At 52.3% G+C, this 70332-nt stretch overlaps 1 protein-coding gene and 2 long non-coding RNA genes across 4 annotated transcripts; 2 read left to right on the top strand and 1 right to left on the bottom strand.

Moving 5' to 3' along the window:
• Positions 1-17363: 17363 nt before the first annotated feature.
• On the bottom strand, positions 17364-69063 carry REG4 (regenerating family member 4). The gene is made up of 7 exons (XM_040355459.1): positions 68938-69063; positions 43045-43135; positions 28231-28299; positions 23028-23125; positions 21400-21537; positions 18610-18724; positions 17364-17673 (listed from the first exon to the last, which is right to left on the bottom strand). Exons 3-7 carry the CDS (start codon positions 28292-28294, stop codon positions 17606-17608), a joined length of 483 nt encoding a protein of 160 aa, XP_040211393.1. The 5' UTR covers positions 28295-28299; positions 43045-43135; positions 68938-69063; the 3' UTR covers positions 17364-17605.
• On the top strand, positions 23276-25021 carry LOC120941778. The gene is made up of 4 exons (XR_005749595.1): positions 23276-23620; positions 23666-23861; positions 23956-24369; positions 24415-25021. It is a non-coding gene; the product is annotated as an uncharacterized LOC120941778 (long non-coding RNA).
• On the top strand, positions 25031-27485 carry LOC120941779. Of its 2 annotated transcripts, none has more exons than XR_005749597.1 (3): positions 25031-25552; positions 25990-26516; positions 26645-27485. It is a non-coding gene; the product is annotated as an uncharacterized LOC120941779 (long non-coding RNA). The 2 variants fall into 2 exon arrangements; XR_005749596.1 differs by having other exon boundaries at positions 25031-25650.
• Positions 69064-70332: the final 1269 nt, after the last annotated feature.

Genomic DNA, 70332 nt, shown 5'->3' with positions numbered 1-70332 from the left:
AGGACGATTAAAGACAAGGTGAGGAAAGCAACAGGTGGAACCTTTTCCAATTGGAAAAGGTACCTCCCAGCCATCATGGCTGAAATAAGAATGACCCCCAACAAAGCCCTAGGGTATTCCCCCTTCGAAATTTTGTTTGGTAGACCTTTCCCCACCCCATGGTCTAGGAAAACTTTTATGACCATGGATAACCTTGATAACCTGAGAGATGAATATGTAAGGAAGCTGATCGAAACCTTGGTCCGCACCGAGGAAGATGTTACTCGCAAATGTCCTTTTTCTTCACAGGAAAACACACACCCCTTTAGGGAGGGGGACGAAGTAGTGGTCAAGCTACATCCAAAAGGGAAAAGACCGCAAGACTTCACCTACGGACCTCCCACCATCATTGTTGCAGTGACCAGAACAGCAGTCCTAACAGAGAACAGCCCCACCTGGATCCACGCAACCCGAGTAAAGCTGGTAAAGAAAGGTCCAACCACAGAAGCGAGCCCAGAAGCAAGTCCAGAAGCAAGTCCGGATTTAGAGACAAGAGAGGTACTAACGGAGGCAAGTTGCCTTGGCCTTGAAGAGGAAGATCCAGAAGCAAGAGAGGCACTAACGAGGGCAAGCTGATTTGCTCTGGCCTTGAACAGGATAATCAATAAAAGGGGGTTCCGGAGGCAGACAGCCTTGGCCCTGTAGAAAAATGACAATCTTAATTTCACCGGACTCTGGAAAACTTTGGTTACTCATAGGACTTACCTCATTATCAGTTTTCACCATAGTATGGGTTACCACCAACTGTATTTATAGCCCAGAAGATTTAGGGGGATTGCGAGGTATTTGTGGTAAAAATTACAGCGAAGAAATGCAAATGCCCCGAGGTAAGAGGAGTATCCCTTCCAGTAACCTTAGTTCCCAACAAATAACCATCGCACAAGTTAGAGATCAGATCACCACCAATGTTACACATACCAGGCACAAGAGAGGTACACAACTATATAACGAAGGGAGTAAGACAGATAGTCTCACAGACAATATGTTATTGTTAAAGTTTAAGTATGCCTATGCCCGAAAAACTGGATATGAAAAGTGTTGGATTTGTAGTAAACTACACCCTAGTACTGCTAGGATCCCTCTAATGGCGATGCCCCTAAATTTTTATCCCCTTTTAAACGGCACGCCTCCCATTATCCTTACCAACGTCACAAGGATGCTTCCAAATAATACCCTTACGTTTCCAATTATTGGTAGAAGCCACTCCCCAGACTGGTGTTTCAGGTTGGGGAACTCCACAAAAAGGGCTGAAGTTTGCCAACATACTAAAATTAATTTTTCAATGACTTCAATTGAGGACCCTGTATTTCACACTTCAGATCCTACCATGAACACCACCTTAATGGATTTCCTTAGCTCAAGCTCCACCTCCCCAGTAGGTCAGCTGTTGTCAAGTTTCACCTTTTCAAGTCTTTCTGACGAGGTAATGACAATATTCAACAAACGGCCCCTAGCCCTAGGAAACAGTATTTATATTTGTTGTGGGAAAATCTGTCACCCTTGGATCCCCACTAAACCCCAGGGATGGTGTTATCTTGCATCCCTAGTCCCCATTATGGGCGTAGTGGGAGGTGACAAGGGTGAGCATCTCCTTGAAGCTAGTATGCATCCTAGATATCCCCTTAAACATCGCCATAAAAGGGAATTATTTTTCGAGAAGGATATGGCATGGGCCTGGTTTCCTTCTTGGACCGGTTGGGGAATAGACATAATGAAAAGGCTAAACAATTACTCTAAAATTCTTGATGAAATCCTAGATAAAAATTCGGAGGACATCACCAATTTAAATGAAGAGATGAGAGCAATTAAGAAACAACTTGAGCTCCATGACCTAGCCATCGAAAGCATGAGTGCTGCCCTTACTGGGTTATGTGAGGTTACAGAGGATTACGAGTGTTGCACATGGATACACAACACATCTGTTGAAATACCCGATTATTATGATATTATTGCACAACACCGGAAGGAGGTAGATAGCCTGCAACAAGAAGCCAGGGATATTGCTAAAACATGGAGTCCTTTTGGTAAAGGGAGTTTTGGGCTTGGAGGGATATTCTCATGGTTGAAAGACATTGCTATGACTATTATAATAATTTTGCTTTTTCTATTATTTCTATATGCATGTTTTAAGCTCATAATGTGTATTATTGCCAGGGCTTCCAAATCCCCCACCCACGACACTTCCATGGTGTCAAATCAAGTTCCAGATTATGACACCCTGAAACCACACGCACCCGGGGATTACTCAACATACATTAAAATGCATAAACTAAAGAAAAAGAACCTCATCATTTAGGGATGGATGTGACTTGGTCCCTTTCCTCCAGCAGGGATGCAAAGGGTTAATCCGCCACCCACATTAGATATACCAGGGAGATGTATATCCCCTGATGACATTCCTAAATGATCATGAGTTCCAACATGAGAAAATTAATTAAGGATTTAATTATATTTTAAGAGGGGGTTGTGGGGGATGACAGAAGCTCAATCCAGCTTGCACTCCATTTTGTATGCATATACTCCATTTTATACAGACATATTTTAGCCACATAAGCAATATAAGTGTGTACGTGTTTTTTGCTGAGTTGTTCTATTTTCTGTTGCAATCAAGGGCCACGTAGAAACTCAGACAGTCAGCTGCCTTTTGTCATGAGTTTCTATGTCTATATTCGGTGATATGCTTACTCGCTTAAAAATCCAAAAATCCCCTAAATGACGATTGTTTTTCTGCAAAACATTTAACCTATAAGAATTGTTATATGTATTTTGAAAACCACAATGTACGCCCTTATTTCCCCTCTTTATAATCAGCAAACGAGCCAAAAATAAACAGAGTTTGGTTTCACAATTATATGTCTCCGTCTATGTTACTTCTCTGAAACGAAACCAACCTCCCAGGCCTGCAGACACAACACGAGCTGATCGCCGGGTAGTCAGGGACTATCTGTGAGACCAGGGTCTCAACACCAACAGTGTCCACCACCAGCGTTGCCTCTAGATGCAGAGCCTGCTTGCCCTCATGACTCTCTGCCTCTCTTTGTTGTCCTTCCAGAAATTTTAATGGCCTGCACAGGACAAAATCAGAAATAAACGGCACACGTGCAGTAAGAGCGACTGCGTTTATGTGCAATTAAATAACACGTGCACTAACAGCAACTGCGTTTATGTGCAAATAAATAGCACACGTGCAGTAACAGCTAATGCGTTTATGTGCAATTAAATAACACGTGCACTAACAGCAACTGCGTTTATGTGCAAATAAATAGCACACGTGCAGTAACAGCTAATGCGTTTATGTGCAATTAAATAGCCCACGTGCAGTAACAGCAACTGCGTTTATGGGCAAAAAAACAGCACACGTGCAGTAAGAGCAAATGCGTTTATGTGCAATTAAATAGCCCACGTGCAGTAACAGCAACTGCGTTTATGTGCAATTAAATAGTCCACGTGCAGTAACAACAACTGTGTTTATGTGCAATTAAATAGCCCACGTGCAGTAACAGCTAATGCGTTTATGTACAATTAAATAGCAAACGTGCAGTAAGAGCGACTGCGTTTATGGGCAAAAAACAGCACACGTGCAGTAAGAGCGACTGCGTTTATGGGCAAAAAACAGCACACGTGCAGTAAGAGCGACTGCGTTTATGGGCAAAAAAACAGCACACGTGCAGTAAGAGCAAATGCGTTTATGTGCAATTAAATAGCCCACGTGCAGTAACAGCAACTGCGTTTATGTGCAATTAAATAGCACACATGCAGTAAGAGCGACTGTGTTTATGGGCAAAAAAACAGCAAACGTGCAGTAAGAGCGACTGCGTTTATGGGCAAAAAAACAGCACATGTGCAGTAAGAGCAAATGCGTTTATGTGCAATTAAATAGCCCATGTGCAGTAACAGCTAATGTGTTTATGGGCAATTAAATAGCACACGTCCACTAACACTGAGTACTATGTTTAGGTGTAAACTAAACACTATGCAGGCAATACAACACGTTAGAGCACTGCATCTAGCACAATCTACGGCCTAACAATAGGAATAGATGATCTAGCTAAACTATACAGTGTATAAATATATGTACAACGCTAGGATGTACATATATCCTCTACACACTGCAAATTTAACTAAACTGACTAGCCTGCCTGCTCTATCTATCTATCTATCTATCTGGTAGAAAAGACACTTAGCCAGATTCAGAAAGACTTACGCCGGCGTATCTACAGATACGCAGCGTAAGTGTAAATGTGCGCCGTCGTATCTCTGCGCTGTACCCACAGAACAAGATACGCCTGAAAATAGGCTTTCTCCGACCGACGTAACTTTCCTACGCCGGCGTATCGTGGGCGCATATTTACGCTCGACACATCTGACGCTCCCATTGATTTCCTATTCAAATATGCAAATGAGGGAGATACGCCGATTCACGCATGTAAGTGCGCCCGACGCAGGCTACGCCCGGTGCGAGTAAGTCGTATGTCAGGCCTAAAGTTATTCCATCAAAAAGCTGGAATATCTTTGCACCAGACGTGCACAGGTCAGCTGGAGAGCAGCTACAGCAGCACCGTTACGGACGAGCTGAGCAACCACACTTGCAGGACAACACATCTGTGTGCCAACATGCCAGGGGCAGGCGTGGTCATAGCACTACTACTGTGTCCCCAGGCACATAGGAGGGCACGGGAGAGGATATACCGAACGTGCATGAACGTCTTTGGCATGGGGAAATCGGAGGTGTATCGCATCTTCAGATTCAGCCCTGATGCCATCCAGGAATTAGCCACACCCCTGCATGATGACATCACCAGCCAGACACACCCCTCACATGCAGTGCAGCCACTGGTCAAGGTCCTGGCAACACTGCATTTCCTGGCCAGTGGATCTTTTCAGCGTACAAGTGGAGTCGTGTCTGGGATGTCACAATCCTCCATGAGCAGATGTGTGCACCAGGTTGTCCCCGCAATCCTCAGGCCCCATACTCACGAGCAAACATGTCTGCTGAAACTGGCCCGCAGGCCAGTTTCAGCAGACATGTTTGGTCGTGTGTGGGCGCGAGCGGGCCGAATTCCAGCAAACATTTGCCCGCCGGGCCTTTTCCCAGCAGACAAATATTCCTGGACTTGTTTTAAAACAGTCCGCTGGAATTCTGCCCGCTCGGACATGTACGGTCGTCAGTACAGACCTACCGTACATGTCCAGGCGCCCGCCGTCCCTCGCATGCGTCGAATGACTTCGACGCATGCGTGGAAGCATTTTAAAGGCGGGCCGCCCACGTCGCCGCGTCATTGTCGCGGCGACACCGCGTCATCGACGCGGCGACACCGCGGACACGCCCCGCGTATTGTTTACGCGCGGACTTCTGTACGATGGTGTGTACAACCATCGTACAGAAGCCCTCTGGCAGACATGTATGGTGAAAACGGTCCGACGGACCGCTTTCACCATACATGTTTGGTCGTGAGTACCCGGCCTTAGACGCATGTCCCACCACATCATCAGACCCACCCAGGAGGATCTGCGGCAGAAGGCAATGGCGGATTTCTTCAGAATTGCAGGATTCCCATGCACCGTGGGGGCCATTGATTGCACACATGTGGCACTACGGCCCCCCCATGCCACAGAGCACATATGCCGCAATCGGAAAGCACTGGCATTCCATCAACGTACAGGTGATAGCCGATGCCCAAGGCCTCATATGGCACGTCCGTGCCAAACACCCCGGGTCCAGCCACGACAGCTTCATATACCGTCAGAGCGACATCCCAACAGAATTGGAACAGAACATGTATGGGGACAGCTGGCTGGTTGGTGAGTGACATGGTTGTCAGGTATGACTGTCCCCCCCCCATGATGCAGACATCACGAGGGGCACATGCACGACTACCATCCTTCTGTCTTTTCCCTTCCAGGTGACGCGGCATATGCACTTGGGCCCCCATCTCATGACTCCATTCCGGAACCCCCAAACCACAGGAGAGCAAAACTACAATGCTGCACACGTTCAAAAAGAAGGGAATAAGGGGGATTGGGGAAGTTCGGCCAGCAGAGGGGCCTAAAGGGGTTACTGTAGGCAGCAATGAATGATCAAGAATTACTTTGATACAAAATATATTTTTAATAGTATCAAAAGTATTATATAAAAAAAATACGTACCCGTGCAGTGGTGGAACGCACATTTGGCCTCCTGAAGTCCCGTTTCCGATGCCTGGATAAGTCCGGGGGGACCCTGTTGTATTCCCCAAACTTTGTGTGCCAGATCATCGGGGCATGTTGCATTCTACACAACTTCGCCCTGAGAAAGGGCCTGGAGATTGACCTACGTGATGACCTGACCCCCGAACCACACAATCCCCCCCTAACTGAGGCAGCCGTGTTGGCCTGGACGGCCTCAGTAAGGCTTTGAACCTCGGCCACCAGGTTCACAGTGGTGGCCTGCAGCCCCCCCCACGCAGGTGACCACTGCAGCACTATTGGCATTGCCATCCAGCACTGCATCGTATATTTTGGCAGTGTTATGTGCCACCCGCTGCAGGTGCCCGGCTATCTCCCCCATATGCCGGGTCTGCTGGCCCTGGTCCAGGGCTAATTGGTCCTGGACACTTATAGGTACACCCCTCGTCTTCCTTGTCGCCTTTCTTGGGGCAGAAGACGCTTGCGAGCGGGTGTATGGTGAGCCCCTTGAGGGGGTTCCCCTGCTGGTGGCAGACACAGAGGGGCTTCCCCTGATGGGGGGGAGTTGCGAGAGGGCCCAGGCAGGACACTGGACTCCTCTATAATCAGGCCTATCTGCCCAAGGTCCACCGACTCCTCCACCACCTCCTCGAGAGGAAAGGTGTGGACACTCCGCTCCACCGCTGGATCTTGGGGGTCTTGCTGAGGCTGCTCCGGGAACGATGTGGTGGGACGGCCACTGGCAGCAGATGGGCCAGCTCCCTCCTGCACATCTGTGGATGACACAAAGCAGTGACATGTTGGGGGACCCACACACTTGTCACATGTTCCCTTCCACCCCCTCACATGCTACACACCGGATAGGGGATATAAAACACTTACCTGTCCTCGAGGCATCATCACGGGAATCGAAGCCCTCTCAACGCCCTCCAACTGCTTCCTCTGTATACAACGGGCGACCACCTCCTCCTCCAGGGTCAATACAATAGTGCAGGGTGGTCCACCCCCCCCCCGTGCCACTCTGGTGCCTTCGAATGGTGGACAGCTTCTCCCGCACACGGAGCTTCATGTCGTTCATTTTCTTGTTAATGTCCTTGGCGCTGCGGGTGGCATTGCCAAGGGCAATAACTTGAGTCGCGATCGTCTCCAGGATTTCCTGCCTCCTGGCGTGGCCGGTATCCCGACTCTGGGCACCATAGAGGAAGGTCTCATATCTCTCCATGCCAGCAATCACGATTGCCCTCTCCTGGGGAGTAAAATTCCTCTTCCTCTTGCTGACTGGAGCAGCCATAGTACAGCAAAAGAGCCAAGAAATAAAGAACAGCAAAATTACCTTGCTCAGGGGGGGGAAAAGCAGGATGCAATTTTGCGTCGGACGGGCGCATGTCTGGGCGTATTTATGCGCTCGGCGTAAGCCGGTAGGCCGGCGTAAACCTTGAAGTTCGGCCGGCGTAGTTGTGAGCATATGCACAAGGAAGCGATCATACGTCGACATCACTGCGCATGCTCCGTGAAAGATACGCCGGGCGTAAGCCACTGCTCCACGCTCAGGCCATCATTTGCATAAGGTCACACCCACTTACTCTTACGCCTTCACATTTACGTTACACCGGCGCAACGTGGAGAGCAAGTGCTTTGTGAATCATGTACTTACCTCTCTGACTTATCCCGGCGTAGCGCATATACGTTGCGTTACGCCGGCACAAAGATGCGCCCATCTACCTGAATCTAGTCGCAACACACTACACGCGGCCGTGCAGGCAGCTTTATATAGTATGGGGCGTGTACTAAACCCCCTGAGCCATAATTGGCCAAACCACCCTGGCTTTGGCCAATTATGGTTCTTCGTTTTTTGCGCACTGTGATTGGCCAAGCATGCGGGGTCATGGTGCATACTTTACCAATCATCAGTACGCAATGCCGCAGTGAATTATGGGCCGTTGCGCGTCACTCGAATTTGGCGCGAACTACCCGTTTTGTTAAAAATTTGTCGAACGTACGAACAGACGATGTTCGAGTCAAACACAAAGCTCATCCCTATTGATGACCATAGAAGCCCATTGATGACTATAGATGACCATTGATGACCATAGAGGCCCACTGATGACCATAGAGCCCATTGATGACCATAGAGGCCCATTGATGACCATAGAGGACCATTGATGACCATAGAGCCCATTGATGACCATAGAGGCCCATTGATGACCATAGAGGACCATTGATGACCATAGAAGCCCATTGATGACCATAGAGGCCCATTGATAACTATAGATGACCATTGATGACTAGGGATGAGTGTAACGGCTACCCAGGTAGTGAGAGGGTATCAGCCGTTGGAGACGTCCTTTTCCCTGACAAGTTGTGATATGCAGGTACCGCCGGTATATCCCATCGAACGCCCTTCCAAGAACGAGACGAGGCTACGTTTGAAGGGTCAAACAAGACTGTCTTTAATGGTACATTTCACCTCGCTTATATGTGGTTACAACACTGTACAGGAACAATGACACTCTCCGCCCCCTCCTCCTCACACAGGGGGGGCTTCAATACACATGCTTTGAAATAATGACATTCCCTTGAGCCACTCACTCTCTAGACCCTTTGGCTCCAATCTTACATTTAACATGACTTGATCAGACAATAGAATTCAATTAACCTTTAAAACAATTACACACTCACACATCATCCCCTCAGCATACACCTGACAGGAGGCTGTTACCTACACAAAGGAGAGTCCATTAGCTATGCAAAGGGAATATTAGCATTCAGCAGTGAAAGAGTTCCCTTCTATAATTAACCCTTTTAGCTCAGAATACAATGTGGTAAATCCAATTGTAACAAGCCATTCAGTTCATTGTAGTCCTCACTGCATGATGGTTATCGATGTCCAGGCAGCAGGCATAGGTCCATTACAATGAGCTTCGTGTTTGATACGAACGTATGTTCGACTCGAACATCGGTCGTTCGATCGTTCGTCGAAATTCGAACAAAACGGGTCGTTTGCACCAAATTCGAGTGACGCAAAACGGCCCATAATTCACTGCGGCGTTGAGCGCTGATGATTGGCCAAGCATGCTGTATGTCCGGCATGCTTGGCCAATCACAGCGCGCAAAAAACGAAGAGCCATAATTGGCCAAAGCCTGGGTTGCTTTGGCCAATTATGGCTCAGGGCTTTAGCACACGCCCCTTCCGGGCGGCCTCGTGTAGTGTGTTCCGGCTTGTTACAGAGAGCAGTTCGAGAGACAGAGAGATTATCTTTTTAGATAGATAGATAGAGCAGGGTGGTCAGTTTAGCTTGAAATACAGTGTGTAGAGAATATATCTACATCCCTAGGAGTTGTACATATATTTATACACTGTATAGCTTAGATAGATCTGCTCTTAGTATTTGTCAGGCAGGAGATTGTGCATAGCTGCAGTGCTCTAACGTCTTGTATTGCCTGCCTGTGTGCTGTGTAGTTTACACCTAAACGTACTGGGTGCTACTGCACGTGTCCTGTTTATTTGCAACTAAGCGCATTTTGTACGTAAGTAAGCGCCATTACTGCAAGTGCAATTTTGCTCTTTAATCGCACGTAAGCGCATTTACTGCAAGTGCAATTTTGCTCTTTATTTCCCACGTAAGCGCATTTACTGCAAGTGCAATTTTGCTCTTTGATTGAAAGTAAGCGCCATTACTGCAAATGCAATTTTGCTCTTTAATCGCACGTAAGTGCATTTACAGCAAGTGCAATTTTGCTCTTTGATTGGAAGTAAGCGCATTTACAGCAAGTGCAATTTTGCTCTTTGATTGGAAGTAAGCGCATTTACTGCAAGTGCAATTTTGCTCTTTAATCGCACATAAGCGCATTTAATGCAAGTGCAATTTTGCTCTTTAATCGCACATAAGCGCATTTACTGCAAGTGCAATTTTGCTCTTTAATCGCACGTAAGCGCATTTACTGCAAGTGCAAGTTTTCTCCTTAAAGCGGGGGTTCACCCTAGAATAAAAAAAAAATTGTTTTTTTTTATTCTATCATAAAATTCGGCATCGTAGCGCGAGCTACAGTATGCCGGTCTTACATTTTTTAACCCCGTACCCACTGTTTAATCCGACCTAGACGATTCCGTCTGCCCACGGGGAATGGGCGTTCCAATCCAGACGGAAAGTGATTGACGGCCGGCTCTGGCGCGTCACGCTTCTCCGGAAATAGCCGAAATAGGCTTGGCTCTTCACGGCGCCTGCGCATAGCCTGTGCGCAGGCGCCGTGAAGAGCCGAGACCTACTCTGGCTGTCTTCGGGGAGCGTGACGTGCCAGAGTCGGCCGTCAATCACCCTCCCTCTTGCTAGGAACGCCCATTCCCCGCGGCAGACGGAATCGTCTATGTACGATTAAACAGTGAGTACGGGGTTAAAAAATGTAAGACCGGCATAGTGTAGCTCGCGCTACGATGCCGGATTTTATGCTGAAATGTTGTTCAGCAGGGTGAACCACAGCTTTAACCACTTCCAGACCTTAGGTGTTTTTCATATTTGGTGTTTGCAAGACTAAAACTGTTTTTTCTGCTAGAAAATTACTTTACCCCCAAACATTATATATTTTTTTTCTAACACCCTAGAGAATAAAATAGTGGTCATTGCAATACTTTTTGTCACACCGTGTTTGCGCAGCGGTCTTACAAGCGCACTTTTTTTGGAAAAAAATCACTTTTTTGAATTAAAAAATAAGACAACAATAAATTTGGCCCAATTTTTTTATATATTGTGAAAGATAATGTTACGCCGAGTAAAATGATACCCAACATGTCACGCTTAAAAATTGCGCCCGCTCGTGGCATGGCGTCAAACTTTTACCCTTAAAAATCTCGATAGGCGATGTTTAAAAAATTCTAGAGATTGCATTTTTTGAGCTACAGAGTAGGCCTAGGGTTAGAATTATTGCTCTCGCTCTAACGATCGCGGCGATACCTCACTTGTGTGATTTGAACACTGTTTTCATATGCGGGCGCTACTCGCATATGCGTTCGCTTCTGCGCGCGAGCTCGTCAGGACGGGGCGCTTTAAAAAAAAAAAAATTTTGTTTTCATATTTAGTTTTATTTATTTTATTACTTTTTACACTGAAAAAAATAAAATAAAAAATTGATCACTTTTATTCCTATTACAAGGAATGTAAACATCCCTTGTAATAGAAAAAAGCATGACAGGTCCTCTTAAATATGAGATCTGGGGTCAAAAAGACATCAGATCTCATATTTGGGCTTAAATGCAAAAAAAAAAAAAAAAATTTGGAAATGTCATTTTTTCAAATGACAAAAAAAAAAATTGTCTCTTTAAGAGGCTGGGCGGGACTGGCGTTTTGACGTCACTTCCGCCCAGCAGAGCTATGGGGACGGGCGAAGGAGATTTTTCCTTCAGTCTCGTCCCCGCTCAGCTGCTGAACAGTCGCGATCTCCTCCGCCGCTACCGACGGCTCCGGTAAGCGGCGGAGGGCACGGGAGAGCGGCGGGAGGGGGGGGGCCCCTCTCCCGCCACCGATAACGGCGATCTCGCCGCGGAGACCGCCGTTATCGTTTACCAGACCGCGCACACTAAAGATTGATACCTCGGTTGTGGCAGCAGCTGGAAGTGGTTAATCGCACGTAAGCGCATTTACTGTAAGTGCAAGTTTGCTCTTTAATCGCACGTAAGCGCGTTTACTGTAAGTGCAATTTTGCTCTTTAATCGCACGTAAGCGCATTTACTGTAAGTGCAATTTTGCTCTTTAATCGCACGTTTTTCGCAATCGCATTTACTGTAAGTGCACGTGTGTTGTTTATTTACTCCTGAACGCATTAAAATGTTTGGAAGGACAAAGAGAGGCAGAGAGTCACGAGGGCAAGCAGGCTCTGCATCTAGAGGCAACGCTGGTGATGGATGTGGTGCATCCTCTTCAGCACGTGGCCGTGGCCGCTCGTCCTTCTTTTCGGGAGCTGGCCGTGTTGAGCCTCAACATGCAGAGAAATTAGTTGAGTGGATGACCAAGCCGTCCTCATCCTCCTCATCCTCTCTCACACAGACTGATCTTAGTTTGTCTGGCAAAGCAGCTGCCAAGGCGTCCTCTACCCTCTGCACAATGGGATCACACAATCCTTCCCTAGTCCCACCGTGTCCTCCTGAGGAGTCCCCCGAACTGTTTCAACACAGTGTTGGGTACATGCTGCATGAAGATGCGCAGCGTTTTGAAGACTCCGATGATGGAACACAGATAGAGGAAGGCATTGATGTGAGCCCAGGGAGAGGGGGTGGCAGAGAGGGACAACAATCTGGGAGTGATGTTCCCCCAGCTGGAGCATACTGCCAGGTTTTCGACAGTGATGAGGAGAGATGGGATGATGAGGTCACTGACTCTACCTGGGTGCCTGATAGGAGGAGGACGAGGCACAGGCACATCTCCAAAGAGGCAGGATGCCCTCCAGGGGTCAGGTTAAGGGCACACCAACTGCTTTACATCGCACATCTACGCTTGTGCATGGCGCTGCTGTGTCTGAACGGTACAGCAAAAGTTCTTTGGTGTGGGCCTTTTTTGAAACCTGTCCATCAGATCGTACCTTTGCTATTTGCAACATATGTCTCAAGCGTATCTCGCGTGGCCAAAACAACACCCGCTTGGGCACCACATGTTTGTCCAGACATATGTCGAGCTGCCATGCAGCTCATTGGCAAGCATACCAGAAAGACCCACACCAAAGACCAAAGCGGACCTCCCCTTGCCCTTCTGTGACCTCCAACCCCACTAGACCCCCAGTCCTCTCTGAAGCCTGCACTGAAGGTGTAGAAATAGGTGTGTCACAACCTAGTAGTACATGCGGGCAATCTACTGATAGTACCAGACAAATTTCCCTGCCCCAGCTGCTGCAGCACCGAAAGAAGTACGCTCCCAGCCATCCACATGCCCAGCGGTTGAATGCTAGCTTAGCGAAATTGCTAGCACTTCAACTGCTACCTTTTCAGTTGGTAGATTCTGCCCCCATTCGTGAGTTTGTGGAATGTGCAGTACCTCAGTGGCAAGTACCCAAACGCCACTTTTTCTCACGGAAGGCGATTCCGGCTCTCTACCAACATGTGGAAGGCAATGTCCATGCCTCGCTGGACAGGGCGGTCAGTGGTAAGGTGCATCTTACCGCTGACTCATGGTCCAGCAGGCATGGACAGGGACGTTACCTGTCTTTTACAGCCCATTGGGTGACTCTGCTGGCAGCTGGGAAGAACGCAGGGCAAGGTACAGTAGTTTTGGAGGTTGTTCCGCCACCACGCCTCCAAAACACTACTACTGCTTGTGACACACCTCTCTCCTCCACCCCCTCCTCTTCTTTTCCTCTGTGGCCTCTTCCTGTGGTGATGTTTCCTCAGAACCAGCCGTGCTCCGTAGGCGTACGAGGGGCTACGCAGGAATGCAGCCCAAGAGATGCCATGCGGTGCTAGAGCTGGTGTGCTTGGGAGACAGGAGCCACACTGGGGAAGAGGTTCTTTCAGCTCTGCAGGGGCAGGCTCAGAGGTGGTTGACGCCACGCCAGCTGAAGCCTGGAATGGTGGTCAGCGATAATGGCACCAACCTCCTCTCTGCCCTGCGACAGGAAAAACTCACCCATGTGCCCTGTTTTGCTCATGTTCTGAATTTGGTGGTGCAGCGGTTCTTGGGCAGGTACCCGGGCTTACAGGATGTCCTGAAGCAGGCCAGGAAAGTCTGTGTGCATTTCCGAAGGTCATACAATGCCACTGCTCGGCTGACAGACCTCCAGAGGGAATACAACCTGCCCAAGAACCGCCTAATCTGTGACATGCCCACCAGATGGAACTCTACGTTGGCCATGCTGCAGCGGCTGCACACGCAGCAGAGGGCCATCAATGAGTACCTGTGCCAATATGGCAGCAGAACTGGGTCAGGGGAGCTTGGTTTTTTTTCACCACGCCAGTGGGCCTTGATCAGGGATGCATGCACTGTCCTGTCACCATTTGAGGAGGCCACGAGGATGGTGAGCAGTGACAGTGCATGCATCAGTGAGACTGTCCCGCTTATTCACATGTTGGAGCACACCCTACGTGGAATAATGGACAGGGCCCTTGAGGCAGAACAGAGGGAGGAAGAGGAGGACTTCCTTACCTCTCAAGGCCCCCTTTATCCAGACACTGTTCCTGCTTGCCCACCTAGCACACAGCAAGAGGAGGATGAGGAGGAGGAGGATGATTGTATCAGCAGCATGGAGGTGGAGCCTAGCACTCAGCATCAGCAGCAGCAGTCTTCAAGGGATCATTTACAGTCCCAAGGAACACGTGGACTTTTACGTGGCTGGGATGAGGTGGCTGCGGATCCTGTCGTCCTCAGTGACCCAGAGGACTCTGCCCTGAATGCCTCTGCAAACCTACGCTGCATGGCCTCCCTGATCCTGCAAAGCCTGCGTAAGGATCCTCGTGTACGTGCTATCAAGGAGAGGGATCATTACTGGCTGCCAACTCTCCTTGATCCACGTTACAAGAGTAAGGTAGCGGAACTTATGTTGCCATCGCAGAGGGAGCAGAAGATGAAACTTCTGCGGGAGGCCTTGCAGAAGGGTCTGTGCAACGCGTTCCCAGAACCGGGGGGATTACCAAAACCTGGTCCTGGACAACGTGTTGCTGAGGCTTCGGTGAGTCAGAGAAGGAGCGGTGGAGAAGGTGGCTGTCTGACCGATGCGTTCAGACAATTTTTTAGTCCGCAGCCCTAAGGTATGACCGGTTCCAGCAACCATCGCCAGCGTCTGCTTTACATGGTCCGGGAATACCTAGGGGCAAGATCCGACTTGGACACCTTCCCCACGAAAAATCCTCTGGCTTACTGGGTCTTGAGGATGGATCACTGGCCAGAGCTTGCACAGTACGCAATTGAGCTACTGGCTTGCCCTGCATCCAATGTTCTTTCAGAACGCACATTCAGTGCTGCTGGAGGCTTTGTGACCGATCACAGGGTGCGCCTCTCCACCGACTCTGTTGATCGACTGACCTTCATCAAAATGAATCAGGCTTGGATCAACACCAGCTACCAATCACCTGATGCTGATGTTACTGAATAAGAATTTTGTGTTGAAATGTCAGATCCCTTTGAGACTGCTGATGCTGAGTGAGGCCCCGTACACACGGCCGAGGAACTCGACGTGCCAAACACGTCGAGTTCCTCGTCTAGTTCAGGGATGAAGCCGCCGAGGAGCTCGGCGGGCCGCCTTCTCCCATAGAACAACGAGAAAATAGAGAACATGTTCTCTATTTTCTCGACGAGTTCCTCGGCGGCTCCATCGGGCCAAAAGTGTACAGACGACAGAGTTTCTCGGCAGAATCCGGGTTTGACCGAGTTTCTCGGTGAATTCTGCCGAGAAACTCTGTCGTGTGTACGAGGCCTGACTGTCCTGTTATGCTGCTGATGGAATATCCTTCTCCTCCTCACTTTTCTTGCTGATAGCTAGTAAGAAATTTTGTTTTTCTGTGCTCCGCCACCAGTGCCTAAGGCCTGTGTAACAGGGGCGCCTGATAACAATTTTTGATGCAATACTTTGCACGTGGCTCTTTGTTGCGCTCCAATTACAGTATGTTTGAGGGGTGCCCTTTTTTTCTACAATTTTGCTTTCACAAAAAAATAATGGCCCCCCCACCACCCCTAAAATAATCGAGATATTGTTGCCACACAGCTCGTGCGCAAGCAGTATTAAATTACTTTGTTCTTATAATAATTTCATGTTGTGCCGGGACATTTCTAAACACGTGCCACTACAGACACACAGCAGGTGTGATATTTGAAGGAATTTTTCTTTTCTTTTTTTTTTCACTTTAAACATCTTTAAAATCGCTGAAAGACGCTTTCCAACATTAAATTGAATATTGGTCTTTAAAATGAGCGTTTTTGAATTCGAACGTTCGAGTCCCATAGACTTCAATGGGGTTCTAAATGTTCGCGCTAACCCGCGGTCTGTTCAAACGTTCTGGTGCGAACCGAACCCGGGTATGTTCGGCTCATCCCTATTGATGACTATAGAGGCCCATTGATGACCAAAGAGGCCCATTGATGACCATAGAGGACCATTGATGACCATAGAGGCCCATTGGTGACCAAAGAGGCCCATTGATAACCATAGAGGACCATTGATGACCATAGAGGCCCATTGATGACTATAGAGGCCCATTGATGACCATAGAGGCCCATTGATGACTATAGATGATCACTGATGACTATAGAGGCCCATTGATGACCATAGAGGCCCATTGATGACCAAAGAGGCCCATTGATGACCATAGAGGCCCATTGATGACCATAGAGGCCCATTGATGACCATAGAGGACCATTGATGACCATAGAGGCCCATTGGTGACTATAGAGGCCCATTGATGACCAAAGAGGCCTGTTGATGACCATAGAGGACCATTGATAACCATAGAGGACCATTGATGACCATAGAGGCCCATTGATGACTATAGAGGCCCATTGATGACCATAGAGGCACATTGATGACCATATAGGACCATTGATGACCATATAGGCCCATTAATGACCATAGATGCCCATTGATGACTATAGATGACCATAGAGGCCCATTGATGACTATAGAGGCCCATTGATGACTATAGAGGCCCATTGATGACTATAGATGACCATTGATGACCATAGAGGCCCATTGATGACTATAGAGGAACATTGATGACCATAGAGGACCATTGATGACCATAGAGGCCCATTGATGACTAAAAATGACCAATGATGACTATAGAGGCCCATTGATGACCATAGAGGCCCATTGATGACTATAGATGACCATTGATGACCATAGAGGCCCATTGATGACCATAGAGGCCCATTGATGACTGTAGATCATCATTGATGACTATAGAGGCCCATTGATGAGCATAGAGGCCCATTGATGACTGTAGATCATCATTGATGACTATAGAGGCCCATTGATGAGCATATAGGCCCATTAATGACCATAGAGGCCCATTGATGACTATAGATGATCACTGATGACTATAGAGGCCCATTGATGACCATAGAGGCCCATTGATGACTATAGATGACCATTGATGACCATAGAGGCCCATAGAGGCCCATTGATGACTATTGATGACCATAGAGGCCCATTGATGACCATAGAGGCCCATTGATGACTATAGATGACCATTGATGACCATAGATATTTATTGATGACCATAGATGATTATTGATGACCATAGAGGATTATTGATGACCATAGATATTTATTGATGACCATAGATGATTATTGATGACCATAGAGGATTATTGATGACCATAGAGGATTATTGATGACCATAGAGGACTATTGATGACCATAGAGGACTATTGATGATGGATGATCTCAGCTGACGTCCGGCACATGGAGCACCCTCTGTGGTCCGGTGGGATCACGGTTTGTATTTGCACAAGTATTGTTTGGCCAGCCGGCAGTTGCTGTCATTCCACTTTAGGAACTCTGTAAAAGAGAGATTGTCGTTACCACTGACCGCGGTTATCGGGCGCCTTTGCTGCGTATTGGAAGTGATCCAGCCAATGGGATTTCCCTATAACCCCCCCCCCCCCCCTGTATAGAACTCCGGGTCACATGGGAGCCCTCTGGCTGCCCTGTTCTATATAACAATCTTTATTCGTATTTCACAACCCCCTTCAAATGGTGGCCTTCCGTGTGATTGGTGCGTCTGGTTACCACCCTACATCCTTCCTGCAGGATTTATTCCCCAAGTCCTCAGAAGTACGAAAGTCTGGTAATCGGAGCCCCCCAAAAATGGCCCCCCGCCCAGGTGGCCCCCATCATATGCATACTCTCTATACAGGACAGGCCCCCCTCCCAGGTACCCCCCGTCATATACATACTCTCTATACAGGACAATCCTCCCCCCACCCAGGTGCCCCCGTCATATACATACTCTCTATACAGGACATCCCCCCCAGGTGCCCCCCGTCATATACATACTCTCTATACAGGACAGCCCCCCCACCCAGGTGCCCCCCGACATATACATACTCTCTATACAGGACGTGCCCCCCATCATATACATACTCTCTATACAGGACAATCCTCCCCCCACCCAGGTGCCCCCCGTCATATACATACTCTCTATACAGCACATCCCCCCCCAGGTGCCCCCCATCATATACATACTCTCTATACAGGACAATCCCCCCCCAGGTGCCCCCCATTATATACATACTCTCTATACAGGACAATCCCCCCCACCCAGGTTCCCCCGTCATATACATACTCTCTATACAGGACATCCCCCCACCCAGGTGCTCCCGTCATATACATACTCTCTATACAGGACATCCCCCCACCCAGGTGCCCCCCGTCATATACATACTCTCTATACAGGACATCCCCCCACCCAGGTGCCCCCCGTCATATACATACTCTCTATACAGGACAGCTCTCCGCAGTATTCTTCCTTCTTATAACTGTCCGGCTGACCCGGCAACCAGGATCGGTAATTGTACATGGAGCCGTCGTTCCACTTCCAGCGACCGTTCTACAGAGAAACGATGAACATTTAGAGAGATCCGATCAGCGCGCAGGAAGGTCCTGTCCCAGGAACCCTCAACATTCCGGTCACATGGTGATCTGAACCCCCAGAATACGGCTCCTCTGTGGGACTCACCCAGGGGTCTAATTCTAAAATAGACTTTGGTATTCACCCAGAAATGTCTTCCAGAAATACCTCAACCAGAAAAATACCACATTATGGGCACTAGATGGAGCTGCCGATCAGAGGAAATCAACGCACCAAGCAAGATCGAATTCACAAGGGCGGGCTAATGTGTGTGTGACTTCTCTCCTGAAATCGTTTTATTGACCACTCAGTCTCTTCTCACATCCAAATCCTTCCCTACCATTGATGGGTGACCCAATGTTTACTCCCTTCCCCTTTTCCTCCACATTTAGACTTTCTTTGGAGGCTTCTTCCGTGGCACTGCTCTACCAATCCTAGTGCTGTATGCCACATAGTGTTCCTGAATTATCCACCATGGACCTCTCACCATGGACCTCTCACCATGGACCTCTCTCCTTCCACCATGGACCTCTCACCATGGATCTCTCACCATGGACCTCTCACCATAGACCTCTCTCCTTCCACCATGGACCTCTCACCATAGACCTCTCTCCTTCCACCATGGACCTCCTACCACGGACCTATCACCATGGACCTCTCCCCTCTCACCACAGATCTCTCTCCATGGACCTCTCTCCTTCCACCACAGATCTCTCTCCATGGACCTCTCTCCTTCCACCATGGACCTCTCACCATAGACCTCTCTCCTTCCACCATGGACCTCTCACCATAGACCTCTCTCCTTCCACCATGGACCTCTCACCATAGACCTCTCTCCTTCCACCATGGACCTCCTACCATAGACCTCTCTCCTTCCACCATGGACCTCCTACCACGGACCTATCACCATTGACCTCTCTCCTCTCACCACAGATCTCTCTCCATGGACCTCTCTCCTCTCACCACAGATCTCTCTCCATGGACCTCTCTCCTTCCACCACAGATCTCTCTCCATGGACCTCTCTCCTCTCACCACAGATCTCTCTCCATGGACCTCTCTCCTCTCACCACAGATCTCTCTCCATGGACCTCTCTCCTTCCACCACAGATCTCTCTCCATGGACCTCTCTCCTTCCACCACAGATCTCTCTCCATGGACCTCTCTCCTTCCACTACAGATCTCTCTCCATGGACCTCTCTTATTCCACCACAGATCTCTCTCCATGGACCTCTCTTATTCCATCACAGATCTCTCTCCATGGACCTCTCTCCTTCCACCACAGATCTCTCTCCATGGACCTCTCTCCTCTCACCACAGATCTCTCTCCATGGACCTCTCTCCTTCCACCACAGATCTCTCTCCATGGACCTCTCTCCTTCCACCACAGATCTCTCTCCATGGACCTCTCTTATTCCACCACAGATCTCTCTCCATGGACCTCTCTTATTCCACCACAGATCTCTCTCCATGGACCTCTCCTATTCCACCACAGATCTCTCTCCATGGACCTCTCTTATTCCACCACAGATCTCTCTCCATGGACCTCTCTCCTTCCACTACAGATCTCTCTCCATGGACCTCTCTTATTCCACCACAGATCTCTCTCCATAGCCCTCTATTATTCCACCACGGATCTCTCACCATAGACCTCTGTCCACCAACAATAGATCTATCTCCTTCCACCACGGATCTCTCACCTTCGACCTCTATCCTCACAAATCCCTCCATGGACCTCTCTCCTCCCACCATAGATCTCTCACCATGGACCTCTCACTCCAGACCTCTCTCCTCTCATCCCAGGCCTCTCTCCTCTCATCCCAGGCCTCTCTCCATAGACCTCTCTCCTATCATCCCAGGCCTCTCTCCATAGACCCCTCTCATCCCAGGCCTCTCTCCATAGACCTCTCTCCTCTCATCCCAGGCCTCTCTCCATAGACCTGTCTCCTCTCATCCCAGGCCTCTCTCCTCTCATCCCAGGCCTCTCTCCATAGACCCCCCTCATCCCAGGCCTCTCTCCATAGACCTCTCTCCATAGACCCCTCTCATCCCAGGCCTCTCTCCATAGACCTCTCTCCATAGACCCCTCTCATCCCAGGCCTCTCTCCATAGACCCCTCTCATCCCAGGCCTCTCTCCATAGACCCCTCTCCTCTCATCCCAGGCCTCACTCCATAGACCCCTCTCATCCCAGGCCTCTCTCCATAGACCTCTCTCCTCTCATCCCAGGCCTCTCTCCATAGACCTATCTCCTCTCATCCCAGGCCTCTCTCCATAGACCTCTCTCCTCTCATCTCAGGCCTCTCTCCATAGACCTCTCTCCTCTCATCCCAGGCCTCTCTCCATAGACCCCTCTCATCCCAGGCCTCTCTCCATAGACCCCTCTCATCCCAGGCCTCTCTCCATAGACCTCTCTCCTCTCATCCCAGGCCTCTCTCCATAGACCTCTCTCCTCTCATCCCAGGCCTCTCTCCATAGACCTCTCTCCTCTCATCCCAGGCCTCTCTCCATAGACCTCTCATCCCAGGCCTTTCTCCATAGACCCCTCTCATCCCAGGCCTCTCTCCATAGACCTCTCTCCTCTCATCCCAGGCCTCTCTCCATAGACCTCTTTCCTCTCATCCCAGGCCTCTCTCCATAGACCTCTTTCCTCTCACCTGCTCAGGGTCATGAAGTCCGATCCACACTGGCTGGTTCTTCTGGTAGGCAGAGATGTGGGAGGCAACGATATCGGCTTCAGCAGAATCCATAATGGAGGCCAGATGTGCTCCATGTCCATATGACTGGCAGTCAAACTGTGAAGACAGAAGGTGGCACTGGTCAGAGAGGCCTGCTAATCATTATTATGGGGTCCCTCCCCATCTACTTCCACCCCTGAGGAGGGCAAGACCATATAGACAATATGGGGGGGGTGTTAGCCTGACTTTGGTTTTGTTTGTCATTTCCTCAGTCATAAAACTACAAGTTAATCTAAGACTGTACAGAGGTGACAATACTGCTGTGTGATTTCCTGCAGAAAGAACATCGTTGTCACCCTGGGGAAATTCTACTGGAAGGACCAACCAATAATAAAACAGCCTCCTTTTAAAAAGCAATTGTCCCCCAAACATCTGGGGAGCCAATATTTTAGTGTCAGTGTAAAGTACAGTGCACATCTATCTGGGTAATAAACTAAGATGTGACCCCTGGGTGAGGCCTAGCATGTTGTAGACGTGGACCCTGGGGGATGCTGTGCAGAGTGTAGATGTGACCCCTGGTGGATGCTGTGCAGGATGTGGCCCCTGGGGGAAGCTGTGCAGAGTGTAGATGTGGCCGCTGGGGGAAGCTGTGCAGGATGTGGCCCCTGGGGGAAGCTGTGCAGAGTGTAGATGTGACCCCTGGTGGATGCTGTGCAGGATGTGGCCCCTGGGGGAAGCTGTGCAGAGTGTAGATGTGGCCGCTGGGGGAAGCTGTGCAGGATGTGGCCCCTGGGGGAAGCTGTGCAGAGTGTAGATGTGGCCCCTAGGGGAAGCTGTGCAGAGTGTAGATGTGGCCCCTGGGGGAAGCTGTGCAGAGTGTAGATGTGGCCCCTAGGGGAAGCTGTGCAGAGTGTAGATGTGGCCCCTGGGGGAAGCTGTGCAGAGTGTAGATGTGGCCCCTAGGGGAAGCTGTGCAGAGTGTAGATGTGGCCCCTGGGGGAAGCTGTGCAGAGTGTAGATGTGGCCCCTAGGGGAAGCTGTGCAGAGTGTAGATGTGGCCCCTGGGGGAAGCTGTGCAGAGTGTAGATGTGGCCCCTGGGGGAAGCTGTGCAGAGTGTAGATGTGGCCCCTAGGGGAAGCTGTGCAGAGTGTAGATGTGGCCCCTGGGGGAAGCTGTGCAGAGTGTAGATGTGGCCCCTGGGGGAAGCTGTGCAGAGTGTAGATGTGGCCCCTAGGGGAAGCTGTGCAGAGTGTAGATGTGGCCCCTGGGGGAAGCTGTGCAGAGTGTAGATGTGGCCCCTGGGGGAAGCTGTGCAGAGTGTAGATGTGGCCCCTGGGGGAAGCTGTGCAGAGTGTAGATGTGGCCCCTGGGGGAAGCTGTGCAGAGTGTAGATGTGGCCCCTGGGGGATGCTCCTGCCCACCATTCTGTAGGTCTCTGGCACAGCTCACCCCCTTCCACCTGGGACATCCCCGGATTAATACTCGGCTCATACTCAACCCTCTTCCATTTTCCATCACGTGACAGCAATGTGGTGCCAAGGAGGAGGAGCCTAGGGTAGTATTTAGAGTAATAGGAACAAATGGAGCGTTATGAGCAACGCCTTACCTCGGCCTCAGACCAGCTTAGCGGGTATCGGAAAAATCCATAACAGTTCGCCTTGTAAAAGAACCATCCGGGGGGGCAACTACTCCGTGACTTACTACCTAGAGCAAAAGGAAACATGGGTGCAAGACCAATCGTTACTCAGAGTGATAGATGGGGGAGGGAGGGGCAATAAAATACTCTGCGGGGGGCCACTATACTGTAGCTATGTGTGCAGGGGGGGTAATAATGCTCTCTGAGAAGGAAGGATGGTAATACTCGGTGTGTAGGGAAGAAAAAACAATATTGACTAGGCCTCTCTGAGGTGGGTAGTAGTAGATATGGCCTTGTACAAGGAGGGTAATAATTGGGCTACTGAGTAGGAGGGACGTGGTAAGTAAGGTAGTAATCTCTATGTAGGGAAGATAGTAGGAGGGTAGTAATCTCTATGTAGGGAAGATAGTAGGAGGGTAGTAATCTCTATGTAGGGAAGATAGTAGGAGGGACGTGGTAAGTAAGGTAGTAATCTCTATGTAGGGAAGATAGTAGGAGGGACGTGGTAAGTAAGGTAGTAATCTCTATGTAGGGAAGATGGTAGGAGGGACGTGGTAAGTAAGGTAGTAATCTCTATGTAGGGAAGATAGTAGGAGGGACGTGGTAAGGTAGTAATCTCTATGTAGGGAAGATAGTAGGAGGGACGTGGTAAGTAAGGTAGTAATCTCTATGTAGGGAAGATAGTAGGAGGGACGTGGTAAGTAAGGTAGTAATCTCTATGTAGGGAAGATAGTAGGAGGGACGTGGTATGTAAGGTAGTAATCTCTATGTAGGGAAGATAGTAGGAGGGATGTGGTAAGTAAGGTAGTAATCTCTATGAAGGGAAGATAGTAGGAGGGACGTGGTAAGTAAGGTAGTAATCTCTATGTAGGGAAGATAGTAGGAGGGACGTGGTAAGGTAGTAATCTCTATGTAGGGAAGATAGTAGGAGGGACGTGGTAAGTAAGGTAGTAATCTCTATGTAGGGAAGATAGTAGGAGGGACGTGGTAAGTAAGGTAGTAATCTCTATGTAGGGAAGATAGTAGGAGGGACGTGGTAAGTAAGGTAGTAATCTCTATGTAGGGAAGATAGTAGGAGGGACGTGGTAAGTAAGGTAGTAATCTCTATGTAGTGAAGATAGTAGGAGGGACGTGGTAAGGTAGTAATCTCTATGTAGGGAAGATAGTAGGAGGGACGTGGTAAGTAAGGTAGTAATCTCTATGTAGTGAAGATAGTAGGAGGGACGTGGTAAGGTAGTAATCTCTATGTAGGGAAGATAGTAGGAGGGACGTGGTAAGTAAGGTAGTAATCTCTATGTAGGGAAGATAGTAGGTGGGACGTGGTAAGGTAGTAATCTCTATGTAGGGAAGATAGTAGGAGGGACGTGGTAAGTAAGGTAGTAATCTCTATGTAGGGAAGATAGTAGGAGGGACGTGGTAAGTAAGATAGTAATCTCTATGTAGGGAAGATAGTAGGAGGGACGTGGTAAGTAAGGTAGTAATCTCTATGTAGGGAAGATAGTAGGAGGGACGTGGTAAGTAAGGTAGTAATCTCTATGTAGGGAAGATAGTAGGAGGGACGTGGTAAGTAAGGTAGTAATCTCTATGTAGGGAAGATAGTAGGAGGGACGTGGTATGTAAGGTAGTAATCTCTATGTAGGGAAGATAGTAGGAGGGACGTGGTAAGTAAGGTAGTAATCTCTATGTAGGGAAGATAGTAGGAGGGACATGGTATGTAAGGTAGTAATCTCTATGTAGGGAAGATAGTAGGAGGGACGTGGTAAGTAAGGTAGTAATCTCTATGTAGGGAAGATAGTAGGAGGGACGTGGTAAGTAAGGTAGTAATCTCTATGTAGGGAAGATAGTAGGAGGGACATGGTATGTAAGGTAGTAATCTCTATGTAGGGAAGATAGTAGGAGGGACGTGGTAAGTAAGGTAGTAATCTCTATGTAGGGAAGATAGTAGGAGGGACGTGGTAAGTAAGGTAGTAGTCTCTATGTAGGGAAGATAGTAGGAGGGACGTGGTAAGTAAGGTAGTAATCTCTATGTAGGGAAGATGGTAGGAGGGACGTGGTAAGTAAGGTAGTAATCTCTATGTAGGGAAGATAGTAGGAGGGACGTGGTAAGTAAGGTAGTAATCTCTATGTAGGGAAGATAGTAGGAGGGACGTGGTAAGTAAGGTAGTAATCTCTATGTAGGGAAGATAGTAGGAGGGACGTGGTAAGTAAGGTAGTAATCTCTATGTAGGGAAGATAGTAGGAGGGACATGGTATGTAAGGTAGTAATCTCTATGTAGGGAAGATAGTAGGAGGGACGTGGTAAGGTAGTAATCTCTATGTAGGGAAGATAGTAGGAGGGACGTGGTAAGGTAGTAATCTCTATGTAGGGAAGATAGTAGGAGGGACGTGGTAAGTAAGGTAGTAATCTCTATGTAGGGAAGATAGTAGGAGGGACGTGGTAAGTAAGGTAGTAATCTCTATGTAGGGAAGATGGTAGGAGGGACGTGGTAAGTAAGGTAGTAATCTCTATGTAGGGAAGATAGTAGGAGGGACGTGGTATGTAAGGTAGTAATCTCTATGTAGGGAAGATAGTAGGTGGGACGTGGTAAGTAAGGTAGTAATCTCTATGTAGGGAAGATAGTAGGAGGGACGTGGTAAGTAAGGTAGTAATCTCTATGTAGGGAAGATAGTAGGAGGGACGTGGTAAGTAAGGTAGTAATCTCTATGTAGGGAAGATAGTAGGAGGGACGTGGTAAGTAAGGTAGTAATCTCTATGTAGGGAAGATGGTAGGAGGGACGTGGTAAGTAAGGTAGTAATCTCTATGTAGGGAAGATAGTAGGAGGGACGTGGTAAGTAAGGTAGTAATCTCTATGTAGGGAAGATGGTAGGAGGGACGTGGTAAGTAAGGTAGTAATCTCTATGTAGGGAAGATAGTAGGAGGGACATGGTAAGGTAGTAATCTCTATGTAGGGAAGATAGTAGGAGGGACGTGGTAAGTAAGGTAGTAATCTCTATGTAGGGAAGATAGTAGGAGGGACGTGGTAAGGTAGTAATCTCTATGTAGGGAAGATAGTAGGAGGGACGTGGTATGTAAGGTAGTAATCTCTATGTAGGGAAGATAGTAGGAGGGACGTGGTAAGTAAGGTAGTAATCTCTATGTAGGGAAGATAGTAGGAGGGACGTGGTAAGTAAGGTAGTAATCTCTATGTAGGGAAGATAGTAGGAGGGACGTGGTAAGTAAGGTAGTAATCTCTATGTAGGGAAGATGGTAGGAGGGACGTGGTAAGGTAGTAATCTCTATGTAGGGAAGATAGTAGGAGGGATGTGGTAAGTAAGGTAGTAATCTCTATGTAGGGAAGATGGTAGGAGGGACGTGGTAAGGTAGTAATCTCTATGTAGGGAAGATAGTAGGAGGGACGTGGTAAGTAAGGTAGTAATCTCTATGTAGGGAAGATAGTAGGAGGGACGTGGTAAGTAAGGTAGTAATCTCTATGTAGGGAAGATAGTAGGAGGGTAGTAATCTCTATGTAGGGAAGATGGTAGGAGGGACGTGGTAAGGTAGTAATCTCTATGTAGGGAAGATAGTAGGTGGGACGTGGTAAGTAAGGTAGTAATCTCTATGTAGGGAAGATAGTAGGAGGGACGTGGTAAGTAAGGTAGTAATCTCTATGTAGGGAAGATAGTAGAAGGGACGTGGTAAGTAAGGTAGTAATCTCTATGTAGGGAAGATAGTAGGAGGGACGTGGTAAGTAAGGTAGTAATCTCTATGTAGGGAAGATAGTAGGAGGGACGTGGTAAGTAAGGTAGTAATCTCTATGTAGGGAAGATAGTAGGAGGGACGTGGTAAGTAAGGTAGTAATCTCTATGTAGGGAAGATAGTAGGAGGGACGTGGTAAGTAAGGTAGTAATCTCTATGTAGGGAAGATAGTAGGAGGGACGTGGTAAGTAAGGTAGTAATCTCTATGTAGGGAAGATGGTAGGAGGGACGTGGTAAGTAAGGTAGTAATCTCTATGTAGGGAAGATAGTAGGAGGGACGTGGTAAGGTAGTAATCTCTATGTAGGGAAGATAGTAGGAGGGACGTGGTAAGGTAGTAATCTCTATGTAGGGAAGATAGTAGGAGGGACGTGGTAAGGTAGTAATCTCTATGTAGGGAAGATAGTAGGAGGGACGTGGTAAGTAAGATAGTAATCTCTATGTAGGGAAGATAGTAGGTGGGACGTGGTAAGTAAGGTAGTAATCTCTATGTAGGGAAGATAGTAGGAGGGACATGGTAAGGTAGTAATCTCTATGTAGGGAAGATAGTAGGAGGGTAGTAATCTCTATGTAGGGAAGATAGTAGGTGGGACGTGGTAAGTAAGGTAGTAATCTCTATGTAGGGAAGATAGTAGGAGGGACGTGGTAAGTAAGGTAGTAATCTCTATGTAGGGAAGATAGTAGGAGGGACGTGGTAAGTAAAGTAGTAATCTCTATGTAGGGAAGATAGTAGGAGGGACATGGTAAGGTAGTAATCTCTATGTAGGGAAGATAGTAGGAGGGTAGTAATCTCTATGTAGGGAAGATAGTAGGTGGGACGTGGTAAGTAAGGTAGTAATCTCTATGTAGGGAAGATAGTAGGAGGGACGTGGTAAGTAAGGTAGTAATCTCTATGTAGGGAAGATGGTAGGAGGGACGTGGTAAGTAAGGTAGTAATCTCTATGTAGGGAAGATAGTAGGAGGGACGTGGTAAGGTAGTAATCTCTATGTAGGGAAGATAGTAGGAGGGACGTGGTAAGTAAGGTAGTAATCTCTATGTAGGGAAGATAGTAGGTGGGACGTGGTAAGGTAGTAATCTCTATGTAGGGAAGATAGTAGGAGGGACGTGGTAAGTAAGGTAGTAATCTCTATGTAGGGAAGATAGTAGGAGGGACGTGGTAAGTAAGGTAGTAATCTCTATGTAGGGAAGATAGTAGGAGGGTAGTAATCTCTATGTAGGGAAGATAGTAGGAGGGACGTGGTAAGGTAGTAATCTCTATGTAGGGAAGATGGTAGGAGGGACGTGGTAAGTAAGGTAGTAATCTCTATGTAGGGAAGATAGTAGGAGGGTAGTAATCTCTATGTAGGGAAGATGGTAGGAGGTTAGTAATCTCTATGTAGGGAAGATAGTAGGAGGGTAGTAACAAGCAATCTTTGATAGCAGTAGTACTTTATTTACCTTCTGCAACCTGAGTGATGGTCAAAGAGCCCAGAAGCAGAACTACGAGCAACGAAGCCTCCATGTTACCTGCAAAGAATTGTTGGTAAGAATAAACAATGAGAGCGTTTCTTCTACTATGATTAGCTGGGGCAGAGAGGAGAACTCGCAAATGCGAGAGCAATGAGAGTCATCATGTGAGCATGCAAGTCCATGTGTGACGGTGTGAGGAGAGTCGGCGTGTGACGGTGTGAGGAGAGTCGGCGTGTGGAGGTGTGAGGAGAGTCGGCGTGTGACCGTGTGAGGAGAGTCGGAGTGTGACCGTGTGAGGAGAGTCGGCGGGTGGAGGTGTGAGGAGAGTCGGCGTGTGACGGTGTGAGGAGAGTCGGCGTGTGGAGGTGTGAGGAGATTCGGCGTGTGGAGGTGTGAGGAGAGTCGGCGTGTGAAGGTGTGAGGAGAGTCGGCGTGTGACCGTGTGAGGAGAGTCGGCGGGTGGAGGTGTGAGGAGAGTCGGTGTGTGACGGTGTGAGGAGAGTCGGCGTGTGGAGGTGTGAGGAGAGTCGGCGTGTGGAGGTGTGAGGAGAGTCGGTGTGTGGCGGTGTGAAGAGAGTCTCAGTGTGGCGGTGTGAGGAGAGTCGGCATGTGGCGGTGTGAAGAGAGTCGGCGTGTGACGGTGTGAGGAGAGTCGGCGTGTGACGGTGTGAGGAGAGTCGGAGTGTGGAGGTGTGAGGAGAGTCGGAGTGTGGAGGTGTGAGGAGAGTCGGAGTGTGGAGGTGTGAGGAGAGTCGGCGTGTGGAGGTGTGAGGAGAGTCGGAGTGTGGAGGTGTGAAGAGAGTCGGAGTGTGGAGGTGTGAGGAGAGTCGGCGTGTGACGGTGTGAGGAGAGTCGCAGTGTGGCGGTGTGAGGAGAGTCGGCGTGTGGAGGTGTGAGGAGAGTCGGAGTGTGGAGGTGTGAGGAGAGTTGGAGTGTGGAGGTGTGAGGAGAGTCGGCGTGTGGAGGTGTGAGGAGAGTCGGTGTGTGACGGTGTGAGGAGAGTCGGCGTGTGGAAGTGTGAGGAGAGTCGGTGTGTGGCGTTATGAGGAGAGTCGGCGTGTGGTGGTATGAGGAGAGTCGGTGTGTGACGGTGTGAGGAGAGTCGGCGTGTGGCGGTGTGAGGAGAGTCGGCGTGTGGATGTGTGAGGAGAGTCGGAGTGTGGAGGTATGAGGAGAGTCGGCGTGTGGAGGTGTGAGGAGAGTCGGCGTGTGGCGGTGTGAGGAGAGTCGGCGTGTGGCGGTGTGAGGAGAGTCGGCGTGTGGATGTGTGAGGAGAGTCGGAGTGTGGAGGTGTGAGGAGAGTCGGCGTGTGGCGGTGTGAAGAGTTGGTGTGGCGGTGTGAGGAGAGTCGGAGTGTGGAGGTGTGAGGAGAGTCGGAGTGTGGAGGTGTGAGGAGAGTCGGTGTGTGACGGTGTGAGGAGAGTCGGAGTGTGGAGGTGTGAGGAGAGTCGGCGTGTGACGGTGTGAGGAGAGTCGCAGTGTGACGGTGTGAGGAGAGTCAGAGTGTGAAGGTGTGAGGAGAGTCGGCATGTGGAGGTGTGAGGAGAGTCGGAGTGTGGAGGTGTGAGGAGAGTCGGAGTGTGGAGGTGTGAGGAGAGTCGGAGTGTGGAGGTGTGAGGAGAGTCGGAGTGTGGCGGTGTGAGGAGAGTTGGAGTGTGGAGGTGTGAAGAGAGTAGGCGTGTGGTGGTGTGAGGAGAGTCGGCGTGTGGCGGTGTGAGGAGAGTCGGAGTGTGGAGGTGTGAGGAGAGTCGGAGTGTGACGGTGTGAGGAGAGTCGGAGTGTGGCGGTGTGAAGAGAGATGGTGTGTGGTGGTGTGAAGAGAGACGGTGTGTGGCGGTGTGAAGAGAGTCGGTGTGTGACGGTGTGAGGAGAGTCGGCGTGTGACGGTGTGAGGAGAGTCGACGTGTGGAGGTGTGAGGAGAGTCGGAGTGTGGAGGTGTGAGGAGAGTCGGCGTGTGACGGTGTGAGGAGAGTCGGCGTGTGACGGTGTGAGGAGAGTCGGCGTGTGACGGTGTGAGTAGAGTCGGAGTGTGGAGGTGTGAGGAGAGTCGGAGTGTGACGGTGTGAGGAGAGTCAGAGTGTGAAGGTGTGAGGAGAGTCGGCATGTGGAGGTGTGAGGAGAGTCGGCGTGTGGAGGTGTGAGGAGAGTCGGCGTGTGACGGTGTGAGGAGAGTCGGCGTGTGACGGTGTGAGAAGAGTCGGAGTGTGACGGTGTGAGGAGAGTCGGTGTGTGGTGGTGTGAGGAGAGTCGGAGTGTGGAGGTGTGAGGAGAGTCGGAGTGTGGCGGTGTGAGGAGAGTCGGCGTGTGACGGTGTGAGGAGAGTCGGCGTGTGGAGGTGTGAGGAGAGTCGGAGTGTGGCGGTGTGAGGAGAGTCGGAGTGTGGAGGTGTGAGGAGAGTCGGCGTGTGACGGTGTGAGGAGAGTCGGAGTGTGGCGGTGTGAGGAGAGTCGGCGTGTGGAGGTGTGAGGAGAGTCGGCGTGTGGAGGTGTGAGGAGAGTCGGTGTGAGGCGGTGTGAAGAGAGTCGGAGTGTGGAGGTGTGAGGAGAGTCGGCGTGTGGAGGTGTGAGGAGAGTCGGAGTGTGGTGGTGTGAGGAAAGCCGGCGTGTGACGGTGTGAGGAGAGTCGGCGTGTGACGGTGTGAGGAGAGTCGGCGTGTGGCGGTGTGAGGAGAGTCGGCGTGTGGCGGTGTGAGGAGAGTCGGCGGGTGGAGGTGTGAGGAGAGTTGGAGTGTGGAGGTGTGAGGAGAGTCGGCTTGTAAAGGTGTGAAGAGAGTCGGTGTGTAGCGGTGTGAGGAGAGTCAGCGTGTGAAGGTGTGAAGAGAGTCGGAGTGTGGCGGTGTGAGGAGAGTCGGCGTGTGACGGTGTGAGGAGAGTCGGCGTGTGAAGGTGTGAGGAGAGTCGGAGTGTGGCGGTGTGAGGAGAGTCGGAGTGTGGAGGTGTGAGGAGAGTCGGCGTGTGACGGTGTGAGGAGAGTCGCAGTGTGGCGGTGTGAGGAGAGTCGGCGTGTGGAGGTGTGAGGAGAGTCGGCGTGTGGAGGTGTGAGGAGAGTCGGTGTGAGGCGGTGTGAAGAGAGTCGGAGTGTGGAGGTGTGAGGAGAGTCGGCGTGTGGAGGTGTGAGGAGAGTCGGAGTGTGGTGGTGTGAGGAAAGCCGGCGTGTGACGGTGTGAGGAGAGTCGGCGTGTGACGGTGTGAGGAGAGTCGGCGTGTGGAGGTGTGAGGAGAGTCGGCGTGTGGAGGTGTGAGGAGAGTCGGCGTGTGAAGGTGTGAGGAGAGTCGGCGTGTGACCGTGTGAGGAGAGTCGGCGTGTGGAGGTGTGAGGAGAGTCGGTGTGTGACGGTGTGAGGAGAGTCGGCGTGTGGAGGTGTGAGGAGAGTCGGCGTGTGGAGGTGTGAGGAGAGTCGGTGTGTGGCGGTGTGAAGAGAGTCTCAGTGTGGCGGTGTGAGGAGAGTCGGCATGTGGCGGTGTGAAGAGAGTCGGCGTGTGACGGTGTGAGGAGAGTCGGCGTGTGACGGTGTGAGGAGAGTCGGAGTGTGGAGGTGTGAGGAGAGTCGGAGTGTGGAGGTGTGAGGAGAGTCGGAGTGTGGAGGTGTGAGGAGAGTCGGCGTGTGGAGGTGTGAGGAGAGTCGGAGTGTGGAGGTGTGAAGAGAGTCGGAGTGTGGAGGTGTGAGGAGAGTCGGCGTGTGACGGTGTGAGGAGAGTCGCAGTGTGGCGGTGTGAGGAGAGTCGGCGTGTGGAGGTGTGAGGAGAGTCGGAGTGTGGAGGTGTGAGGAGAGTTGGAGTGTGGAGGTGTGAGGAGAGTCGGCGTGTGGAGGTGTGAGGAGAGTCGGTGTGTGACGGTGTGAGGAGAGTCGGCGTGTGGAAGTGTGAGGAGAGTCGGCGTGTGACGGTGTGAGGAGAGTCGGCGTGTGGCGGTGTGAGGAGAGTCGGCGTGTGACGGTGTGAGGAGAGTCAGCGTGTGGAGGTGTGAGGAGAGTCGGAGTGTGGAGGTGTGAGGAGAGTCGGCGTGTGACGGTGTGAAGAGAGTCGGTGTGTGGCGTTATGAGGAGAGTCGGCGTGTGGTGGTGTGAGGAGAGTCGGTGTGTGACGGTGTGAGGAGAGTCGGCGTGTGGCGGTGTGAGGAGAGTCGGCGTGTGGATGTGTGAGGAGAGTCGGAGTGTGGAGGTATGAGGAGAGTCGGCGTGTGGAGGTGTGAGGAGAGTTGGCGTGTGGCGGTGTGAGGAGAGTCGGCGTGTGGCGGTGTGAGGAGAGTCGGCGTGTGGATGTGTGAGGAGAGTCGGAGTGTGGAGGTGTGAGGAGAGTCGGCGTGTGGCGGTGTGAAGAGTTGGTGTGGCGGTGTGAGGAGAGTCGGAGTGTGGAGGTGTGAGGAGAGTCGGAGTGTGGAGGTGTGAGGAGAGTCGGTGTGTGACGGTGTGAGGAGAGTCGGAGTGTGGAGGTGTGAGGAGAGTCGGCGTGTGACGGTGTGAGGAGAGTCGCAGTGTGACGGTGTGAGGAGAGTCAGAGTGTGAAGGTGTGAGGAGAGTCGGCATGTGGAGGTGTGAGGAGAGTCAGAGTGTGGAGGTGTGAGGAGAGTCGGAGTTTGGAGGTGTGAGGAGAGTCGGAGTGTGGAGGTGTGAGGAGAGTCGGAGTGTGGAGGTGTGAGGAGAGTCGGAGTGTGGCGGTGTGAGGAGAGTTGGAGTGTGGAGGTGTGAAGAGAGTAGGCGTGTGGCGGTGTGAGGAGAGTCGGAGTGTGGAGGTGTGAGGAGAGTCGGAGTGTGACGGTGTGAGGAGAGTCGGAGTGTGGCGGTGTGAAGAGAGATGGTGTGTGGTGGTGTGAAGAGAGACGGTGTGTGGCGGTGTGAAGAGAGTCGGTGTGTGACGGTGTGAGGAGAGTCGGCGTGTGACGGTGTGAGGAGAGTCGACGTGTGGAGGTGTGAGGAGAGTCGGCGTGTGGAGGTGTGAGGAGAGTCGGAGTGTGGAGGTGTGAGGAGAGTCGGCGTGTGACGGTGTGAGGAGAGTCGGCGTGTGACGGTGTGAGGAGAGTCGGCGTGTGGAGGTGTGAGGAGAGTCGGAGTGTGGAGGTGTGAGGAGAGTCGGAGTGTGGAGGTGTGAGGAGAGTCGGCGTGTGGAGGTGTGAGGAGAGCCGGCGTGTGGAGGTGTGAGGAGAGTCGGCGTGTGGCGGTATGAGGAGAGTGGGCGTGTGGAGGTGTGAGGAGAGTCGGCGTGTGGAGGTGTGAGGAGAGTCGGAGTGTGGAGGTGTGAGGAGAGTCGGAGTGTGGAGGTGTGAGGAGAGTCGGCGTGTGACGGTGTGAGGAGAGTCGGCGTGTGACGGTGTGAGGAGAGTCGGCGTGTGACGGTGTGAGGAGAGTCGGAGTGTGGAGGTGTGAGGAGAGTCGGAGTGTGACGGTGTGAGGAGAGTCAGAGTGTGAAGGTGTGAGGAGAGTCGGCATGTGGAGGTGTGAGGAGAGTCGGCGTGTGGAGGTGTGAGGAGAGTCGGCGTGTGACGGTGTGAGGAGAGTCGGCGTGTGACGGTGTGAGAAGAGTCGGAGTGTGACGGTGTGAGGAGAGTCGGTGTGTGGTGGTGTGAGGAGAGTCGGAGTGTGGAGGTGTGAGGAGAGTCGGAGTGTGGCGGTGTGAGGAGAGTCGGCGTGTGACGGTGTGAGGAGAGTCGGCGTGTGGAGGTGTGAGGAGAGTCGGAGTGTGGCGGTGTGAGGAGAGTCGGAGTGTGGAGGTGTGAGGAGAGTCGGCGTGTGACGGTGTGAGGAGAGTCGCAGTGTGGCGGTGTGAGGAGAGTCGGCGTGTGGAGGTGTGAGGAGAGTCGGCGTGTGGCGGTGTGAGGAGAGTCGGTGTGAGGCGGTGTGAAGAGAGTCGGAGTGTGGAGGTGTGAGGAGAGTCGGCGTGTGGAGGTGTGAGGAGAGTCGGAGTGTGGTGGTGTGAGGAAAGCCGGCGTGTGACGGTGTGAGGAGAGTCGGCGTGTGACGGTGTGAGGAGAGTCGGCGTGTGGCGGTGTGAGGAGAGTCGGCGTGTGGCGGTGTGAGGAGAGTCGGCGGGTGGAGGTGTGAGGAGAGTTGGAGTGTGGAGGTGTGAGGAGAGTCGGCTTGTAAAGGTGTGAAGAGAGTCGGTGTGTAGCGGTGTGAGGAGAGTCAGCGTGTGAAGGTGTGAAGAGAGTCGGAGTGTGGCGGTGTGAGGAGAGTCGGCGTGTGAAGGTGTGAGGAGAGTCGGCGTGTGAAGGTGTGAGGAGAGTCGGCGTGTGACGGTGTGAGGAGAGTCGGCGTGTGGAGGTGTGAGGAGAGTCGGAGTGTGGCGGTGTGAGGAGAGTCGGAGTGTGGAGGTGTGAGGAGAGTCGGCGTGTGACGGTGTGAGGAGAGTCGCAGTGTGGCGGTGTGAGGAGAGTCGGCGTGTGGAGGTGTGAGGAGAGTCGGCGTGTGGAGGTGTGAGGAGAGTCGGTGTGAGGCGGTGTGAAGAGAGTCGGAGTGTGGAGGTGTGAGGAGAGTCGGCGTGTGGAGGTGTGAGGAGAGTCGGAGTGTGGTGGTGTGAGGAAAGCCGGCGTGTGACGGTGTAAGGAGAGTCGGCGTGTGACGGTGTGAGGAGAGTCGGCGTGTGGCGGTGTGAGGAGAGTCGGCGTGTGGCGGTGTGAGGAGAGTCGGCGGGTGGAGGTGTGAGGAGAGTTGGAGTGTGGAGGTGTGAGGAGAGTCGGCTTGTAAAGGTGTGAAGAGAGTCGGCGTGTAGCGGTGTGAGGAGAGTCAGCGTGTGAAGGTGTGAAGAGAGTCGGAGTGTGGCGGTGTGAGGAGAGCTGGCGTGTGACGGTGTGAGGAGAGTCGGCGTGTGAAGGTGTGAGGAGAGTCGGCGTGTGAAGGTGTGAGGAGAGTCGGCGTGTGAAGGTGTGAGGAGAGTCGGCGTGTGAAGGTGTGAGGAGAGTCGGCGTGTGAAGGTGTGTGAAGAGAGTCGGTGTGTGACGGTGTGAAGAGAGTTGGTGTGGCGGTGTGAAGAGAGTCGGCGTGTGACGGTGTGAGGAGAGTCGGAGTGTGAGGAGAGTCGGAGTGTGACGGTGTGAGGAGAGTCGGCGTGTGACGGTGTGAGGAGAGTCGGAGTGTGGAGGTGTGAGGAGAGTCGGCGTGTGGAGGTGTGAGGAGAGTCGGCGTGTGACGGTGTGAGGAGAGTCGGCGTGTGACGGTGTGAGGAGAGTCGGCGTGTGGAGGTGTGAGGAGAGTCGGCGTGTGGAGGTGTGAGGAGAGTCGGCGTGTGGCGGTGTGAAGAGAGTCGGCGTGTGACGGTGTGAAGAGAGTCGGAGTGTGACGGTGTGAAGAGTTGGTGTGGCGGTGTGAGGAGAGTCGGAGTGTGGAGGTGTGAGGAGAGTCGGCGTGTGGCGGTGTGAGGAGAGTCGGCGTGTGGAGGTGTGAGGAGAGTCGGAGTGTGGAGGTGTGAGGAGAGTCGGAGTGTGGAGGTGTGAAGAGAGACGGTGTGTGACGGTGTGAGGAAAGCCAGAGTGTGGCGGTGTGAAGAGAGTCGGAGTGTGGCGGTGTGAAGAGAGTCGGCGTGTGGTGGTGTGAGGAGAGTCGGTGTGTGGCGGTGTGAAGAGAGTCGGCGTGTGGCGGTATGAGGAGAGTCGGCGTGTGGCGGTACGAGGAGAGTCGGCGTGTGGCGGTATGAGGAGAGTCGGCGTGTGGCGGTGTGAGGAGAGTCGGCCTGTGACGGTGTGAGGAGAGTCGGTGTGTGACGGTGTGAGGAGAGTCGGAGTGTGGAGGTGTGAGGAGAGTCGGCCTGTGACGGTGTGAGGAGAGTCGGAGTGTGGAGGTGTGAGGAGAGTCGGAGTGTGACGGTGTGAGGAGAGTCGGAGTGTGGCGGTGTGAGGAGAGTCGGCGTGTGACGGTGTGAGGAGAGTCGGCGTGTGGCGGTATGAGGAGAGTCGGCGTGTGGAGGTGTGAGGAGAGTCGGCGTGTGGCGGTATGAGGAGAGTCGGAGTGTGACGGTGTGAGGAGAGTCGGAGTGTGGAGGTGTGAGGAGAGTCGGTGTGTGGAGGTGTGAGGAGAGTCGGAGTGTGGCGGTGTGAGGAGAGTCGGTGTGTGGAGGTGTGAGGAGAGTCGGAGTGTGACGGTGTGAGGAGAGTCGGAGTGTGACGGTGTGAGGAGAGTCGGAGTGTGGAGGTGTGAGGAGAGTCGGAGTGTGACGGTGTGAGGAGAGTCGGCGTGTGGCGGTATGAGGAGAGTCGGCGTGTGGCGGTGTGAGGAGAGTCGGAGTGTGACGGTGTGAGGAGAGTCGGAGTGTGGAGGTGTGAGGAGAGTCGGCGTGTGGAGGTGTGAGGAGAGTCGGAGTGTGAAGGTGTGAGGAGAGTCGGCGTGTGACGGTGTGAGGAGAGTCGGAGTGTGAAGGTGTGAGGAGAGTCGGCGTGTGGAGGTGTGAGGAGAGTCGGCGTGTGGCGGTATGAGGAGAGTCGGCGTGTGGCGGTGTGAGGAGAGTCGGCGTGTGACGGTGTGAGGAGAGTCGGAGTGTGACGGTGTGAGAAGAGTTGGTGTGTGGCGGTGTGAGGACAGTCGGCGTGTGAAGGTGTGAGGAGAGTCGGCGTGTGACCGTGTGAGGAGAGTCAGAGTGTGGAGGTGTGAGGAGAGTCGGCGTGTGGCGGTGTGAGGAGAGTCGGCGTGTGGCGGTGTGAGGAGAATCGGCGTGTGGCGGTGTGAGGAGAGTCGGCGTGTGACGGTGTGAGAAGATTCTGTGTGTGGCGGTGTGAGGACAGTCGGCGTGTGAAGGTGTGAGGAGAGTCGGCGTGTGACCGTGTGAGGAGAGTCGGCGTGTGACGGTGTGAGAAGAGTCGGCGTGTGGCGGTGTGAGGAGAGTCGGAGTGTGGAGGTGTGAGGAGAGTCGGAGTGTGGAGGTGTGAGGAGAGTCGGAGTGTGGAGGTGTGAGGAGAGTCGGAGTGTGACGGTGTGAGGAGAGTCGGAGTGTGGAGGTGTGAGGAGAGTCGGCGTGTGGAGGTGTGAAGAGAGTCGGAGTGTGGCGGTGTGAGAAAAGTCGGAGTGTGGAGGTGTGAAGAGAGTCGGAGTGTGACGGTGTGAGGAGAGTCGGCGTGTGACGGTGTGAGGAGAGTCGGCGTGTGGAGGTGTGAGGAGAGTCGGCGTGTGACGGTGTGAGGAGAGTCGGAGTGTGACGGTGTGAGGAGAGTCGGCGTGTGAAGGTGTGAGGAGAGTCGGCGTGTGACGGTGTGAGGAGAGTCGGCGTGTGACGGTGTGAGGAGAGTCGGAGTGTGACGGTGTGAGGAGAGTCGGCGTGTGGAGGTGTGAGGAGAGTCGGAGTGTGGAGGTGTGAGGAGAGTCGGAGTGTGGAGGTGTGAGGAGAGTCGGAGTGTGGAGGTGTGAGGAGAGTCGGAGTGTGACGGTGTGAGGAGAGACGGCGTGTGGCGGTGTGAGGAGAGTCGGAGTGTGGAGGTGTGAGGAGAGTCGGAGTGTGACGGTGTGAGGAGAGTCGGAGTGTGGCGGTGTGAAGAGAGATGGTGTGTGGTGGTGTGAAGAGAGACGGTGTGTGGCGGTGTGAAGAGAGTCGGTGTGTGACGGTGTGAGGAGAGTCGGCGTGTGACGGTGTGAGGAGAGTCGACGTGTGGAGGTGTGAGGAGAGTCGGAGTGTGGAGGTGTGAGGAGAGTCGGCGTGTGGAGGTGTGAGGAGAGTCGGAGTGTGACGGTGTGAGGAGAGACGGCGTGTGACGGTGTGAGGAGAGTCGGCGTGTGGAGGTGTGAGGAGAGTCGGAGTGTGGAGGTGTGAGGAGAGTCGGAGTGTGACGGTGTGAGAAGAGTCGGCGTGTGACGGTATGAGGAGAGTCGGCGTGTGGCGGTGTGAGGAGAGTCGGCGTGTGGAGGTGTGAGGAGAGCCGGCGTGTGGAGGTGTGAGGAGAGTCGGCGTGTGGCGGTATGAGGAGAGTGGGCGTGTGGCGGTGTGAGGAGAGTCGGCGTGTGACGGTATGAGGAGAGTCGGCGTGTGGCGGTGTGAGGAGAGTCGGCGTGTGGCGGTGTGAAGAGAGTCGGCGTGTGGCGGTGTCAAGAGAGTCGGTGTGTGACGGTGTGAGGAGAGTCGGTGTGTGACGGTGTGAGGAGAGTCGGCGTGTGGAGGTGTGAGGAGAGTCGGCGTGTGGCGGTATGAGGAGAGTGGGCGTGTGGCGGTGTGAGGAGAGTCGGCGTGTGGCGGTGTGAGGAGAGTCGGAGTGTGGCGGTGTGAGAAGAGTCGGCGTGTGACGGTGTGAGAAGAGTCTGTGTGTGGCGGTGTGAGGAAAGCCGGAGTGTGGCGGTGTGAGAAGAGTCGGCGTGTGACGGTGTGAGGAAAGCCGGAGTGTGGCGGTGTGAAGAGAGTCGGCGTGTGGCGGTGTGAGGAGAGTCGGAGTGTGGCGGTGTGAGGAGAGTCGGCGTGTGGCGGTGTGAAGAGAGTCGGAGTGTCACCGTGTGAAGAGTTGGTGTGGCGGTGTGAAGAGAGTCGGCGTGTGACGGTGTGAGGAAAGCCGGAGTGTGGCGGTGTGAAGAGAGTCGGAGTGTGGCGGTGTGAAGAGAGTCGGCGTGTGGCGGTATGAGGAGAGTCGGCGTGTGGCGGTACGAGGAGAGTCGGCGTGTGGCGGTGTGAGGAGAGTCGGAGTGTGACGGTGTGAGGAGAGTCGGCGTGTGGAGGTGTGAGGAGAGTCGGAGTGTGGAGGTGTGAGGAGAGTCGGTGTGTGGAGGTGTGAGGAGAGTCGGTGTGTGGCGGTGTGAAGAGAGTCGGCGTGTGGCGGTGTGAGGAGAGTCGGCGTGTGGAGGTGTGAGGAGAGTCGGAGTGTGGAGGTGTGAGGAGAATCGGCGTGTGATGGTGTGAGGAAAGCCGGAGTGTGGCGGTGTGAAGAGAGTCGGAGTGTGGCGGTGTGAAGAGATTCGGCGTGTGGCGGTACGAGGAGAGTCGGCGTGTGGAGGTGTGAGGAGAGTCGGAGTGTGGAGGTGTGAGGAGAGTCGGTGTGTGGAGGTGTGAAGAGAGTCGGCGTGTGACGGTGTGAGGAGAGTCGGCGTGTGGAGGTGTGAGGAGAGTCGGCGTGTGGAGGTGTGAGGAGAGTCGGAGTGTGGAGGTGTGAGGAGAGTCGGAGTGTGGAGGTGTGAGGAGAGTCGGCATGTGGAGGTGTGAGGAGAGTCGGCGTGTGAAGGTGTGAGGAGAGTCGGAGTGTGACGGTGTGAGGAGAGTCGGAGTGTGGAGGTGTGAGGAGAGTCGGTGTGTGGCGGTGTGAGGAGAGTCGGAGTGTGGAGGTGTGAGGAGAGTCGGCGTGTGGAGGTGTGAGGAGAGTCGGTGTGTGGAGGTGTGAGGAGAGTCGGCGTGTGACGGTGTGAGGAGAGTCGGCGTGTGGAGGTGTGAGGAGAGTCGGCGTGTGGAGGTGTGAGGAGAGTCGGTGTGTGGAGGTGTGAGGAGAGTCGGAGTGTGGAGGTGTGAGGAGAGTCGGAGTGTGGAGGTGTGAGGAGAGTCGGAGTGTGGAGGTGTGAGGAGAGTCGGAGTGTGGAGGTGTGAGGAGAGTCGGTGTGTGGAGGTGTGAGGAGAGTCGGAGTGTGGAGGTGTGAGGAGAGTCGGAGTGTGGAGGTGTGAGGAGAGTCGGAGTGTGGAGGTGTGAGGAGAGTCGGAGTGTGGAGGTGTGAGGAGAGTCTGCGTGTGGCGGTGTGAGGAGAGTCGGAGTGTGGCGGTGTGAGGAGAGTCGGTGTGTGGAGGTGTGAGGAGAGTCGGTGTGTGGAGGTGTGAGGAGAGTCGGTGTGTGACGGTGTGAGGAGAGTCGGCGTGTGGAGGTGTGAGGAGAGTCGGTGTGTGACGGTGTGAGGAGAGTCGGAGTGTGGAGGTGTGAGGAGAGTCGGCGTGTGACGGTGTGAGGAGAGTCGGCGTGTGACGGTGTGAGGAGAGTCGGCGTGTGGAGGTGTGAGGAGAGTCGGTGTGTTACGGTGTGAGGAGAGTCGGCGTGTGGAGGTGTGAGGAGAGTCGGCGTGTGGCGGTGTGAGGAGAGTCGGCGTGTGGAGGTGTGAGGAGAGTCGGAGTGTGGAGGTGTGAGGAGAGTCGGCGTGTGGAGGTGTGAGGAGAGTCGGAGTGTGGAGGTGTGAGGAGAGTCGGAGTGTGGAGGTGTGAGGAGAGTCGGCGTGTGGAGGTGTGAGGAGAGTCGGCGTGTGGAGGTGTGAGGAGAGTCGGCATGTGGCGGTGTGAGGAGAGTCGGAGTGAAGCGGTGTGAGGAGAGTCGGTGTGTGACGGTGTGAGGAGAGTTGGTGTGTGGAGGTGTGAGGAGAGTCGGCGTGTGGAGGTGTGAGGAGAGTCGGTGTGTGACGGTGTGAGGAGAGTCGGAGTGTGGAGGTGTGAGGAGAGTCGGAGTGTGGAGGTGTGAGGAGAGTCGGAGTGTGACGGTGTGAGAAGAGTTGGTGTGTGGAGGTGTGAGGAGAGTCGGCGTGTGGAGGTGTGAGGAGAGTCGGTGTGTGACGGTGTGAGGAGAGTCGGAGTGTGGAGGTGTGAGGAGAGTCGGAGTGTGGAGGTGTGAGGAGAGTCGGAGTGTGACGGTGTGAGGAGAGTCGGAGTGTGGCGGTGTGAGGAGAGTCGGAGTGTGGAGGTGTGAAGAGAGTCGGAGTGTGGAGGTGTGAGGAGAGTCGGAGTGTGGAGGTGTGAGGAGAGTCGGAGTGTGACGGTGTGAGGAGAGTCGGAGTGTGGAGGTGTGAGGAGAGTCGGCGTGTGGAGGTGTGAGGAGAGTCGGTGTGTGGAGGTGTGAGGAGAGTCGGAGTGTGACGGTGTGAGGAGAGTCGGCGTGTGGAGGTGTGAGGAGAGTCGGCTTGTAAAGGTGTGAAGAGAGTCGGAGTGTGGAGGTGTGAAGAGAGTCGGAGTGTGGAGGTGTGAAGAGAGTCGGAGTGTGGAGGTGTGAGGAGAGTCGGCGTGTGGAGGTGTGAGGAGAGTCGAAGTGTGGAGGTGTGAAGAGAGTCGGAGTGTGGAGGTGTGAAGAGAGTCGGAGTGTGGAGGTGTGAGGAGAGTCGGCGTGTGGAGGTGTGAGGAGAGTCGGAGTGTGGAGGTGTGAGGAGAGTCGGAGTGTGGAGGTGTGAGGAGAGTCGGAGTGTGGAGGTGTGAAGAGAGTCGGAGTGTGGAGGTGTGAGGAGAGTCGGAGTGTGGAGGTGTGAGGAGAGTCGGAGTGTGACGGTGTGAGGAGAGTCGGAGTGTGGAGGTGTGAGGAGAGTCGGCGTGTGGAGGTGTGAGGAGAGTCGGCGTGTGGCGGTGTGAGGAGAGTCGGCGTGTGGAGGTGTGAGGAGAGTCGGAGTGTGAAGGTGTGAGGAGAGTCGGAGTGTGGAGGTGTGAGGAGAGTCGGAGTGTGGCGGTGTGAGGAGAGTCGGAGTGTGGAGGTGTGAGGAGAGTCGGCGTGTGGAGGTGTGAGGAGAGTCGGAGTGTGGAGGTGTGAGGAGAGTCGGCGTGTGGAGATGTGAGGAGAGTCGGCGTGTGACGGTGTGAGGAGAGTCGGAGTGTGGAGGTGTGAGGAGAGTCGGCGTGTGACGGTGTGAGGAGAGTCGGAGTGTGGAGGTGTGAGGAGAGTCGGTGTGTGGAGGTGTGAAGAGAGTCGGAGTGTGGCGGTGTGAGGAGAGTCGGAGTGTGACGGTGTGAGGAGAGTCGGAGTGTGGAGGTGTGAGGAGAGTCGGTGTGTGGAGGTGTGAAGAGAGTCGGAGTGTGGCGGTGTGAGGAGAGTCGGAGTGTGAAGGTGTGAGGAGAGTCGGAGTGTGGAGGTGTGAGGAGAGTCGGAGTGTGGAGGTGTGAGGAGAGTCGGAGTGTGACGGTGTGAGGAGAGTCGGAGTGTGGCGGTGTGAGGAGAGTCGGAGTGTGGCGGTGTGAGGAGAGTCGGAGTGTGGAGGTGTGAGGAGAGTCGGCGTGTGGAGGTGTGAGGAGAGTCGGAGTGTGGAGGTGTGAGGAGAGTCGGCGTGTGGAGATGTGAGGAGAGTCGGCGTGTGACGGTGTGAGGAGAGTCGGAGTGTGGAGGTGTGAGGAGAGTCGGCGTGTGACGGTGTGAGGAGAGTCGGAGTGTGGAGGTGTGAGGAGAGTCGGTGTGTGGAGGTGTGAAGAGAGTCGGAGTGTGGCGGTGTGAGGAGAGTCGGAGTGTGACGGTGTGAGGAGAGTCGGAGTGTGGAGGTGTGAGGAGAGTCGGTGTGTGGAGGTGTGAAGAGAGTCGGAGTGTGGCGGTGTGAGGAGAGTCGGAGTGTGAAGGTGTGAGGAGAGTCGGAGTGTGGAGGTGTGAGGAGAGTCGGAGTGTGGAGGTGTGAGGAGAGTCGGAGTGTGACGGTGTGAGGAGAGTCGGAGTGTGGCGGTGTGAGGAGAGTCGGCGTGTGGAGGTGTGAGGAGAGTCGGAGTGTGGAGGTGTGAGGAGAGTCGGAGTGTGGAGGTGTGAGGAGAGTCGGCGTGTGACGGTGTGAGGAGAGTCGGAGTGTGACGGTGTGAAGAGTTGGTGTGGCGGTGTGAGGAGAGTCGGCGTGTGGATGTGTGAGGAGAGTCGGAGTGTGGAGGTATGAGGAGAGTCGGAGTGTGGCGGTGTGAGGAGAGTCGGAGTGTGGAGGTGTGAGGAGAGTCGGAGTGTGGAGGTGTGAGGAGAGTCGGCGTGTGGAGGTGTGAGGAGAGTCGGAGTGAAGCGGTGTGAAGAGTGGAGCGGTGTGAGGAGTGAAGTGGTGTGAAGAGTGAAGCGGTGTGAGGATTGAAGCGGTGTGAAGAGTGGAGCGGTGTGAGGAGTGAAGCGGTGTGAAGTGGTGTGAAGAGTGGAGCGGTGTGAGGAGTGAAGCGGTGTGAGGATTGAAGTGGTGTGAAGAGTGAAGCGGTGTATATCGGGGGTAGAGAGATGAATGGTCTTACCCGTCTCTCGGAGATTATGGAGCTCCTGTAGACGGATTGCCGCCTCTATATATGTGGATCGGAATTCCTCTTCTGGTTATAAAGTGATTTCCTTAGAGATAAGGACAGATGAATTCCGTCTCACACCCAACAATACGACCTCCACCCCGATCTACGACCTCCACCCACCTCCTCCACCCCGATCTACGACCTCCACCTGCCGGCTCCTCCTCATCTCACAGCCCAGAACTCTCCCAATATGTTCCGTCATTTGCCTTATAATAAATATTCCAGAATTGCTGTGTAAAGAACGTCCCGCCGGCCGCGCCGCGCCTTATCTATATTATCTAGAAGGCAATTCATGGATTGACCATCCCCCATTGCTCTGCAAACATTCTCTGTTTTCTTAGATGTCATTATTACATTGTAATGGATTTCAGGTGCGATAATTTATCATCCGGAATTTGTCATCTACGCCGCATGACCGCGAGGGATGAACACCCCTCCCCCGGTTCAGGCTCGCGTCCAGAACATGTGAACCTGAACCTCCGACGATGTCCAGAAAAAAATGTATGATATGAGATGTCCGGGATAAGCTGGCCAGCATGAGAAGGCACCTCAGGGGCACGGGAGGAGGACCAGCTTCATCTCTGAGGTTGACACTGGAGGAGGAGGTGATCGCCAGCTGTCTGAAGCGGGAGCAAGTGGAGGGCTTTGACTGAACTGAGGAGAGGTAAGTGTGTTTTATCCCCCATTTGGTGTCTAGCATGTGAAGGGGTGGAAGGGAACATGTGACAAGTGTGTGGGTCCACCAATATGTGAATGTTTTGTGTCATCCACAGATGTGCTGGAGGGAGCTGGGCCGTCGTCTGCCGGTGTCCGACACACGCCATCCCCCGAAGCCCCGTAATATCGGTGGAGGGGAGTGCCCACACCTCTCCTCTCGAGGTTGTTGTGGAGGAGCCGGTGGATCTCCACCAGGAGGAATGCCTCTATTTTGAGGAGGCTTCCACCTTCCCCGGACCCTCAGACACCTCCCCGCCCATCAGGGAAACCCCCTCCCGTGCTACCCCATCCAGGGAAACCCCCTCCCGTGCTACCCCATCCAGGGGAACCCCCTCCAGGGCTACCCCGTCCGGACGGGCACAAGGGAGAATGCAGAGGGAGCAGGCAAGGCAGACACGCCACATGGGTGATCTAGCCTGTGACCTGCGCTGTGTGGCAGATAGCCTGGCCTCCTCGGCCAAGACCCAGGCTGAATGCACAGTGCCTGACCAAGCAGGCTTAGCATACCAGCTCGATGTCGGACTGCCTGCAGGAGGTGAGCGCTAACTGCGCAGTCATGGTCACATGTCTGGGTGACCAAACCGAGACCCTTGAGGCCATGCGGCAGGGGGTCCCTCACCATCTGGGGACCATGGCTCGATTGTGCAGGCCAGCCTGGAGCGACATACCCTGGCCTTTGGGGAGCTGCAGGCCTCATGGCGGAGGCGAAGAGCCTGGGGGAGGTTATCCAGGCAAACACTGCTGCCATCCAGGCAGAGGGTCGGCAGAACAGGCGACTCCAGCGGCAGACCGCCAGCTGCGGATGCAGGCGGATAATACCTCTTTTCTCAGCCGCATTGCCGTAACGTTGAAGGGCATGCAGGCTACATCTGCCTTCAGACCAGGGGATGAACCTCGTCATGATGCGCCTCCCCCCACCCGAGTCTCCCCCCAGACAATTGAGGATCCATACCCGTGGCACCAGGCCTGGCACACGAGAGGGCAAATGAGTGCTCTTTGTTTTTTTTTGGGTTGGACGTGCGCAGAGGTATGTGCAGTCCTCCTGTAAGGGCATGATCCCTATGTTATTTTTATTTTTTGTCACTGCACACGGTGAGGGGGGCAGAAGTGGTGCCCGGACACCCGTTTGCAGGGTCAGGGTTTGCCCGGTGCTGCTACAGTGTGACTGGTGTGTGTATGTGTGGGTGACATTCCTGCCAGCAAGGCGTGTCACCTTGGGTCGTGAGGGAGAGGTTATCCCCACGACCGTGTGAATGGTGTATGAATGGTCAGCGACACCATTGGGGCCTTGGCGCGGCGTTGCTTCTCCCAAGTCCTGCATGGTGGACTTGGGCTAATCCAATGTGATGAGGATGTGGTGTGTGTGAGCTAGGGACCACAGTGGTGTGCATGCGTGCATTCTCCTTGTGCCATGATGAATGTGTGTGTGTTTAACGTGCAAAGATTCGTTCCACGAGACATCTCCTGAGTGCTCTTCCCTCAGCAGACGGGGTATCCTCGGTTAGGGGGGGACTGTGTGGTTGGGGGGTCAGGTCATCACGTAGGTCAATCTCCAGGACCTTTCTCATGGCGTAGTTGTGCAGAATACAACATGCCCCGATGATCTGGCACACAAAGTTTGGGGAATACATCAGGGTACCCCCGGACTTATCCAGGCATCGGAAACGGGACTTCAGGAGGCCAAATGTGCGTTCCACCACTGCACGGGTACGTATGTGTGCTTCATTGTATCTTCTCTCTCCTGGGGTTTGGGGGTTCCGGAATGGAGTCATCAGGTGGGGTCCCAGGGCATATCCAGAGTCACCTGGAAGGGAAAAGACAGGAGGATGTTAGTCATGCATGTGCCCCTCGTGATGTCTGCATCATGGGGGGGGACAGACATGCCTGACACCCATGTCACTCACCAATAGTGTTGCTCACGAATATTCGTATTGCGAATATTCGGCTCGAATATGGCATATTCGAGTATTCGCGATATATTTCGAATTTTGCGGTGAATATTCGCGATTCCGAATATTCGCATTTTTTCAATTTTATTTTTAAAACAGATCACATCCTATCGACGTCTAAAAGCATTGCTGGTATGATTAGAGACCCTGGGCCGAGTAGCTAAGCTGAGGCGATCCTTTTATGTTGCCGAATATAAAAAAAAAAAGCGAAATTTCGCTAATGCGAATGCGAAAATGATTGCGAATTTTCGATAACTGTGGTAGGAGAACTCTGATTGTCTCTGATGCAAAAGGGGGGGGGGCTTTGTGTATGTGTATGTTATGAATATTTGTATGTTTGATATTATTTTTTTTGTAAGAAGGAAAAAATTGCGCATACCTTAAAAAAAGGGGAGAATACAGCAGCAACTCAAAAATGTTATACAACATAAATGAATACAAGACAGAAAATGGAGTCGCTCTACAAGAATAAAAAATATGTCTAGTGACAAGACATGTGGGCAAATTATAAAATAAGCAAGCGCAAATAACTTGTGAAATACACAGTGAAACAAATATATAAAGAAATATAGTCCCAATAATAGAAAAATAATCTTTCATAAAAATGTCTGATATGTGAAGTGAAAAAAAGTCCAAAGCATGCAGCATGAACGTGTTCAATCTTCAAGGTGTTTGATTGACAAACGGCTGTGACAGATGGATAGAGTAAAGAATCACCACCAATGCAAAACACTTTTTATTTTCTATTGTGAGCCAATCAGAGTGCTCCTTCCGCATTTGCCGAATATTCGCAATTATTTTGTATTGTAAAATATCAAGAATATTCTGAGCCAATCAGAATGCTCCTTCCGCATTTGCCGAATATTCGCAATTATTTTGTATTGTAAAATATCAAGAATATTCTGAGCCAATCAGAGTGCTCCTTCCGCATTTGCCGAATATTCGCAATTATTTTGTATTGTAAAATATCACAAATATTCTGAGCCAATCAGAGTGCTCCTTCCGCATTTGCCGAATATTCGCAATTATTTTCTATTGTAAAATATCAAGAATATTCTGAGCCAATCAGAGTGCTCCTTCCGCATTTGCCGAATATTCGCAATTATTTTGTATTGTAAAATATCACAAATATTCTGAGCCAATCAGAGCGCTCCTTCCGCATTTGCCGAATATTCGCAATTATTTTGTATTGTAAAATATCACAAATATTCTGAGCCAATCAGAGTGCTCCTACCGCAGTTATCGAAAATTCGCAATTATTTTCGCATTCGCAATAGCGAAAATTCGCAATCATTTCATTTCGATAAAATATCACGAATATTCGAATTTAGCGAATATATCTCGAATATTCGACTATATATTCGAGATATATCGCAAAATCGAATATGGCGTATTCTGCTCAACACTACTCACCAACCAGCCAGCTGTCCCCATACACGTTCTGTTGGGATGGGGCTCTGACGGTATATGAAGCTGTTGTGGCTGGCACGGACGTGCCATATGAGGCATTGGGCATCGGCTATCACCTGTACGTTGATGGAATGCCAGTGCTTCCGATTGCGGTATATGTGCTCTGTGTCACGGGGGGCCGTAGTGCCACATGTGTGCAATCAATGGCCCCCACGGTGCGTGGGAATCCTGCAATTCTGTAGAAATCCTGCATTGCCTTCTGCCGCAGGTCCTCCTGGGTGGGTCTGATGAAGTGGTGGGACATGCGTCTGAGGATTGCGGGGGCAACCTGGTGCACACATCTGCTCATGGTGGATTGTGACATCCCAGACACGACTCCACTTGTACGCTGAAAAGATCCAGTGGCGAGGAAATGCAGTGTTGCCAGGACCTTGATCAGTGGCTGCACTGCATGTGAGGGGTGTGTCTGGCTGGTGATGTCATCATGCAGGGGTGTGGCTAATTCCAGGATGGCTTCAGGGCTGAATCTGAAGATGCGATACACCTCCGATTCCCCCATGGCAAAGACGTTCATGCGTGTGCGGAATATCCGCTCCCGTGCCCTCCTATGTGCCTGTGGACGCAGTAGTGCTAGGACCACGGCTGCCCCTGGCATGTTGGCACACAGATGTGTTGTCCTGCAAGTGTGGGTGCTCAGCTCGTCCGTAACGGTGCTGCTGTAGCTGCTCTCCAGCTGACCTGTGCACGTCTGTTGCCGGGTTGCACCTTATTTATGGGGAATAACTTTAGGCCGGACGTACAACTTACACGCACCGTGCGTAGCCTGCGCCGGTGCACGCACGTTCGTGAGTCGCTGTATTTCCCTCATTTGCATATTTGAATAGAAAATCAATGTGAGCTCCACATGCGTCCAGCATAAATATGCGCCCACGCTACGCCGGCGTAGGCAAGTTACGTCGGTCGGATGAAGCCTGTTTTTAGGCGTATCTTAGTTTGTGGGTCCGGCGCACAGATACGACGGCGCATATTTGCACTTACACGGCGTATCTGGAGATTAGTCGGCGTAACTTCTTTGTGAATCCGGGCCAGTATTTTTTACTTTTTGATTTAATAAATATCATAATTAAAAAATAAATAAATACATTTTCCTCAGTTTAGGCCGAAACATTTTCTTCTACATATTTTTGGTAAAAAAATCGCAATAAGCGTTTATTGATCGGTTTGCGCAAACGTTCTAGCGTCTACAAAATAGAGAATAGAATTATGGCATTTTTATTTATGTTTTACTAGTAATGGCGGCGATCTGCGATTTTTATTGTGACTGTGACATTGCGGCGGACATATCAGACACTTTTGACACATTTTTGGGACCATTCACATTTATTCAGCGATCAGTGCTATAAAACTGCACTGATTACTGTGTAAATGTGACTGGCAGGGAAGGGGTTAACACTAGGGGGTGAGGAAGGGGTTAAATGTATTCCCTGGGGGTGATTCTTACTGTGGGGGGAGGAGACTCACAAGGGGAGGAGACTGATCGGTGTTCCTCTGTACTGGGAACACACATCGGTCTCCTCTCCCTGACAGGACCCGGACCATCATTACACACACAGATCCATGGTTCTGCCGTGATTGCGGGCAATCGCGGGTGCCTGGAGGACATCGCGGCCACCGTGCACGCGCACGGGGTCTCAAGCAATGCGGCGGGGGCACGCGCGCACCCCCTAGCGGCCGGGAATGCAAGGACGTCATATGATGTCCACTCTGAAGGAGGGAGTGTTCCCGCCGACGTCATTTTACAATGACTCCGTAGGGAAGTGGCTAAGAGACTGGAGCCCTGGCCGGTACATCAGCGATAGAGGGGTCCTCAAATGTCCCGGGAAAGTGGATCAAGTTTTCTCTGTCACCTCTACAAATCACCGAGGGGACATCGTCACTCTGCCGGATCCACGGTTCTATAAGTAGGCCCCATGCCTGCGTGGTCACCTCTACAAATCACGTGGGGACATTGTCACTCTGCCGGATCCACGGTTCTATAAGTAGGCCCCATGCCTGCGTGGTCACCTCTACAAATCACTGAGGGGACATCGTCACTCTGCCGGATCCACGGTTCTATAAGTAGGCCCCATGCCTGCGTGGTCACCTCTACAAATCACCAAGGGGACATCGTCACTCTGCCGGATCCACGGTTCTATAAGTAGGCCCCATGCCTGCGTGGTCACCTCTACAAATCACGTGGGGACATTGTCACTCTGCCGGATCCACGGTTCTATAAGTAGGCCCCATGCCTGCGTGGTCACCTCTACAAATCACCGAGGGGACATCGTCACTCTGCCGGATCCACGGTTCTATAAGTAGGCCCCATGCCTGCGTGGTCACCTCTACAAATCACCGAGGGGACATCGTCACTCTGCCGGATCCACGGTTCTATAAGTAGGCCCCATGCCTGCGTGGTCACCTCTACAAATCACCGAGGGGACATCGTCCCTCTGCCGGATCCATGGTTCTATAAGTAGGCCCCATGCCTGCGTGGTCACCTCTACAAATCACCAAGGGGACATCGTCCCTCTGCCGGATCCACGGTTCTATAAGTAGGCCCCAGGCCTGCGTGGTCACCTCTACAAATCACCGAAGGGACATTATCACTCTGCCGGATCCACGATTCTATAAGTAGGCCCCATGCCTGCGTGGTCACCTCTACAAATCACTGAGGGGACATTGTCACTCTGCCGGATCCACGATTCTATAAGTAGGCCCCATGCCTGCGTGGTCACCTCTACAAATCACTGAGGGGACATCGTCACTTTGCCGGATCCACGATTCTATAAGTAGGCCCCATGCCTGCGTGGTCACCTCTACAAATCACTGAGGGGACATTGTCACTTTGCCGGATCCACGGTTCTATAAGTAGGCCCCATGCCTGCGTGGTCACCTCTACAAATCACCCAGGGGACATCGTCACTCTGCCGGATCCACGATTCTATAAGTAGGCCCCATGCCTGCGTGGTCACCTCTACAAATCACAGAGGGGACATCGTTACTGTAACGGCTACCCAAGTAGTGTGAGGGTCTCAGCCGTTGGAGACGTCCTTTTCCCTGACAAGTTATGATATGCAGGTACCGCCGGTATATCCCATCGAACGCCCTTCCAAGAAACGAGACGGGCTATGTTTGAAGGGTCAAGCAGACTGACTTTATTTGGCATATTTCACCTGCTTATATCTGCTTACAACTGTTACAAGAACAATGACAGTTTCCGCCCCCCCCCCTTCACCCAGTAGGGGGCTTCAACACAGACCCCCTGAAACAATGACATCTCCTTGAATTAATCACTTGACCAGTCTCTAGACGCTTCGGCACCGCAAACCACTTAACATTTTCTGGCCAGGCACATTCCTTTCTCAATAGAATTCAATTAACCTTTAAAACAATTATCACTCACACATAATCCCCCTCAGCATACACCTCACAGGGGGCTGTTACCTACACAAAAGAGAGTTCATTAGCTATGCGAAGGGAACATTAGCATTCAGCAATGAAAGAGACTTGTCCAGTTAACCCTTTGAGCTCAGAATACAATGTGGTACATCCAATTGTGACAAGCCATGCAGTTCCTTGTAGTCCTCACTGCATGAAGCTTATAACTGTCTCGGCAGCATGCATATGTCCGTTACACTACTCCCCTTTTGTGGAACACTCCGGCAGACCCGGATTGATCCTTTTCGGGTCAACTTGGGGATGTCCGGTCTGCTGTTAGAGTAAAAGTTCCGTTTGCCTGAACAGTCCGTCGGCCTTCCCATTGGCTTGTCAGGTCGGTAGCTGATGGTGACGGTAAATAATAGAATTCAATTCTGGAACAGTCACTTGCTTTGCTCTCTCAATGGCTCCCAAAACCTGTTGCTGATGCTCTTGGGACAGATACGGCACCACCTGGATGCAAATCCCATTTAATCTTTTGACAATTTCCGCCTGTTTGTGCATTTCAATGTTCAAGCCACGGGACATCTCATAATACATGACATAGTGTCGTTGCATCTCTGATTTCTCGCTGGCCAACTTGTCACATTCCCATTTTAGACTGTGATATTGTGCCGGATCTACAGTACATGTCGGGGAAGGTAGTCTTACCCGGTTCTCAGCAGCAAGCGGGTTGATTCCAGCAACGCGGGTGGTCACGGCACAAGCAGCAGCAGGTGTAGGTAAATAAGCCGAAGTCAGAGGGCCAATGTCGTTACCCAGCACAACCTCGGCAGGTAGGTTGTCCATGATACCAACTGTGGTCTTTCCTGACCCGGCTCCCCAGTCTAAGTGCACCTGGGTGGTGGGTACGCGAAATACAGCACCCCCTGCGACCTGGACGGCAACTGTGCGAGTGGACACGTTCTCTGGCTTTACCAGATGCCGTTGGAGACGTCCTTTTCCCTGGCAAGCTGCGATATGCAGGTACCGCCAGTATATCCCATCGAACGCCCTTCCAAGAAACGAGACGGGCTATGTTTGCAGAGTCAAGCAGGACTAACTTTATTTGGCATATTTCACCTGCTTATATCTGCTTACAACTGTTACAAGAACAATGACAGTTTCCGCCCCCCCCCCCTTCACCCAGTAGGGGGCTTCAACACAGACCCCCTGAAACAATGACATCTCCTTGAATTAATCACTTGACCAGTCTCTAGACGCTTCGGCACCGCAAACCACTTAACATTTTCTGGCCAGGCACATTCCTTTCTCAATAGAATTCAATTAACCTTTAAAACAATTATCACTCACACATAATCCCCATCAGCATACACCTCACAGGAGGCTGTTACCTACACAAGAGAGAGTTCATTAGCTATGCGAAGGGAACATTAGCATTCAGCAATGAAAGAGACTTGTCCAATTAACCCTTTGAGCTCAGAATACAATGTGGTACATCCAATTGTGACAAGCCATGCAGTTCCTTGTAGTCCCCCTGCATGAAGCTTATAACTGTCCCGGCAGCATGCATATGTCCGTTACAGTCACTGTGCTGGATCCACGGTTCTATAAGTAGGCCCCATGCCTGTGTGGTCACCTCTACAAATCACTGAGGGGACATTGTCACTCTGCCGGATCTACGGTTCTATAAGTAGGCCCCATGCCTGCGTGGTCACCTCTACAAATCACCAAGGGGACATTGTCACTCTGCCGGATCCACGGTTCTATAAGTAGGCCCCATGCCTGCGTGGTCACCTCTACAAATCACCGAGGGGACATTGTCACTCTGCCGGATCCACGGTTCTATAAGTAGGCCCCATGCCTGCGTGGTCACCTCTACAAATCACTGAGGGGACATTGTCACTCTGCCGGATCTACGGTTCTATAAGTAGGCCCCATGCCTGCGTGGTCACCTCTACAAATCACCAAGGGGACATTGTCACTCTGCCGGATCCACGGTTCTATAAGTAGGCCCCATGCCTGCGTGGTCACCTCTACAAATCACCGAGGGGACATTGTCACTCTGCCGGATCCACGGTTCTATAAGTAGGCCCCATGCCTGCGTGGTCACCTCTACAAATCACCGAGGGGACATTGTCACTCTGCCGGATCCACGGTTCTATAAGTAGGCCCCATGCCTGCGTGGTCACCTCTACAAATCACCGAGGGGACATTGTCACTCTGCCGGATCCACGATTCTATAAGTAGGCCCCATGCCTGCGTGGTCACCTCTACAAATCACCGAGGGGACATTGTCACTCTGCCGGATCCACGATTCTATAAGTAGGCCGCATGCCTGCGTGGTCACCTCTACAAATCACCGAGGGGACATTGTCACTCTGCCGGATCCATGGTTCTATAAGTAGGCCCCATGCCTGCGTGGTCACCTCTACAAATCACCGAGGGGACATTATCACTCTGCCGGATCCACGGTTCTATAAGTAGGCCCCATGCCTGCGTGGTCACCTCTACAAATCACCGAGGGGACATCGTCCCTCTGCCGGATCCATGGTTCTATAAGTAGGCCCCATGCCTGCGTGGTCACCTCTACAAATCACCGAGGGGACATTGTCACTCTGCCGGATCCACGGTTCTATAAGTAGGCCCCATGCCTGCGTGGTCACCTCTACAAATCACCGAGGGGACATTATCACTCTGCCGGATCCACGGTTCTATAAGTAGGCCCCATGCCTGCGTGGTCACCTTTGCTGTTTGCTTTAAAGAAGTTACGGACAAGAACTGTGGCCCCTTTCCAGTTTTTGTTTTCATTCCACCGGATCCACACTTTGTTGTGCAGAACTTCGGGGGTTTGATAGGTTAGTAAGGATGGGGTCTTGCCGGCTTCTGCACAGCACCAGGAGAAAGGAGAAGATACCACTTTTTATATCTCCCTTTTCCTGCTAATTGTTCTGAGTGAGCCATGGACTGCCTTATTCTGGTAGTATGGCACGCTGACCACTAGGGGCGGTATTCTGCGACTTCTACCAGCGCAGCAGAGGTAACTCCTCTTGTACATTGCCATCTTTTCTTCTTTAGCCTTGCAGCAGAGAAAGAATAAAAGAAACACGTAAATATGATTCTTGCCGTTTGCATGTCTCAGCACTTAGGCCCTGTACAGACGAGAGGATATCCGATGGAAACGGTCGGCTGGATTTTTATCCGCCGGAAAACTGTCCGGTAGGCCGTATACACGACGGATCTATCTGCTGGAACTGATCCGCGGATAAATCCCAGCGGACAGATCCGGTCGTGTGTACAGGGCCTTACTGATATCTCCCTGGGAGGAGGGGACAGTGCAGATTCAGATCCCATCTTGGTGACTCTATATAAAGTTGTTTTTTGATGATGCGTCCCTCTGGTAGGAAAGGGGGTTTCACCTTATTGGCGGGAGGTGCAGCTCCAGGTCACCCCTCAGGGACCAATAAATGTAGAATAGTTAACGTATGTCTGTACATATGTGTTGTTGTTGTTTTTTGTGTGTTTTTTCCAATTTTATTCTGCAGGTGGTTTGATCTGAACTTGTGCCGGAGAATGGGGTGGAATAGAGAGTCAGGATTGTGGGAATTTCTACGCATCTCTGGATATAAATGTTTATATAATAATGTTTTAAAAACGTTTGTATTTTCTATTTCTTCTTTCTCCTTTTCTGTTGTTGTGCAGATTCAGGTCAGGTATTCAGGATTGAATGCCCTCTCTTGGGACACTGAGGACAGTGTCTATTCAGGTGGGGGGAGTGCGTAGCGCCTGGTTACCTTACAGTACTGGTGATAGTTACATTTATGTGGAGATCTGAGTGTTAGTTAAACTCTGATCCAGATTGTTAGTAGCAAAATGCGGTCTCTGTCTCAGCTTGGCTGTGCTGTGGGTTATTCTGCAGTATTTGGGTGTTCTTCCAACCCCGGTGCTGCAGGTGGCAGCAGTGGAGTCAAGGTTTGGGTTTCTCTTTCCCAGCTGCCAATCAGGAGGGTTTGTCCTTGCTGTGCATGCTGGGGAGGGGTATTTATGGGGCAGACACCATTGGTTCTGGGTCTTCTTAGTCCAGTGTGGCACCTACCTTTAGGGTGGCCACATCACGGCGCCCCTGCGTTATGGCCTACCTGGCCGGGGCATGTGTGCCACGCGGTGTTCCTGGTTTCGGGACCCGGAGCATCTGAACAGTGACGGGGATCCAGTAAATGACTGAGTCCCCACCTCTGAGGATCCCAAGCTGGGTGCTGTTTGGTGGGGAGTCAGTCTGAGGAGCGCCATTGAGAGGCTGTCGGTTCAAAAGGGCCTGGACAGACCACCGGGATCGAGGTAACGGACACTGAGGGATTGATCACCTGTCAGTCGGTACCGGGGCGACAAGCTGAAGGAGATCCAGAGGTGACCTGTGGCAGAGGTGTCTTCTGAGGCTCATTGGAATGGGTCTGTGGCAGAGACTTTATCCTACAATTGTCCGAGTGATACTCCGGCTGCCAGGTCAGTGGGGGGGGCCTGTCCGGGTCAGTGAGAGGGGCCTGTCCAGGTCAGTGAGAGGGGCCTGTCCGGGTCAGTGAGAGAGGCCTGTCCGGGTCAGTGAGAGGGGCCTGTCCGGGTCAGCGGGAGGGGCCTGTCCGGGTCAGCGGGAGGGTCTGTCCGGGTCAGCAGGAGGGGCCTGTCCGGGTCAGTGAGAGAGGTCTGTCCGGGTCAGTGGGAGGGGCCTGTCCGGGTCAGTGGGAGGGGCCTGTCCAGGTCAGTGAGAGAGGCCTGTCCGGGTCAGTGAGAGAGGCCTGTCCGGGTCAGTGGGAGGGGCCTGTCCAGGTCAGTGGGAGGGGCCTGTCCGGGCCAGTGAGAGGGGCCTGTCCAGGTCAGTGAGAGGGGCCTGTCCGGGTCAGTGGGAGGGGCCTGTCCGGGTCAGTGAGAGAGGCCTGTCCGGGTCAGTGAGAGGGGCCTGTCCGGGTCAGTGGGAGGGGCCTGTCCGGGTTAGTGAGAGGGGCCTGTCCGGGTCAGCGGGAGGGGCCTGTCCGGGTCAGCGGGAGGGGCCTGTCCGGGTCAGCAGGAGGGGCCTGTCCGGGTCAGTGAGAGAGGTCTGTCCGGGTCAGTGGGAGGGGCCTGTCCGGGTCAGTGGGAGGGGCCTGTCCAGGTCAGTGAGAGAGGCCTGTCCGGATCAGTGAGAGAGGCCTGTCCGGGTCAGTGGGAGGGGCCTGTCCGGGTCAGTGGGAGGGGCCTGTCCGGGCCAGTGAGAAGGGCCTGTCCAGGTCAGTGAGAGGGGCCTGTCCGGGTCAGTGAGAGAGGCCTGTCCAGGTCAGTGAGAGGGGCCTGTCCAGGTCAGTGAGAGAGGCCTGTCCGGGTCAGTGAGAGGGGCCTGTCCGGGTCAGTGGGAGGGGCCTGTCTGGGTCAGTGGGAGGGGCCTGTCAGTGGGAGGGGCCTGTCTGGGTCAGTGGGAGGGGCCTGTCCGGGTACACTGAACCCATTCCGGCGGGAGTGGCGCAGAGAAGTGTTACGTTTGGGAACAGGACTGTTTCCTATCATTACGCCTGAATCTGCTGTTCTCCTTTCTTCTTCTTCAGCTTTACTTTCCTCACCACAAGTTTATTGTTTTCCCCAGATGGGTAATAAAGAGCAAAGAGCACCTGTCTGGACTTTCCTTTACTTCTACTACATGCAATACACATCACTCACCCCTAGGGGGAGGAGGAGCCACGAGGTAACACGCCGCCCAAACATCCAGCCCCTCCTCCTCCGGGGGGAGTGCTACACAACCAAAAATGTTATTGATTGGGATTTTATGTGATAGACAAGGTGGCACAGAAGGGCTCCTTTACCCTTCAGACACGCGTTTTGCTTTTAGGCCAAAAAGTTGAATTTTGGTGTCATGTGACCAGAGCACCTTCCCCCACATGTTTGCTGTGTCCCCTCCCCCACACGTTTGCTGTGTCCCCTCCCCCACATGTTTTCTGTGTCCCCTCCCCCACACGTTTGCTGTGTCCCCTCCCCCACATGTTTGCTGTGTCCCCTCCCCCACATGTTTGCTTTGTCCCCTCCCCCACATGTTTGCTGTGTCCCCTCCCCCACATGTTTGCTCTGTCCCCTCCCCCACATGTTTGCTCTGTCCCCTCCCCCACAGGACTTCTTATGTCTTTCTTTCTCCAATGTCTTTCTTCTTGTCACTCTTCCACAAAGGGCAGATTTGTGGAGAGACCACTAATAGTTGTCCTGTGGACAGATTCTCCCCCCTGAGCTGTGCAGCTCCTGTGCAGCTCATCCAGTGTTACCATGGACCTCTTGGCTGCTTCTCTGTTGAATGCTCTCCTTGCCTGGCCCGGTCAGTTTAGGGGGACGGACATGTCTTGGTAGGTTTGCGGTTGTGCCGTACTCTTTCCATTTTCCGATGATGGATTGAACAGAAGCTCCGGGAGATCTTCAAAGCTTGGGAGATTTTTTATAACCTAACCCTGCTTTATACTTCTCCACAACGTTATCCCTGACCTGTCTGGTGTGTTCCTCGGCCTTCATGATGCTGTTCGTTCACCAAGGTTCTCTAACACACTTCCGAGGGCTTCACAGAACAGCTGTATTTATACTGAGATTACATGACACACAGGGGGACTCTATTTACTAATCAGGTGACTTCTGAAGGCGATGTGATCCTCTAGATTTTAGTTATCAGAGTAAATTGGGCGCCATACAAATGCCCCTCCCCCCCACACTTTTCACATATTTATTTGTATCATTTTCCTTCCACTTCACAATTATGTGACACTTTGTGTCTCTCACATAAAATCCCAATAAAATACATTTGTGTTTCTGGTTGTAACAAAATGTGGGGAATTTCAAGGGGTATGAATACTTGGCGGTTCCCAGCCCCCCATAAATGTGCCTCTTGGCGGTCTCCAGCCCCCCATAAATGTGCCCCTTGGCGGTCTCCAGCCCCCCATAAATGTGCCTCTTGGCGGTCTCCAGCCCCCCATAAATGTGCCTCTTGGCGGTCTCCAGCCCCCCATAAATGTGCCTCTTGGCGGTCTCCAGCCCCCCATAAATGTGCCTCTTGGCGGTCTCCAGCCCCCCATAAATGTGCCCCTTGGCGGTCTCCAGCCCCCCATAAATGTGCCTCTTGGCGGTCTCCAGCCCCCCATAAATGTGCCCCTTGGCGGTCTCCAGCCCCCCATAAATGTGCCTCTTGGCGGTCTCCAGCCCCCCATAAATGTGCCTGTAACGGATCATGGACTATGCCGCCGGGACAGTTATAATCTTCATGAGGACTACAAGGAACTGCATGGCTTGCCACAATTGGATGTACCACATTGTATTCTGAGCTCAAAGGGTTAATTGGACAAGTCTCTTTCATTGCTCTTTCATTACCTCTCTTTTGTGGAGGTAAACAGCCCCCCTGTGAGGTGTCTGCTGAGGGGGATTATGTGTGAGTGTGATAATTGTTTTAAAAGTTAATTGAATTCTATTGTCTGATCAAGTTAAGGAGCCAAAACGGCTAGCGGCTGATTGGCTCAAGGGAGTGTCATTGTTTTAAAGTGTGTGTATTGAAGTCCCCCCTGGGGGGGGGGAGTGTCATTTGTTTCTGTACAGTTGTAACCAGATATAAGGAGGAAAAATGTGGAAAATAAAGTCAGTCTGCTTGACTCTGCAAACGTAGCACGTCTCGTTTCTTGGAAGGGCGTTCGATGGGATATACCGGCGGTACCTGCATATCGCAGCTTGCCAGGGAAAAGGACGTCGCCAACGGCTGAGACCCTCACACCAGTGGGTAGCCGTTACATTGGTTGGCAGCGGTGGGATGGTCCTTTTATCCAAAGAGCAAGTGCTGAATGGAGTCGCAGTACGCCAGGCTGAAAAGATCCACACTGAAAGATCTATTGGAGAGTCGTGGTAGGAGCGCCAGCAACAGACCACGGAGGGAGCTGATAGCTGACCTGCTGGAGCTGGACGAAATGGATGGATCCATGGAAGGAACGGAGCCCCTTGCACCGGTCAGCAAAGAAGATGTAATTACTGGGATTGTACAGCGGAGATTATCTTTGTATCCAGAAACGTCCGTGGAACTAATCAACCAGCTGTTCCGGGAAGCAAGGGAAGAGATACAAACTAAGAGGGGACAAGAACTGGAACTGGTAAGAGCTAGACAGCCCATTACACCTGCAGTTCCTACCCCCCCACCTGCTGCTACAGGAAAGAAAATACCGTTCACTGCATTTAAAGCTTTTGTAGAAAGTGAGGAGGAAATCGATGGATATTTGGCGGATTTTGAGAGGCAGTGCTCACTACACCAGGTACCACCAGACCAATGGGTCACTATTTTGTCGGGGAAATTGTCGGGCAAAGCCAATGAAGCCTTTCGGGCTCTCGCTCCAGAGGATATTTTACAATATCAGCAAGTTAAAAAGGCGCTGCTAACCCGATACGCCGTAACTCCAGAAGCCTACCGCCGGCGCTTCCGGGAGTCCAAGAAGATGGCTGTGGACTCCCACATGGAATGGGCCAACCAGTTACAAAGGGTGGCATCCCTTTGGGTCCAAGGGTGCAAGGCCAACACCGGGGAGGAAGTATTGCAGCTGTTCCTAATGGAACATTTCTTCCAAGACCTGGCCGCAGACATACAAGACTGGGTACAAGATCGCCGTCCCGCTAACTTAAACGAGGCGGCTCGGCTAGCAGATGAGAACGCGGAGACAAGGAAAGTAAGCCAGGGTACTATGCGGCTGGCTCAGAAGGTAGAACCGCGTACTCCAACCGTCACCCCACGCCCAGAGTTTCGGGCTCCAGTTCCTCCACGTCCTCAGGGGCCTAACAACTACCCCCGGGATTCGCCTAGGGTGACGTGCCATCACTGCAGCGACACGGGACATATTGCTCGTTATTGCCCTTCGAGAGCTACAAATAACAACTGGAGACGCACAACACCCAACACAGAGGTCACTCCATCACGTCCCTCTGCGGCCCACTGCCTGGAGACCGAGGGGGGTCCTGAGGAATGTCTGGGAATTTGGTATGAGGCAGACCCAATACAAGCTGCCTCTCCGGATAACCGTCAGCATCACCGTCAGGAGGTACGAGTGAATGGACAAGTAGCACAAGGCCTAAGAGATTCCGGGACTACTATCACTCTGATTCAAAAACATCTGGTAAAGCCAGAGAACGTGTCCACTCGCACAGTTGCCGTCCGGGTCGCAGGGGGTGCTGTATTTCGCATACCTACCACCCGGGTGCACTTAGACTGGGGAGCCGGGTCAGGAAAGACCACAGTTGGTATCATGGACAACCTACCTGCCGAGGTGGTGCTGGGCAACGACATTGGCCCTCTGACTTCGGCTTATTTACCTACACCTGCTGCTGCTTGTGCCGTGACCACCCGCGTTGCTGGAATCAACCCGCTTGCTGCTGAGAACCGGGTAAGACTACCTTCCCCGACATGTACTGTAGATCCGGCACAATATCACAGTCTAAAATGGGAATGTGACAAGTTGGCCAGTGAGAAATCAGAGATGCAACGACACTATGTCATGTTGTGACGGTATCGGTATGATATCCCCGTCAACGTTCCCTTCTTCCCATAACGAAAATCACCCCAATATTCCACGAGGAGGGATATCCCTGGAATCGCCCAGAAAGCCACACATGAGACAAGCTTACTCCTAGAACAAGACAGTTTAATGTTACAAAAACTCAGCTTATATGTGGTTACAGCCTGTTAGGAACGCCCCCCTCACACAGTGGGGTTTCCCATACAGATTATAGGAGACAAGTCGGAGCCGACCATGCAGACACGTTTCTTTAGATAAAGACATCAGTGGAGTTAATTAATACACTGAAGCAATCAGAATAATTAACATACTACTTCTCTAATCATTTAGCCTGATGATACAATACACATCTTTTAAGGGTAAACACAGATCTTCTTCACACAACACAATAGATCAATTAACCTTTAGAATAGTGAGGGGACATTAGCACGTCAATAACCTGTCAGAGGAATGAATCACACATGAAATTCCTTTCTACCTCTACCCATATGGCTAGCAGGGAGCAGTAAACTGATACATATAGGCCAATGTATCACACATGTATTATGAGATGTCCCGTGGCTTGAACATTGAAATGCACAAACAGGCGGAAATTGTAAAAAAATTAAATGGGCTTTGCATCCAGGTGGTGCCGTATCTGTCCCAAGAGCATCAGCAACAGGTTTTGGGAGCCATTGAGAGAGCAAAGCAAGTGACTGTTCCAGAATTGAATTCTATTCTTCACCGTCACCATCAGCTACCGACCTGGTAAGCCAATGGGAAGGCCGACGGACTGTCCAGGCAAACGGAACTTTTACCCTAACAGCAGACCGGACATCCCCAAGTTGATCCGAAAAGGATCAATCCGGGTCTGCCGGAGTGTTCCACAAAAGGGGAGTAGTGTAACGGACCTATGCATGCTGCCGGGACAGTTATAATCTCATGCAGGGAGGACTACAAGGAACTGCATGGCTTGTCACAATTGGATGTACCACATTGTATTCTGAGCTCAAAGGGTTAATTGGACAAGTCTCTTCCATTGCTCTTTCATTACCTCTCTTTTGTGGAGGTAAACAGCCCCCCTGTGAGGTGTCTGCTGAGGGGGATTATGTGTGAGTGATAATTGTTTTAAAAGTTAATTGAATTCTATTGTCTGATCAAGTTAAGGAGCCAAAACGGCTAGCGGCTGATTGGCTCAAGGGAGTGTCATTGTTTCAAAGTGTGTGTATTGAAGTCCCCCCTGGGGTGGGGGAGGAGTGTCATTTGTTTCTGTACAGTTTGTAACCAGATATAAGGAGGAAAAATGTGGCAAATAAAGTCAGTCTGCTTGACTCTGCAAACGTAGCACGTCTCGTTTCTTGGAAGGGCGTTCGATGGGATATACCGGCGGTACCTGCATATCGCAGCTTGCCAGGGAAAAGGACGTCTCCAACGGCTGAGACCCTCACTCAACTTGGGTAGCCGTTACAGTGCCCCTTGGCGGTCTCCAGCCCCCCATAAATGTGCCCCTTGGCGGTCTCCAGCCCCCCATAAATGTGCCCCTTGGCGGTCTCCAGCCCCCCATAAATGTGCCCCTTGGTGAGCTGCTCCCCATAAATGTGCCTCTTGGTGAGCTGCTCCCCATGTTCTCTCTTTCTACAATAGCTTTCCCATTAGCCTTGAAAATGGCCGTCATTTAGTTTTAGGACTCCCCCCCATCCCCCCATGCAGGAGATTTGGGACCGGATTCTCCAGTTCCTCTTTAGAATCCTTTTTCCTGCAGGAATATCGGAATCCACTCTTCCTGGATGGTGGGAAATGTCCCCAGAGGGGCCTAGTGGGGGGAAGGGGACCCTCGGTGGGACATGGAATGTAAGCTTTGTGCACAGAGGGGTCCTCCAATCCCGAGGAGGATCCATCCCAAGACGGGTCGGGATTCAGGTAAATGTCACACCTGTATGGGGATCCCGGAATGTCACCAATCAACCATCGTATGACAAGGTGGGGGAGGGGTGGTGGATGATGTGAAGGTGACACAGAATAATAGTGAGGTGACACCCTTCATAATTGTGTCCTTATCAGTGTGTGTATTTCTTATCGTCTGTACATAGCGGTGACACCCAGGACACCCGGCCCATCTGTGCAGCCGAAATTAACCCCTCCATGTACCGGCCAACCCGTTCTTCTGTCATGTCCCCGTTCTTCCGTCACGTCCCCCGTTCTTCTGTCACGTCCCCCGTTCTTCTGTCACGTCCCCCGTTCTTCTGTCACGTCCCCGTTCTTCTGTCACGTCCCCGTTCTTCTGTCACGTCCCCCGTTCTTCTGTCACGTCCCCCGTTCTTCTGTCACGTCCCCCGTTCTTCTGTCACATCCCCGTTCTTCTGTCTCGTCCCCCGTTAATCTGTCACGTCCCCTGTTCTTCTGTCACGTCCCCGTTCTTCTGTCACGTCCCCCGTTCTTCTGTCACGTCCCCCGTTCTTCTGTCACGTCCCCCGTTCTTCTGTCACGTCCCCGTTCTTCTGTCTCGTCCCCCGTTAATCTGTCACGTCCCCCGTTCTTCTGTCACGTCCCCGTTCTTCTGTCACGTCCCCCGTTCTTCTATCACGTCCCCCGTTCTTCTGTCACGTCCCCCGTTCTTCTGTCACATCGCCGTTCTTCTGTCTCATCCCCCGTTTTTCTGTCACGTCCCCCGTTAATCTGTCACGTCCCCCGTTCTTCTGTCACGTCCCCGTTCTTCTGTCACGTCCCCCGTTCTTCTGTCACGTCCCCGTTCTTCTGTCTCGTCCCCCGTTCTTCTGTTACGTCCCCCGTTCTTCTGTCACGTCCCCGTTCTTCCGTCTCGTCCCCCGTTCTTCTGTCACGTCCCCCCTTCTTCTGTCACGTCCCCCCTTCTTCTGTCACGTCCCCCGTTAATCTGTCACGTCCCCCGTTAATCTGTCACGCCCCCCGTTCTTCTGTCACGTCCCCCGTTCTTCTGTCACATCCCCGTTCTGTCACGTCCCCCGTTAATCTGTCACGTCCCCCGTTAATCTGTCACGTCCCCCGTTCTTCTGTCACGTCCCCGTTCTTCTGTCACGTCCCCCGTTCTTCTGTCACATCCCCCGTTCTTCTATCACGTCCCCCATTCTTCTGTCACGTCCCCCGTTCTTCTGTCACGTCCCCGTTCTTCTGTCTCGTCCCCCGTTCTTCTGTCACGTCCCCCGTTAATCTGTCACGTCCCCCGTTCTTCTGTCACGTCCCCCGTTCTTCTGTCACGTCCCCCGTTCTTCCGTCTCGTCCCCCGTTCTTCTGTCACGTCCCCCGTTCTTCTGTCACGTCCCCGTTCTTCTGTCTCGTCCCCCGTTCTTCTGTCACGTCCCCCGTTCTTCTGTCACGTCCCCGTTCTTCCGTCTCGCCCCCCGTTCTTCCGTCACGTCCCCCTTCTTCTGTCACGTCCCCCCTTCTTCTGTCACGTCCCCCGTTCTTCTGTCACGTCCCCCTTCTTCTGTCACGTCCCCCGTTCTTCTGTCTTGTCCCCCGTTCTTCTGTCTCGTCCCCCGTTCTTCTGTCACGTCCCCAGTTCTTCTATCACGTCCCCCGCTCTTCTGTCTCGTCCCCCGTTCTTCTGTCTCGTCCCCCGTTCTTCTGCCACGTCCCCCGCTCTTCTGTCTCGTCCCCCGTTCTTCTGTCACGTCCCCCGTTCTTCTGTCACGTCCCCCGTTCTTCTGTCACATCCCCATTCTGTCACGTCCCCCGTTAATCTGTCACGTCCCCCGTTCTTCTGTCACGTCCCCCGTTCTTCTGTCTCATCCCCCGTTCTTCTGTCACGTCCCCCGTTCTTCAGTCACGTCCCCCGTTCTTTTGTCACGTCCCCCGTTCTTCAGTCACGTCCCCCGTTCTTCAGTCACGTCCCTCGTTCTTCTGTCACGTCCCCCGTTCTTCTGTCACGTCCCCCCTTCTTCTGTCACGTCCCCCGTTCTTCTGTCACGTCCCCCCTTCTTCTGTCACGTCCCCCGTTCTTCTGTCTTGTCCCCCGTTCTTCTGTCTCGTCCCCCGTTCTTCTGTCACGTCCCCAGTTCTTCTATCATGTCCCCCGCTCTTCTGTCTCGTCCCCCGTTCTTCTGTCTCGTCCCCCGTTCTTCTGCCACGTCCCCCGCTCTTCTGTCTCGTCCCCCGTTCTTTTGTCACGTCCCCCGTTCTTCTGTCACGTCCCCCGTTCTTCTGTCACATCCCCATTCTGTCACGTCCCCCGTTAATCTGTCACGTCCCCCGTTCTTCTGTCACGTCCCCGTTCTTCTGTCACGTCCCCCGTTCTTCTGTCTCATCCCCCGTTCTTCTGTCACGTCCCCCGTTCTTCAGTCACGTCCCCCGTTCTTTTGTCACGTCCCCCGTTCTTCAGTCACGTCCCCCGTTCTTCAGTCACGTCCCTCGTTCTTCTGTCTCATCCCCCGTTCTCCTGTCACTTACCACCCGTCCCGTCACCAGATTCAGCCTGTCACTGGACCACCAGCCTCTCAATAGCGCTCCTCAGACGGACTCCCCACTGAACAGCAATACAACTTGGGATCCTCAAAGGTGGGAACCCCGTCGCTCACTGGGTCCCCGTTGCTGTTCAGATGCTCCGGTTCAGCATGGTCCCGGAACCAGGAACACCGTGTGGCACGCACGCCCTGGCCAGGTAGGCCATAACACCGGGCGCCGTGATGTGGTCACCCTAAAGGTGGGTGCCACACTGGACGAAGAAGACCCAGAACCAATGGTGTCTGCCCCATAAATACCCCTCCTGCACAGCGAGGACAACCCCTCCTGATTGGCTGCTGGGGAAGAGAAACCCAAACCTTGACTGCACTGCTGCCACCTGCAGCACCGGGGTTGGAAGAACACGCCAGTACAGCAGAATAAGCCCGAAGCACAGCCCAGCTGAGACAGAGACCCTGTTTAACACAAAACAATTTGGATCAGAGTCTCACTACACTCCCATCCCCCTCTAAATGTAACTATCACCAGTACTGTAAGGTAACCAGGCGCTACACACTCCCCCCACTGTCCTCAGTGTCCCAACAAAAGCTATTCACTCCTGAATCTGCATTACAATATAAAAGGGAAGAAATAGAAAAGTACAAACATTTTATACATTATCATGTATTTCATATACAGTGGGGATGGAAAGTTTGGGCACCCCAGGTAAAAATGTTGTATTAATGTGCATAACGAAGCCAAGGAAAGATGGAAAAATCTCCATCAAATTACAGATCAGACATTCTTATAATAAATCAGAAAAAGTTACATTTTATTTCCATCATTTACACTTTCAAAATGACAGAAAACAAAAAATGGCGTGTGGAAAAGTTTGGGCACCCTGCAGAGTTGATCTCTTGTACTGCCCCCTTTGGCAAGTATCGCAGCTTGTAAACGCTTTTTGTAGCCGGCCAAGAGTCTTTCCATTCTTGTTTGAGGGATCTTTCCCATTCTTCCTTACACCAGTCTTCGGCCCCATACACACGAGAGGATTTATCCGCAGATACGGTCCAGCGGACCGTATCCGCGGATAAATCCTCTCGAGGATTTGCGCGGATTTTGATGCGATGGAGTGTACTCACCATCGAATCGAAATCCGCGCCGAAATCCTCTGGCGATGACGTGTCGCGCCATCCCGGCAATTATGACGCGGCGACGTGCGCGACGCTGTCATATAAGGAATTCCACGCATGCGTCGAATCATTACGACGCATGCGGGGGATCCCTTCGGACGGATGGATCCGGTGAGTCTGTACAGACCAGCGGATCAATCCGTTGGGATGGATTCCAGCGGATAGATTTGATAGCATGTCATCAAATATTTATCCGCTGGAAATCCATCCCAGGGGAGAAATATCCACGGAAACAGATCCGCTGGAGTGTACACACCATAGGATCTATCCGCTGAAACCCATTCGCTGGGATTTTTCAGCGGATGGATTCTATCGTGTGTATGGGGCCTGACAGTTCTCTGAGATTTCTGGGCTGTCTGTCACGCACGGCTCTTTTAAGGTCTATCCATAGATTTTCAATGATGTTGAGGTCAGGAGATTGTGAAGGCCATGGCAAAACCTTCAGTTTCCGCCTCTTGATGTAATCCCTCCCCCGTGGATTTTGAGGTGTGTTTAGGATCATTATCCATTTGTAGAAGCCATCCTCTCTTTATCTTCAGCTTTTTCACAGATGGCATCAAGTTACCATCCAAAATTTGCTGAAATTTTATTGGATCCATTTTTCCTTCTACTGGTGAAATGTTCCCTGTGCCACTGGCTGCAATACAACCCCAAAGCATGATTGATCCACCCCCATGCTTCACAGTTGGACAAAGGTTCTTTTCATTCAATTCTGTGCCCTTTCTTCTCCAAACGTACCTTTGCTCTTTCCGGCCAAAAAGTTCTATTTTAACCTCATCGGTCCTCAGAACTTGTTTCCAAAATGCGTCAGGCTTGTCTATATGTTCATTTGCAAAGTTCAAACGCTGATTTTTGTGGTGAGGACGTAGAAGAGGTTTTCTTCTGATGACTCTTCCATGAAGACCATGGCCCAGATTCAGGTACATTTGCGCTTTATTTGCGGAGGCACAGGGCAACGATTTTGCCCTGCGCCCCCGTAAATATTTTGCGCTGCCCTCGATTCACGGAGCAGTAGCTCCATAAATTGCGAGGGCGCGCCGACAAAATTGCCCGGCGTAAGCGCGCGCAATGTAAATGATCCCGCCAGGGGCGGGAATCATTCAAATTAGGCGCGCTCCCACGCCGAGTGTAGAGCGCATGCTCCGTCGGGAAACTTTCCCGACGTGCATTGCGGCAAATGACGTTGCAAGGACGTCATTTGCTTCAAAGTGAACGTGAATGGCGTCCAGCGCCATTCACGATTCACTTACGCAAACGACGTAGATTTTAAATATCGCGACGCGGGAACGTGGGTATCCTATAGCATTGGCTGCGCCTGCTATTAGGATGTGTAACCTTGCGCGAAACCCGACGTACGGAAACGACGTAATTTGTGTACGCAGGGCTCGCGCAACGTTGTGAATCGGTGTTAGTATGCAATTTGCATACTATACACAGATCACAATGGGAGCGCCCCCTAGCGGCCAACGCAAGAATGCAGCCTAAGATATGCGTGGCATAAGAGCCTTATGCCGCGCAGATCTTAGGCTGCAGTCGGCGTAGCGATGTTCCTGAATCAGGAGCATTCGCTACGCCGGAGCAAGTAAGCAATTGTGCTGTGTAACCTATGGTTACACGGGCGCAATTGCTTCTTGAATCTGGCCCCATATTTGTACAAGTATCTCTTTATAGTGGAATAGTGTACCACAACTCCAGTGTCTGCCAGATCTTTCTGGAGGGATGGCGCCGTCACACGTGGGTTTTGCTTTTCTCACAATCCTGCGAGCCGTTCTGTCTGATATTTTTCTTGGTCTTCCAGATCTTGCTTTACCTTCCCCTGTTCCTGATGACTGCCATTTCTTCATTACATTCCGAGGAACAGAGGATATTGACATCTGAAAACGCTTTGCGATCTTCTTATCGCTTCTCCAGCTTTGTGAGCGACAACTATTTTCACTTTTCTAGACAACTGCTGAGAAGAACCCATGGTGCTGATTGTTGGGGGAGGGTCAGATGAGTCTTCCCAGACGATGATTGAGAACAATCCATGACACTGTCAGCTCTCAGCTTTGCAAAGGGGGCGGGGCATGCTAGAAATTCTGCAGGGTGCCCAAACTTTCGCAGATGCCATGTTTTGGTTTTCTGTCATTATGAAAGTGTAAATGATAGAAATAAAATGTAACTTTTTCTGACATATTAGAAGAATGTCTGATCTGTAATTTGAGGCCTTTTGGAGATTTTTCCATCTTTCCTCGGCTTCGTTATGCACATTAATACACATTTTTACCTGGGGTGCCCAAACTTTTGCAGATGCCATTTTTTTAAAGAGATGAAAAATGAACCTGCGCCACGGAAAATACTTGAAAAGTATATGCTGCAAGAAATTCTATTATGTGTGTATACTGCAAGAAGAACCTCTAGTACACGTGTCAATGTGTACAGAGAGGAAAAAGTGTCCGCCCCCCTATAAGTATTCCCCCCCGAAGAGAAATATGAAATGAAAGGAAGAAGTTAGAAGGCGCCGGCGCCCACCGATGTGAAATCACAATACAAATAAAAATATGCAGTGCTGTGACATAAATGGTTAATAATAAGTGATAAACTCACATGCAGTGCTTACAGAAGTTCACAAGGATGCATGGATAAATAAATCCCAAAAGTTAAATGTTAAAATAAACTGATAAATAATTTGTCCGTATATCTTTATCCATTTATCTTTAAAGTGCTGAATTTGTTCTTTGAATATTCCGTACTCCACAAAAGTGCTGCGTGCCACTCTTATTATTCTACTGTTGTGCCCCCTCTGTGCCCCTCTGTGCCCCTCTGTGCCCCCTCTGTGACCCTCTGTACCCCTCTGTGCCCCCTCTGTGACCCTCTGTACCCTCTGTGCCCCCTCTGTGCCCCTCTGTACCCCTCTGTACCCCCTCTGTGCCCCTCTGTGCCCCCTCTGTCCGCGCTCTGATCCCGTATCCCGCACTCACCAGATGGTGTCGCCCTCCTGGGGTAGAAAGCATCCACAGTGTATGCCCCGTGCTGCACTCTGGCAGATCTCTGTGCCCCCCCTGTGCCCCTCTGTGCCCCCTTTGTCCGCGCTCTGATCCCGTACTCACCAGATGGTGCCGCCCTCCTGGGGTAGAAAACATCCACAGTGTATGCCCCGTGCTGCACTCTGGCAGATCTCTGTGCCCCCTCTATGCCCCTCTGTGCCCCCTCTGTCCGCGCTCGGATCCCGTATCCCGCACTCACCAGATGGTGTCGCCCTCCTGGGGTAGCAAGCACCCACAGTGTATGCCCCGTGCTGCACTCTGGCAGATCTCTGTCCCCCTGTGGGACTCTTTCCAGGTTGAGCCTCTTGTTATGGCTTCTGACTATCATTTGTTGTTGCAGTCTGCTGTTTCCTCTCCACCTCCCTGTAGTCTCCCGGGAACGTGAGCTGGGAGGCCCTAGGGGGTCGCAACCAGCGGAGGGCTGGCAGTAGGGTGACCACATTTCCAAACTGCCATTCAGGGACACCCCCCCCCCTAACCCTAACCCTAACCCCCCCCCCCCCTTCCTAAAAAAAGATAACTTTTTATAAAAAAAAATTGTGACCCCCCCCCCCATGGTTTTCACCGGTTCATCCTGGGACCTGTAGTTCTTCACTAGTTGGGGGGGAGTCACATCTTCAGCTCTGAGGGGTTCATGGTGGGACCTGTATTCCTTCACTTTTGGGGGTCACATTCCCCCCAAAAGTGAACGACTACAAGTCCCAGCATGAACTCCTAATATCTAAGGATGTGACCCCCCCCCCAAATTGAAGGACTACAACACCCAGCATGAAACCCCTGAGATCTAAGATCCCATATATTTCACAGATCTATGCTGGTACCTGTAGTTCTTAACTAGTTTGGAGGGGTCACATCTTAAGCTCTGAGGGGTTCATGCTGGGACCTGTGTCAATTTCTGTATTGTCCCAGAGTGAAGGTGCCCGGGACAGACCTGCAGAATGCAGAACTGTCCCGGGCAATCCGGGACACGTGGTCACCCTAGCTGGCAGCCTTAGGCCTGGGGGGCAAGTTCAGTCAATTGGCCTATTGAACCGCCGAATCAGCTCACCATCCATGGCCCATCTGGTTTTTCAATGCAGCCTCACCAGTGCAGCCAACAATGCAGCCTGATCACTGGGGCAGGTTACATGGGGTGTATGGGGGGGTGGGGGCAGCTATGGGTGTCAGGGTCTCTCACTACAGTGAACTCAGCAGGTCCTTGCACACCACGGCCTCCTGGGGGGGTAATGCTCCTGGTCCTGGGGTCAAGTTGCAGCCAGCACCCAGCCCTGCGTCCCGAATCCCTGGCACACCCTGCTTCCAAGAATCCGGTCTCCGGGAGTTGTAGTTTCCTCTGCGCTGCTCTGTTTTCCACCCACCAGGAGCTTGAGCGTGGACTACAACTTCCAGAATGCAACAGCTAGTGGTCAGCCACCATGGCCATGCCCCCGGCCCAACTTCCTAGACCAGAATAAAAAAGAAAATGGTATCGGGCAGCGGCTGCCGGCCATAAGTCAGGGTGGCCTGGGAGGCAATTGCCACCCTGCCCCCCGGCCCAGCCCTCCCCTGGTCGCAACCTGGAGCCAGAAAGCAGCTAAATCCTGCTGGTCTGTTG

This window comes from Rana temporaria, chromosome 5, assembly GCF_905171775.1.
Source record: "Rana temporaria chromosome 5, aRanTem1.1, whole genome shotgun sequence".
Lineage (NCBI taxonomy): Eukaryota > Metazoa > Chordata > Amphibia > Anura > Ranidae > Rana > Rana temporaria.
Note: the sequence above shows the minus strand (reverse complement) of the source record. Positions and strands in the feature narration are given on the sequence as shown.

Bases quoted from the DNA above. Each gene is read 5' to 3' on its own strand.
- REG4 (XM_040355459.1), bottom strand. From the start codon at position 28,294: ATGGAGGCTTCGTTGCTCGTAGTTCTGCTTCTGGGCTCTTTGACCATC. The intron at 23,126-28,230 runs GTAAATAAAGTA...CTTTTGCTCTAG, and splicing joins CATCACTCAGGTTGCAGAAG to GTAGTAAGTCACGGAGTAGT. The intron at 21,538-23,027 runs GTAAGGCGTTGC...CTGTCTTCACAG, and splicing joins TAAGCTGGTCTGAGGCCGAG to TTTGACTGCCAGTCATATGG.